Below are 72,089 nucleotides of genomic sequence, written 5' to 3' on the forward strand. Positions count from 1 at the left end.
GTTAAAATGAAGATTAGTTCCTCAATGGTTTGACTAATATCACATGCGAAATGAGGCCTGGACAGAAATATGACTAGACTGAAGTTGTCCATGGGTTAAATAATAAATAACTGCAGAGGACACTAACAGGAAATACCTTTAGGTCACTGTAAAATCAGCATTAAGCAGTGATTACACAATGTACACAACATATCTTTCAACTACAGTTTATGAACTTCCGTCATAGATTGTTAAGAAAAATGGCCATGAAGGTTTATGGTGTGGCACAAAGGTGGCTTTTTTGATCATCTGGGACTGTCCTGGTCAGGCTGTGCCTCTCCCTCATTCCTAGTGTTTCTGTTCTTAATCCTCCCCTTAGTTCTTAAATTCATCCCCTGCTTGATCTCTCTGTGTGTTTGTATGTGTTTGTCTGGGTGTGACGCTTCCTTTTCCCACCTGCTACCCATCAAGCTGTTGCAGTATATACACCTCAGCTCCACACTCCAGTCTTTGCCAGGTCATTTAACATGGAGCTAATACTACAGGTTTATGTCTTCTTAAGTGTTGTTCTCATGTCTGCCTGAATCTAGTTTAGCACATTTCATGAGCTTCAGGTTCAAGGTCCCTCTGTGGTCTCTGTTTGCCCAGTGATTGCCAATCTGACTTCCAGCCAGCTAATCAACGCTCCCTGCTTGCACCATCATTCTGGCTCAGCTCTCCAGATTATTAAAAAAAAAAGAAATCCACATTTGAGCCATGTCAACCATTACATCTCAAGCCATATGTCTGAGTTCTGCTTTTTGGTCCAAAAAGAGTTCATTGTTACAGAATGATCTGGCCTGCATGGACTCTGCAAACTCTGCAAACTCGGACCCAGAAATGGTAAACATTCAGGAAACAAGAACAACTACTATGAACCCTCTCTGACAGCAACCGGGTGGTTGTAAATCAAATCACTCAGTTATCTCATCAAGTGACTATGCTATTGACTCAACTCTCCTCACCAGTCTCTGAAGCGCAAATCATTCACCATCCAGCTCCAGCATTTGTCTCCTTCGCCTGGGGACTCCTAAGTTTCTGGTCCAGAACCCCCACTCACTTGGGATCTGGAAGAATGTCTGGGTTTCCTCTTTCAGTTCTCCTTGGTGTTCACTAAGCGGCCTCTGACTTCCCTTTCGGATCTGTCAAAGGTCCATTACCTTACGACTTTTGTCTTTGGCAGAGGCTTTTAATGCAAACCATTATGCTATCACTCTTTCTTATGACAATGATTTTTGTGTCAAAGAGTTTTTGAGCACCCAGATCACTGTGGAAATGCTGCTAAACATCTGTTAAATCTCCACCAGGGATCCATGAGCGTGGCTGATTGGCAGCAGACTTGAAGCGGAATGATGAAGCTCTGCAGGTTTTTTTTTTTTTTTTCCTACCCATCAGGCTTGATGATCGTCTGAGTCATGAGTCAGTAATGCAGGAATGCACCACCTTTTGTGAGATCTGGAGTTCATTCATTCCCCTTGGCTCAGACTTCTTCATCTCCGATCTCATCTAAACCCAAAATGCAAATTCAAGCTACCCTCTGTTACAGTCAGTTCACCGTGCTTCTCCCAGCTCTGGTGCAGAAGACACTTTTCTGATTGGTAATTTGGCCCTTCAGCCAGGTATTCCTCTGGAACAGATTGATTCCTGTACACTGCTGATGCTCTAGATGTGAGGTCTTTGGCAGAGTTCCTGTCACCCTGCTCCTAACTGGCAATCATAAGGAGACTCTTAAGCTAAATATTATCTCCACACCTCAGACGCCCCAAGTTCTGCGTCATCCTTGATTGGTCTGCTGGGGAAAAAAGTCAACTGGAGTTAATTTTGTTCTTCTTCTCTGCAATCTGCGGCAGAGGCTACCATTGCTCATCCCAGTCCTGAGCCTCCATCTTACCCTTATTAGTACCATGATCTGGGTGAGTTTTTCAGCCGGGGTTGGCTCTGTCTCAACCTCATTGCTCCTATGATTGCGCCATTGAGCTCCTTCCTGGGCCCTCTTACCACTTGTAGACTTTACAATCCATCTCATCCTGAAAGAGGCCATGGAGAAATATAGAAATATATACTTTGGTTAGGTTACAATACCACCAACTACTTGGTTAGGTTTAGGAAAACGTTTGGCTTAAAATCAGTTAAGTTTGCTATTTACATACAGTATGTTACGTGTGTTACGCTACTTCACTTATAAAAGAAATCTACTTTGGTTTCACATGAACTACAGTCTCCGGGATGAAAGTACAGTATGTACTTAACCCATCCAACTACACCAACCATCATCTAAATGCAGACTTTTCACCTCTATATTGTATTTGATGTGTCCACATGTGAAAAGCTGGGAGTGAGAATGGGTTGCTCGTGAACTCCATCTTAACATCATATCAATAAATCTCATTTAAACTATTGCAATTTGTGTCTGAGTCTGCTTATGAGTCCAACATTAACTCACCAGTACAGAGACGGGTAAGCATATCTATCAATGAGATTCAAAAACTCATTGATATGACGGAAACTGGCTTCCTGTACAAACTGAATGACACCAGGCCCATCAGAAACTCACTCACTACGTTTACATGCAGTCAAGTAACCCTTTCATAACTGGAATAAAAGCAATAACCCGGTTGCGCACGGCCATGTAAACACCAATAACCCTTTTGAAAAACCAGAATATGCTCATATTCCGGTTTTTAGAAACCCAATTCCGGTTTTTAAAAACCTGAATATGATCCCTGGGTTACTCCTTTTCTAACCCGAATATTTGGTCTTGTATGCGCCTATCGGAATATCCCCATCAAACGGAACCTTAATTTGTGTTCTGCGCATGTTCTATTCGCAAGGAATCTTGGTCTTTTGAGTGCAGGTAGCATGGATATGGATGGCACAGCTCCGGCTCCATTTCCTATTCCTTCACGTTCTCGCCTTCCATTAATGAAGAAAGTGGGACAGAATAGTGTCAAGTACTGGTGGTGGGTCAGTACCAGCACCAAAGCGCAAACGAAGGTGGCTACTACTGGCCTCAGGCTGTTCATTATCCGCCGTGCTGCCGTTGTTTTTGTTGTTGTTGTTGTTGTTGTTTTTGAAATGATGTGCATTGCGTCATGATGTTCTCCGTGCGTCGACACGTTGTCTGTGCGTCGCTGTAAACAGGTTATTCCAAATGTTTCAGAAACCGGAATACTGACCATAACCCGAATATTGACTGCATGTTAACGTAGTGACTGAAGGTTTGAACATGTCGCTGTTTTTTGTTGTTGGTCGCAATTTGTTGAATTCTTACAATCTATTGGGAAAATACCCACGCTTCCATTAGATGCTGTGACACACACTGACTCATTGTGTTACTTAGTCACACATTCACTAAGTCACACACACACGGGGATGGGGCCCAATTTCACAGTTCAAAGGTTTTTCATGTTAAATCATTTTGTGAATTGCTGCACTGTAACTATACAAATACCACTTGTTCAAATACAGCGATTCAGTTTCATCTGACAGTTTCTGGCCATTAATATGTAGAGCATGAGGGCAGTCATGTTTTCCATTTTTATTTTTATTTTTTTGGATGCTTGATATTAGAGAATAACTTAGAATAACTTAGTAATGCATCTGAGTTATATGTAGACTTAAGTTTAAAACTATAACAGTAATAAACTTCCAAAACTGTGCCTACTTGTATACTATTATATATTACACCATGAAAAAGCAGCAGATTTGAAGTTTTTCCAATTTAAGTCTGACTTATCGTCATTATTATAAAAGAATGTTAACGATAGCCTCAAACTTCGACTTTGAGTGTTTATGGGTTAAATGCCTCGTAAAAGCAATTAGTATACGGAATAAAGTGATTATTGAGCAAGCAGCAAAGCGCAGCTCTGAAGCTGCTTTGTAGTTTGATCTGTTTATACTGGCAGTCGCGGTTATAGAATGAACCTCTTCACACTGCGGCTCGTCAGTGGGCGGCTCTTGGCAGCTCTTTACGCATCATTATAAAGGCTTCTCTCCCTCCCTCTGCGCGCTGTCCCGCTCCGCCGCTGCGAGCCCTCAGTATCTGGAACTGTGTTGTAGATAGATGGGCTAGATGCCACACGCCATTAGCCTACAGGCTGCAAAGGTTCAAAGTTTGATTTCCCCCTTTTTTTTTTTTTTGCCGTGCCGTGCTTCTTCTCCTTCTTCTTGTTTTTTCTCCTTTGCTTGGATACTGCTGACTTAGGCATTGGATATGTGCACACAGGATGATGACAACCCCTTTCCTCCCCGTAGAAGTAAAATAAAATAGGCTTTCGCACACGCTGGATTTACTCCTGTCGTTCCATATGAAGAAGTCAAACGTAAGTGATTGATTTTTGTCTGTTTTTCACTTGAGGAAAGAGACACTTTGCGTCGCGACGTGACGCAGGGCAGTGGGGCGCGTTCCCGCTGCCCTGGAGTAGCCCAATCAAACTCAACCAGGACACTTTTGACGTTTTCACACAAATGCTTCTCGCGTTTGAATGTAGTTTTAGAAGCCGACAAACAGGTTTGGAATAATAAACTTAGAAGTAGCAGCTGGATCCAAGCTGCTCGGTAGCGCTCACTGCGGTGAGGCTTCATTTCCGATCTTCTAGTGGTGGCAAGGTGTTAAACCCGTTGCAATCTTGTCGTAACGCAGCGTCTTGAAACACGCTCTACCTGTTTAGAGTTTGGTCACCTTGTCCCACATCCACGTCTACCTTATGTAGCTGCTAGTGAAGCGCTCCCAATGCGATCAGTGAGTTCACATTACAGTGCCTGTCAGCCACTTCTGCGTGTCCGCTTCTGGAACGGTTCGCACAGACACTTTTTCGGTTTTTATTCCTGAAATGATTGCATTTGTAAGGAGGCAGAAGACTCGGGGAAGATAGACTTTGCACCTTTTTACCTGCAGAGCTGTTATCTTTGCTCGCACCCGCTCACTCAAAACTCACTACTTGTCTTTCAAGGAGGTGATTTCTAAATAGAGCAGAAAGCGCTTTTCTGGACACGCACGCCTACTGATTTATTGTTTGATATGTAAATTATCCACCGACCCAGAGTGACAAATTAAACCGGTGCAATCGTGTTTTAATGTGAGGTCAGGGTGTCAGTCTGTGCTCTTTTGAACAGATTTCTATCTGTAATGGTAATTTTTCGCCTGTGACCGTGATTTTTGCCACTGAACAGTTGAACTGCCTTTTCATCCACCGTCTGTCCAGCGGATCAGGCGGTCCCTCAGGTTATGGTAGTTTAGGCTCTGTGAAGGCAAGACCTGACACCATAATCTATGGCCTCTGACATGCCTGACCCAAAGGCACAAATTGACGACTAAAGGCTTCTTTTAAGGCCAATGCTGTTATTTATTTAGCAGGCAGAGAGACTGAAGTTATGCACATTCTGCATTTGAACACCAGCTGTCATTTTTTATCACTGTGGTGCAGGTATAGATGAAAGATTTGATCCACCAGCAGGTGATCACCTTAAGGCAGCCATTCAACACTAACACTCTTTTAATTGTCCTTAAAGACATTAAATCTGCATTTGAGGAACTCTGCAAGGGCTTACACATATTTATGCCAAATGGCTGTGTGTGAGATGTGTGTATGAGAAGGTGTGCAAACTAAATTTAGACAGGTTTAACCTGCATTACATCCTCCAGGCTGTTTGACCAAACCTTGTGCATATGAAGGTTCTGAGTAGTCTCTGCCTCACTCTGCTTAGCAACTAAAAGCTCCTTTTGATCGCTATATCAGATAAGGAAAATAGGACATGAAACATTAATATCGCTATGACAGGGTGTGTGTGCGGGTGTTTGTGCATGTGTGCGTGCATCTGGGGATAAAAGTCTTTGAAGTTTCCTGGAGGAAGGGTGGGCATTTCTGCATCTCTTCTGCTGTTAATCATGTTCTGAATAGGGTTTCCTTTGTGCCTTGTTAATGAAGTTATACAGTATGTTACAGTATGCTGTGTGCCTGGCTGCACCAACAGACACTTTTTGTCTCTTATTCACAGTCCTTGCCACAGCTCGTGACACTGTCCATTGTCAGATAACAAGATTTAGAAAATATGCAAAGGAGGTGATTTTTCTGTTAGTTGTCTGGAATTTGTCCTACTTAGAAAAGCTTTCCTTAAATATGCACAGATCTGTTTATTCCCCTCATGTTTCTGTAGGTGCTTAGAATGTGAAATAGTTAATTTACTGTGAACTCATGACAGTACCATCTTAGGTGTTTGTAAGAAGTTATAGCCATGAGTGAAATGGCTTGGATCCACTCTGATGAAAGTGATTGCTCACTAGCATCCTCAGAGGAGCTGTGGCACATGAGGTGTTTGCATGAGAGAAAGTGGGAGAGCATGTCTGGACCTTCACATCCCCATAGAACATTTAACACCAGTAGGGAGCGCTCTGATGCCTGCACAGTGTCGGAGAAACCAGTGGCTCAGGTCCTTGGAGAGAACTTTAACATCTGTGGTGCTCCTGTCGTCCCATAACAGAGATGCAAACTTGTGAAAGTAATTTTGTTTTATTTCCCGCTGATCTCTGTGATGACATGCCGCTTGCCAGTTGTTTGCATAGAATACACATTTCCACATTGAGACACAGTGATTGAGACACACACACACTTTCCAACCGGAGGAAACAAGCTCTAACACTCGCCATAATTCCACAGGCCAACTGCTCACATGATGTAGGCTCAGTTTGCTTCTGCTTTATTATTGTGACCTCCAACCTGCTGAGGACCAACACCAACATCAAAACCACCTGAGAGATTCTCCGTGGAATATTCATTGTTTCAGATTCTGAAAGATGCGTGTTGGTGTAGTACAGAAGGCAAAGCATGAGAAGAAAACCCAGGCCACTCTGAATGGTTTATGTCACATGATCTGGGAAGCATACAAGCAGTAGGCGTCGTGGCAACTGTGTAGATGTGCCAGAATGACACTGAATCAGGCAAATCTCATTATAAAAAGCACATGCAGTAAAGGCTTAAATCTGCAAATTAAGTGTCAGGTTAACAATTTGATGGTTTTGTAATAAGATCACGTTAGCAGCAGGAAAGGAAACGCAAAACAACATTAGAGCTGCTGCGCTGTGTGGCGCAAGTTCACATGGTGTTGCATAATCGAGTAATGACTTCCTCTAAAGTGGATCTTCTCATTTAAAGCCACAGTAAGACATAGTTTGATCTATTTTGCATTCCCACGATTTAATACATTCTTTGCCTCTGTGAACTTCGGCCCTCGGAGGTGATTTATGACACCTGTGGAGCCAAGAGTGGAGCCAGTAAAAATCCCTGGGATGCCGGCTGTTACCATCCTCCTCCTCTCTGTCAACAGACATTTCAGCAGGTCACAGCAGTGATGGATGCTCGTTTGTCAATGCTGCGTATCAAATAGACCCTCTGACTCATGTTTTAATCACAGGTCATGCCTCATCCTCCCAAGCAGTTATTCACTTTGTGTTAAATGAGATCCATCACTGCCTGCCTGTCACACTGCTGTTACTGTGGGTCAGTGGTGGTTTTGATGATGCACTTTTTTTTTTTTTTTTTTTTTTTTGGTAGCCTAAAATGAAATAATGAATAGATGTACTGGATATTATTTACACACTTTTCTCTGTCAATCATATTAGCATATAAAACCACTGTTGATCATGTAGTTTCAACTTCCATTTGAAGTCCTGTGTGTTTGAACAGTGCTCGCTCGCAGGAAGGATTGATCAGCTTGTCAGTTATGCTGTTGCCATCTCTGAGGTGATGGACCCACCAGAAGCCGCGTGGGGCCAAAGAGGCTCAGTCACATTGATCTCCAGTTTCAGTAACTAAATTCATTTGGCGAGGTGGCTTGTTTTCAGGCTTTCTGAGAAGTTGTAATACTTGATTTGCTTTGAGTATGAATTAAACAACCGAACCTCTTTGCTGCAGAGATTCTTACCAAGAAGAGACAGAACATCCTGCAGGTCTGGTCTCTAATGAAGAAGGGAAAGTAGCCAAGAGCTGTGTTTTAAATCACAAAGCCTTCACAGTGAACCACCGTTATGGAAAATCCAATTAAGAGCGTCACCACCCTTTGCACAAGACTTATGTTTGATCTTACATGCAGGACTCTCTCCTCATTTACAGCATCCAGGCCCAAACAGGAGGAAGAGAGAAACTGAGCCATTTCTTTATGGACACAGTGATCTGTAGAGCCACGGCTGGACAGCAGAGTGTTTCATTAGAAGGAAATTATTATTTAAATCTTGATAATGTGCACTTTTTGAAAGAAGCTTTCTCACCTCAGTTTGAAACTGAAGAAGGATCATTTGACATGGAGGTTTGCAGGATTGCAGAGGAGTCCAGTGGGTGGTATCTTGTTATATTTACAGGTTGTTTCTTAGAGCTGTGTTTAATACGAAATTCATTAAAAGGTCAAATCACTGAAAACGCACTCAACCAAACTCATGTTTTCCTCAAGTGAAAAGTGTCATAATTAGCTCTAAAGCTTTGTGCACTCAGTCTGGAGAAGTTGACCTTCTCCTTGTGGAAAAACAACCTTTTTTTCAGTTCTGTAAAGTACGCAGACCCCATGAAAGCAACAAATTTAGAGATTTTCTTCTGTCACAGACACCAGGCCTCGTGTCTGAGCATTTGATGTGTTTTTTCTTCTGCGATCAATTCAGTGTGTTGTCCCAGATCCAGAGAAACGCTGTCTGCAGCCATTAGACCGGGGTGGGCAAACTAAGGCCCATGGGCCACATCAGGCCCATTGGTCTTTTTAATCCGGCCCGCCAAGGATACAGGTACACAATTCCCCAGATCAAACCATATCATAATTATGACTGCATTAATTTGACCTTGTCCTGTAATGCCTGGCATTGCACCAGGTGGCCCATTAGGTGCAGTGATTGACTTGATTTTGCAGAGCCCGGGCTGCTCTCTGTTATTACTCTGTTACTGCTCTGAACCCATCTGCAACAATGAGCGGGCCAAGGATAAGAAAAGTTGATAGTGAGTGCTGAGCGTTTAATAAGGAATGGACAACTAAATACTTTTTCACTGAAGTCCGGTCAAATGCTGTATGTCTTATTTGCCAAGAAACTGTTGCAATTTTAAAGGAATACAACATCAGCCGCCACTTTTCTACTAAGCATGCTAATTATGCTAACAACCAGTCAATGCAAGAACAGATGGCTACCGCTCAGAAGTTGGCAGCTAGTTTACAGACTCATCTAAACACCTTTATCCGACAAACTGCCATCCAAGAATTAAGCACGAAGTCAAGTTATTTGCTGGCATTCAAATTAGCAAAGACCAGCAAGCCTTTCTCCGAAGGAGAAAGGTATCTTGTGTCCTGAGAGTAAGAACAAATTTGAAAAAAAAAAAAAAATTATCACGCAGGACAGTGACTTGTCGTGTTGAGGTAATTGAAGAAGACTTAGCTAGCAAGCTAAACAAAAAAGCGGAGTCATTTGCATTATATTCCTTGGCACTGGACAAAAGTAATGACATAAGGGACACCGTTCAGCTTTTAATTTTTATCAGAGGGATTAATGACAATTTTGAGATAACGGAGGAGTTTTTGGCCATGGAGTACCTGAAGGGGAAAATGCGGGGAGAGGACTTGTATGACAGCGTGTCGGGGGTCATCAAGAAGCACAAGCTACCTTGGAGTATGCTTGCTAACGTTACCACTGATGGATCGCCAAATCTGACTGGAAAAAACGCCGGGTTGCTCAAAAAAATGAAGGAGAGGATGAAAGAGGACAACCCTGAGCAGGAGGTAAATTTCTTACACTGCATAATCCACCAGGAAGCACTGTGTAAATCTGTATTGCAACTTGATCACGTAGTAAAGCCAGTTGTAAAACTTGTTAACTTCATTCAAGCGAGGGGACTTCAGCATCGTCAGTTTATTAAGATTCTTGAAGAAGCTGACGCTGATCACCAGGACTTGCTTTACCACTCCAATGACCGCTGTTTAAGTTTGGGGAAAGTATGTCAACGAGTGTGGGAACTCAAACAGGAGATTATCTAATTTTTGAGCTACTTGAGAAAACTGACAATTTTCCTGAGTTGAGTGATACAGATTGGCTTTGTGATTTAGCTTTTGCTGTGGACATACTGACACACATGAATGAGCTGAATGTGAAGCTACAAGGGAAAGACCAGTTTGTGCATGAAATGTACACAAACATCAGTGCCTTCAAAACCAAGCTAGCTTTATTCTCAAAGCAAATGTCAAACAAATCATTCGCTCATTTGCCCACACTGGCCACGCTGAAAGAGGCACCTCGACATTGGAAAAATACAGGAAATCACCAGACAATCTGCATGGAGAATTCTGCCATCATTTCTCTGTTTTTGGAAAAACTAACAAGCCACTTCAGCTGGTGTCATGTCCCTTTACACAAGACCCTGAAATGGTGCCACAGGAGTTGCAGTTGGAACTGAATGATCTCCAATGTGACACCGTCTTAAAGGAGAAGTTCAACTCTCTTAAACTGGATGAGTTTTATGTTTCATTAAGTGCAGCCAAATTTCCAAACATCCAGAAGATGGCACAGAGGATGCTGGTGTTGTTTGGCTCTACGTATATGTCTGAACAGACTTTTAGTGTGATGAACACCAACAAAGCATCCCACAGATCCCAGTTGAGTGATGAACACCGCAGATCTGTTCTGAAAATTGCAAAACTAACACCACACTTTGATGCACTGGCAAAAAAGGGTGATTAACAACACTGTTCCCACTCAAAGTGAATGTAGGTATTAACACTGTAATGCCTTTTTCATGTTTACGTTTGATATGTATGCATCTGGTGCTGGCCCGGCACGTCTGTCAAATTTTAAAGGTCAATGTGGCCCCTGACCTAAAAAGTTTGCCCACCTCTGCAGACTGTGTGCCTAGTCTAACATCAAACCTGTCTGAGAGGAGGCATGTCTTTGGGTGAATGTAATCACAGGAAACAGTTCTCTGCTGATACACTTATTTGGAAATCCTGGTTTTTAGCTGTAGCTGATTTCTGTAATGTTTGGTACATAAGTACCAAGAACTCAAGTGAGTTTTTCTCTTTGTACGAGTGAGTGGCAGAGTATACCCATAAAGCCATTCAGGAGATATAAAACTCATACAAGGAACTCAGAGGATTTAAAAACAAGGTTTATTGATTTCTGAACCATTTGCTGCAACAAACTTTCAACCTGATGTGCAAGGTTGGATTGGCTGGTTGGATCAGATTTAGAAGATGGACTTTTGGATTTCCCTGTTCAAAAGCTGCAGAGAATAGGTGTCATGCTAAAATCACTGCCACGTGGATGGTGACGCACGATTTGCAAGAAGTGTGAACCTGAAGCTGCAGTATATATGATTACCAGCACTTATCACAGCAACTGAACCTCTCCTCTGAACTCTCAAATCACTCCCTATTTGGTATTTAACTCACTTTATTAAATGTTGAACATAACATTTGAGTCCAAGATCAGAATTTATCTTCTGCTTGTGGCCTTTATGATTCATGAGTGTCTTAAATCTCAATTAGTTCCTCACCATGGAACAGCCTTTACATTAATGGCTGAATGGCAATGACGGAGTTCTTTGTCCAGATTTATCAGACTGCATCACTGATTTAAAAGCATTTCTTAAGACATTAATCAAGAAAAAAAAAACAAAAAAAAACAGCTGCTTCTCAAATGTGATTTTCTGCTTTTCTGTGTTTTATGGAATCGTAATGTGAATATTTTTGGGTTTTGGCGTGTTGGTCTGATAGCCGCTGTGGGCTCTGAGATGAATTGGCAATTTTTCACAATTTTAGAGATAAAACCATTAATTCCTCATAAAAAAATTATGGACAGATTACTAAAATTATTGTTGTTACCACCATAACCAACACAGTCTCCATAATTCTTCTTGAAATGACCGCAGCTGCACTGGAAGACACATGACATAAATGCACTCTGTGAAGTCAGGTCCAAGTTATTGTACTTGCTTGATTGACTGATTGATTGACTGTAGCCACTGATGTCATAAAGCTGCCAAACACATCAGCAGGTCCACAAAGGGAATTCTCTCAGGCACCAAACACAATATAAAAATGATGCATTTAGTGGTTTCTGCTTTGGCTTCGTGTGAATCAGCTTCGGACCCACAGTGCCTCTTTATAATGAACCACCCTCTTTTGGGTCCTCTCTGTGATATGTGACCAGCCATGAGAAAACCAGCAGCAAGTCTCCCGGGGGGCATTTTGAGTTATTTGCATGTTCTGAAAGTGTAGTTTCTTAGCTTTCCAACAATGTCTAACACATGGAAATCTGAAAATATTTGAGGAAGATGTGGCCATTTGAATGTAGGCACTCCTCAAACTAGTTTTTGAGGAAATCCAGCCTGAAAGATTCTCACCTACTAGGGAAGCCAGGTGACACAGTGCTGCTCATTGCATCTCATTTACATAAGTCCAACCCCCTAATGATGATTATAAACTCCACAAGGGGTGAACAGTGTCTACATCACCACAGCGCAGCAGGTCTTACCTCCTTCAATGAGGGCTCTGTCTGCTCGGTAGAATGTTAGCCAGTCCAGCTGGATGGCAGAGTCCGGTATGCTGTTATGGAGCCATATTTCCATAAAAATGAAAACACAGCACTTTCTCACATTCTGCTGGGTCGATCTCAGAAGATGTATATAGTCCAGTTTGTTGTCCAAGGAGCGTACATTGGCGAGTACGATAGATCGTATAGCCGGCTTGTGTGGATTTGCCGCTAGCCTCGCCCGGATACCCCCACGCTTTCCCCGCTTCCTGTGGCACTACCTCTGCGGGTGCGCTGCAGTAGTGGGGGTCAGTGTCAAAATGGGCCGCCGGCGTGTGCCGGGTTTAATTTGCAGGTTGCTGTGTTACCGATGTCAAAAAGAGTCCCACGGCTGTATGTGCGCATTGGGACAGACAAGCGCGACGAAAACATAAAATCACTCAAACACACCGACGAAGACAAACATGTAGACACCACATTATCGGGACAGAGAGGAGCCGCTGCGTCCGCACGTGCCGCCAGTACTACTACTACTACTCTTCATCGTATTCTTCATCATCTTCATCTTCAGCTAAGGTCAACTGTAGATTAGGGATGTTCTCCAGTGTAATGCAGTCGCTCTTGTCAATTTCTTCATTTTCATCTTGTAGTTCGGGTTCAGAATCAGAAGTGAGATTGTTATCAGCATAACCAGAAGCTGCATGAGTAGCCATGTGGTTCCCTTTTAACGTGCAGCTGATTGGCCGAAAAAAGAACAGAAGCACGTGAATAGCCAAAGAAAGCCAGTATGCTAATTTACTGTTGAATCGCCACACCCCTGAGTAGGACGGAGAATTTTCTCTAAAACAACCCAAATTCAAATACAAAGTTTACGGTTTTAAGGCCCCCAATACTGTTATTTGAAACATGGAGTGGCTTCTTCATGATATCAACTTACATATTCCCCCAAAAAACCCAATATCACTATTTTTTTTATTTTTTTATTTATTTATTATCGATTTTTCTTTGTTTACACTTGCCCTGGACCGACTTATTGCTGGTGTTCTCATGGCGGGTCACATATTTTGACAACATTCAGCCACATTTCAAGTGATTTCAACGTTAGTTAGAGGGTCCATTGCTCTGCTATGGGAGGGGAGGAAATCCCCCCACATCTTGCAAACTCCAAAACTTAATAATGCTGGATAAAACTCATGTCAGTTCTTCTTGGTCCCTGAAAAGCTGACATTTTGGGGATGCACAGTTTTGCAGAGTAGCTGCAACATATTTTCTGGGAACTGTGGATGTAACCCTCATGGCCTTTCTGTTGAAAGGGTGAAAACTTTTCTGTTACCAGAAACGCTGATGGAAGTTACACTCTCCTACTGTGCGCCGTCTGGCCATCTGAGGGTACAGTAGATTCTAATGTAAACAGGATTTGGTGTGTTTATTTGGTTTTTCAGCAGTTGAATAAAAGGTTGGTATCAGTTGATTTGGCTTCACTTCTTCACAGAATCAGTTGATGACGTGCAGCAAACTGTGAAGTGATAGGTGGATTACTTTAATAAGCACACTCATCATGTTGTGGTCACCATACATGTGTGTTCAGGCTCTTTGATTTGGTCTTGCTCTTAGGTCTGGTGATTGGCATGTAAATTCAAATAATTAACAGAGGATTCAAGTCATGCACTCATGCAGGACCTCTGGATATTTTCATAAGCGCAAAGACTTTTACAAGTCTTTAGCAATGAGCTATCCACATGTACATCTGACTCAGAACAATTGCTACTGGAGGAGATTTAGAAGGCGTACCTGGAAATTGCCATTTCCACACGATCAGTTCTTCCTCAAGCCAGGATGAGAAGCCACAAAAAACAATATATAGATTTAGCATTGGTGTGAATCATCTTCACTGTGCAATGAACATAGAACCACGTTGCTTTAAGCTTGATGAGCCTGATGTGCAGTCAACTAAAAGTCTTTCTTCCAGTTTTCAGGGCTGTTAAAAGCAATATTTGTCAGCTCAAGCGTGACTCGGTCATGTGAACTTGACATGCTATTTCCTTAACAGTAGCAAGGAATGTTCTCTATCACTGGATTTTATCCCTGATGCTCAACTTCAAGGGGAACTTGTGTACAGTGCATACTCTCACAATAATTTTGCAGTGCATTATTTTTAGGACAACAGAGGAAAGTAATTTTGTCTATAGTAAAAGGATGTTTAATACTCAGCCAAATTTCTAAACATTTCCATCTGTATAATTCAGTGTGCAATCCAGCAATTTGAAGGACGATAAGCGTGTTATTAGTTAGGAGAGTGGCACATTCTTTCCTTTATTTCTTTACCCCTATTTGGTTGCAAAAGCACATGTTGCTGATCAACAACTACTTGTGCAATCAAGAAAACAGAGCTTGTTATTTACACAGTACTGGCCATTACCGGCTAGGGTCATACATATCCAGTGATGAATCACAAGGTTAAAACTTTTTGTTTTTTGAAGTTAAATACCTTCTTTGCCAGAGCAGTTTGACAATAAGCAGTAAGACATGGTCGAGCTTTAGCTGAGCTGCAGATGAGAAGCACAATTGCACAACTCAGCTTTCTTCCTTGTTGACCAGGGTGAATTCCCCTTCTGCAGTTATTGCATATTAATCAAATCCATCCTTGCAGTTATTTGTTGACACAGTCAGTTATGTGGGGATATAAAGAGGCTATAAGGGGAGCATAAGAGAACACCTGTCCTTTCCAAGGAAAACAAGCATACAGTCATCACATGCATTTTATCATCATCCCCTTCTTTCAAATTTGCATGATGGGATGACGTAATTGCAAGCAAAGCCTCAGCTCTTCAAGTTAGCATGTCCTCTAGAGACGCCGCAGTTTTGGTAAATTGGTGCCCTCATGAGTTTCAGCACATTTTCTGCAGCTCAAACAACTGTCAGGCAAAATTCCATCAATGCGGGATAACAACTTTTCCCCGAGCCAAATCTCGTGTATGTCCCCGAAAAAAGCACCTCTGGATTGTTTTTCCTCTTTGATCTCATTGTTTCCTTAGCTACTTTCTTGTTTATGTTTCCATGATTAAAACCTCTAATCCTTTCCAGATCACTGACCCTAATACTTTATTAAAATAATAAAAAAAAACATTTGGTCCACAATAATCTTGAAGCACATTATTTAACACAATGGATGTTCTCTCTAATTTCCTCAAAAGCCATGGTCAGACATTTGAAAAGGTTTTTTTTTTCTGTTCTTTGCAATCTGCTTACTCATGCACAGCACTAAAAAATTTGCCTTCGCTTCTATTAAATGAACCATTTCTCTGTTGTTCAGAGCACCACACTGGACTGGACTGGGACTGGGATCTGCGGGTGGTGTTAAAGCTACTGCGATCAAAAAAATAAACACCAGTCCTGGGATTCAAAAGATGACTTGAAAAAAGGATAAAAGCGGGTCATTTCAATGCAAAAGCAAAGCAAGGCAAGTCTGACATTTGGACAAATGTCTCCATTGTTGCTGTCAAAAATGGACCAGAACTTGACTTTGTTGTGACTAATGTGTAAAAGTACTGACTGACAACAGACACAAATCTGCCGCCTGTGGGTTGAGGCGGCGTACCTGCACCAACTTTGTTGTCATTGTGCAGAGAAGAACAAAATAGAAGAAGTGCCTCTCCCAATTAGTGCATTAAAAGAGGTGGAATTAAACAAAACAACACGTATTCTAAAATAGAATAAATAAGTATAATGTCATTTTGCACTAGAGCATAATTTCGATACATTGTTACTGAGTATGGATCTGTTTATTAATACAACACAGTAACATAAGTTTTCCCTGCGAGACAGAAGAGGAGTGAATGGTCAGGCATGAGTAGACTAGGGATGACAAGATTCACCGATTCATATCGGTGATCCTATACAAACGTTTGCGATGCAACTGCATCGGTAGATTCAAGGTACATTGGATATAATTTACGGGTGAATTTACGGTGCATCTCTTCTAGCCTGTCTGCATCGGTAAATTCCATAGTTAAATCGATTATTTCATGTTCTGGTACTATTCCCTGCTCTGTCTTATTTTCCGAGGCAACCTGAATGCACCATCGCTCCTCCTTCACCGATGCAAGCGTTGTTCACAACATAGAGGGAAACAAGAATGACGTTAGCAGCGAGGAGATATTCAGTGCACCGAAAAAGACACACAAATCAAACGTGTGGCAATATTTTGGGTTTACTAAGAAGGTAAACTGAACAAAACGCACGCAATCTGCAAACAATGCCGAGCAGCTATCAATCAGTCAGTAGCACAACGAACCTGGCGATGAAGTTTTTTACGTTTTGTAAAATTGTAGGGACAGAACATAGTTCGGAGTGAGGATTGCTTATTATAAATAAAATTTAATGCTCTGTCTATACATACTGAATTATGTCTTTTTTAAAAAATCGGATTTATTGGTTTGCTCTTAAAAACAAAACAAATATTACATGCATCTCTCAAATTGACACAGAGAGTAAAGCAGAGTTGTGCTATAAGAAATCTGATATGGGCACACTCTCGTACCACAACTCACTGTATCAACTGGATCACATCATATCGAACCAAATCTCTTTGTAAGCAAGTCATATCGTTATCAAATCATTTTTGAATCGCATCGCATCGACAGAGGCTTCAGTGTATCGTTAATGTATCCTATTGGTGGCTGTGTATCCAGATACGTATCGAATCGGCCTCAGTGGTGGAGATATACATCCCTAGAGTAGACAGACTCTTAGCACAAGCAAACACACACAGTGGGGGGCTGAAGATATAAAGAGCTCATTCAGGTAACAAAAACACTTAGGCGTGAAGGAAAACGTAGCTATGAATACTATATCAAATTTCTGCCAGTAAATCCCCCACACTGGACCTTTAAGTGGCTTCAATGACTCCCACAGGGTCTCTGTCTCCGTCTGTCCTGCCACTGGTAATACATTTGACACGTTTGTTTTGTTTGTTTGTTTGTTTTTTTAGAGCCAGAGAACATAGAACATAACATAGACTTTTTGCTCATCTATACTTCACACATTTCGCCCTTTGCGAGAAGCCACGCACCATCCAGTGCTGCCAGATCAGGTTCAGCCAGATAACAACCATAAGAAGCAGATTGGGTATTGGCCAGATCCCTGTTAAATACAGTTTCTTCAGCATTGGCATTATAAAATTCATTGTTTCTGCTACAAGTAACAAGTTAAGTGAGTTAAGGGCTGCAGGCTGCAAACATAGGTTTTAGCACCACAGTGCTAATATTGTCTTATTTATCCCAATTAATTTCACGCAGTAAGGTGGCTGTTGGAGGTGTCAGCCTGATCCATATGAAATTCATTCTTTCAAAGCTGGCTGTCGACTCAGGTTGTAACATCACAGAGGCGATTCAGGGTGATTCGTTTGGGTTAGGGTGAGGCATTGGGAGAGGGAAAAAAACAACTTTTAATTTTGTCTGTATTTGCAAGTCACTGTCAAGTTGAATTGGTGAAAATATTCCCTAAAACCCTTGGAGCCAACTAAATGGTACAGTAGTAGTAGTGGTGGTTGCTGTTGTTGTTGAGCCATGCCTTGTTAAAAATGCTGACAGACACTCAATCAATTCAAACTTTCACAGATTTAAAGGTTCAGAAAGGTCATAGGCCATGACCTGTTTTTCCAACACACAATAATTGTTATGTTCATTGAGAGATAGTACTGAAGTATGCAACAGTTATTACCATCAACCAGTTGGATTCTATTTGAAGCGTATTTTGTTACTGCCAGCAGCTGTAAATGCACCACGGCAGCAGCAGCAGCAGCAGCATCTCTGAATTCTCAGATGCTACTGTAATTTGATTTACACATGAAATAAGTGAGCTCTAGTCGCTTAAAATCAAGCGCTCGTCCAGGTTTTACTCTTTAATGGTTTTGAAATACATTTCACAGGTCATATTTTATGTAATCAATGTAATGGATATGAACTGCAGTCTTGCCCACGGTAATGTTTGACTCATTTCAAGCTCAACACAAACATCTAGAAAGTGTTATAGGCTTATCTTTGTAGTTTCTATGTTGTTGGCTTCCCAAATGTAGAGGCTTTTACTGAGCAGTTTATAATGCTGACGTGAACATGACCATTTCTGATGATCTATGACCGATTGATTCTTCACAGGACAGTGTGGGAGACACACACATACATTGTAAACACAAAACATTGTAAACATTTCAGTAATCAGGGGACAGATTGTGGCTACCGACAGAACAGGAATACTAAACCCTGAAGGTCTGTCTTCCACTAACTGATACTGTCATTTCATTTTTGAAAAATTCCCACAGAAACAGCAAAAACACTGTCAAGAAACAGGACAAAAGGGGCAAAAACAAACCTATGAATAAGGGAATTAATTTGAAGCCCTTGTTCAACCTTGGATCAACCCAAGAACATCTGGACAGCAACAGCATCCTGTTTTTTTCTTTATCATCTGCCCAGTGTTAATCCTCATTATGAAACATGGGAACTAATATCACATGGTAATACTCAAAACAACGATCTAGACAAAAGACTAGGATCCATCTCTGGTACAAAACAGGCTGCATGCTGCTATTGTGGACTAATGTCATGCAAGCTCCTGTGTTCTGCTTTTATGAGATTATGTGGTTAAGAGGGCCATGAGGCCGGCGGTGTGGAGAGCCTGTTCAGCTAATGATGCCTTGGGTTCAAAGTGGTGGTGGAAAATGAGACAGGGGTAATCATCCACAGCATCAATATGATGAGGGAGAGCAGGCTTGCAGGCCTCAAGAGCTGTAATGCACCTGACAATGACTGACAAGAGGGCTTTAGTTTGCACATGACTATTCAACTCCTGGTTTGATAGCAGCTGGTTTTGCTGTTGTGGGGATACAAAGTGGTTTGTTTGCTTCCCTAAGGGCACAGAAGCAGCAGCGTTTTCAGTGCTCCAGATATAAAAGGGGGCCATTTCCAGCATGGGAAATAATTTAATTCCCCGTCAGTGCTGCTGCTGTGACTTCAGCCTCATAAGGTCACTCAGAGAGTGTGAGGGAAACATTCCGATGAGTGAGCTCAAGTCGTCTCTCCTCACTCAGGCCTGGCTGTTTGTTGATATGTTTGGCTCAAGTTGTGTGTTGGGAGTCCATTAGCATTTCTGGAGCTTGTAGAAACAAGGTCTGTTTGCTTTTGCACGGGTATTATTTGACCAAATATTTTCCCATTTATTTCCCTGTTGACCGCTCATGGTAAGATAAGAATTACTGCTCAATTGTGCATTTTGGTTTTATAGAAGCATGTTTGCTTCTATGGAATGTATCACAAAATGCTGTGATAATGCCGCAGCATCACGGGAGATTGTTCAACCTCGAGAATTACATTTATTACACTACATAACAGTCTTTTAATGAAAAGTGGCTGTATCTCTGACCACTTAGAAATCTGCATTGTCATGACTGTGGACTGGACAGAGCAGACAACTTTGATATGACCTGAACTGCAGGGATGGAGTATGCAGCGAAATAACAAAATGTGTTGAGCCAAAGGCCTTTTCAATCTCACTAAGGTGTCTCTCTAGTCACCTGGCTGGATCGCCATGGTAACTCATGCTGTACACCTGACCTGCTCCTGCTCCTGCTCAGAGGATGTACGAAGTTTCGCATTTAAACCGCAGAAAAAAACGCCACCCAATCACAGAAATATTCATTTAATAACATTTATTTCACTTTGGCTAAAAACTAAAGTACTGAGAGTGGTAAAATACACACTATATATTGATTGTTCATTGATTAGCTAGCATTCCTCTCTTTCCATACTTGCAGCAGCAGTGTTGTTTTTCGCTGTAATATTTATTTATTAGGCAAAACATGTTTGCATATGTTCTAATACTATCGTTATTATTATAACCTGGGTTGCCATTATGCCAATGTTTTTCTAAACTGTACCCTGTATACTTTTTTCTTTTGACCATCTTTCACTGTGCTTGCTATTTGTAATACTTGGCAATGCTGTAACGACTAAATTTCCCCAGTGTGGGATCAATAAAGTCTTATCTTATCTTATCTTATCTTATCTTATCTTATCTTATCTTAGCTTAGCTTAGCTTAGCTTAGCTTCAGGCCTGCGATTTAGCAATGTAGCTTGGTTCTTTGTATACAAGGCAAGTGCAGAGCAGCTAAAAGTGGACTAATTTGCTCTGCCCTAATAGCCGAGCTGCAGAGTTTTGAATGGGCAGAAGTCTCTCTGTGCTACTGTGCTACAGTAGTCGAGTTGGCTTAAAATGACATGAATCAGTTTTTCAGTTTTTGATTTATACATGATGTGATGTGGGACTTGAATCTTAGATCTGATTCAATTCACTTCATTCATTTTTTAGGAAAAACAAAACAAAACAAAACAAAACAAAAACAAACCTAGACTTGTAACCTCAGATTTAATCCAGGGAGTTCATTTCCACAGTTGTTGACAGTGTTTCTCTTTTTGTTTAGGGCTTATTCAACACAGATGTACAGTTGTGTGTCATCTGCATAACTATGAAAACATTCATTACCCTCTCTAATGATTTCACCAAGTGGCAGCATGTATGGTGAGAACAGTTATGGACCGAGGCAGCTCCCTGCAACCCCTAAACGGATGTCATGTTTGTCAGACACATGACCTCCAAGCCTGATGCCAAGCTTTCTCCCTTTGTGTTAAACTGGTTTCAAACATACACCACAGTCAGAAAGACCAGCTTTCATGGTCAGTCATAATAAATGTTGCACTTAGTTCTCAGAAGAGATGAACTGAGACCTTATTCTTATTAGAATTTAGTCTGAGGTCACTTATTATTTTAGTTAAAGCACTTCCAGTGATGTGGTGTGTCCTAAAGCCTGACTGAAATTCCCCCAGGATGTTATTTTCTTGGAGAAATGGATTAATTTGCTCTTTTCCAGATGACTGGATGGTTGTCAGCCTGTAGTTGGTGAATGCCTTACCATCTGGGTTGGGTTTCTTTAGTAATGGCTTTTCTACAGCTTTTTTGAAGGCATTTGGGAAAATGTTTGTGGGCAGAGATGTATTAATGATCTACAGGACATGGCTTGAAACTCTGTCAAACACCTGCTTTTAAAATGCTGCAGGTACAGGGTCAACTGCTCACCTCTTCTTAACCTTTAGTGGAGCACAAGTCTTTAAAGCAGATGTATTGCAAAGTAATCACTTTCAATAAAACCTGTGGCTAATTATACTTTGGTGGTAGTCATATTAAAGTATTTTTTTTGTCATCATTAATTACATAATGAAATTTTAAAAGAAAATGTCAGCCCATATCCCGTCATGTTTAATGGTTCAATTAAACGATGCAGAAAAATGTTAGATGAGGCACTTTTCGTATATGATTGAAAACTAGACAAACAAATTCCCCTCGGCGGGAAATTTGGAGAGTGATACAGTGCGCAATCGCCGGGCCGTGCGCGTGCCTAGTGTTCAGCATCAGCGACAATGCTAAGCTGACATTAGCATGTCGAATAACACATTAAAAACCTCTGAACCACCATTAGAATGCCTTTACCAATCATTTTAGCCAAGGTTAGCATGTTAGCATTAGCATGCTAACATTAGCATGTCAAATAACACATTAAAAACCTCTGAACCATGATTAGGAGGCAATGAACATTCATTTTAACGTATGTTAGCATGTTAGCATTAGCATGCTAACATTAGCATGTTAGCACACCAACCTGACATCAACAGGTATACCTCCAGGCACCAACAAGTTCATAGGACCTCATGTTAGCATTAGCATGTTAGCATTGTGGCTAATGCTAACAGGCCAACATCACTCATTACATCACTAACACATACAACTCACCAGTAGGTAGCTTGGCTGTGGCTGGTTAGCATGTCACTATAGAGCTTAATGGACAATTGATCATTTGACTGAGCTGCACAGCTGCAGCTAAAGCTACATATGTGTGTGTGTGTGTGTGTGTGTGTGTGGGAGAGGCACTCAGGCTCAGAGGTTGCCATGGCAACTTGAGATCAGGCCACCTGCGGGTCTGCGAGAGTCTGAGAAACGTCTGAATTTGGCCTCTGCGCACCCTCCGAACAAACGCTTCTCACGCCGACACTGTAACTCCTATTGCCGAAATTTCTTCACCGTGAGAGCCACAAGGCTTTGCTCTACAAGCTGATCACTTTCTTTTTCCGCTGGGCTCAAAGATACGGATTTTAGAGCGAGTTAAAAAATGGCTGGTTTCTGTCTCTCCTGTTTTTCATTTGTATTGGACCTTATGGCCGAGGTCAGAGGCACTCTCCTCGCTCAGAGGCTGAGAACTCAAAAACCGTAAGTCCTATCGCTTAGCCAGGCACATCGTGAGAATCAGCGCAAGCGGCACTACAACTCTGGAAATTTTCATACTCGTAGAGCGAAATTTGTGCTTTGGAGGAGCGTGGAAAGACGAAAGTTTCACACAATTTTCAGAGCTTCTCTCCACTCTAGCAGTTAATCCCCTCCACTCTAGAGCGAACATTCCGTGCAATACACACCCATTATAAACTCAGAATTTCTCCCAAAACGCTCACGGTCATTGAACAGCGACTGCTCGAAAACTACACCACCTATCAATACGAGACTTAATACACCTATAGACAAGACTTGTTTTTACGTTTTAAAATTGGAACGGCGTCTCTAAGTGAAAGCATGCCCGAGCAGTAGCCCCTTGAAAACGGGGGAGATTTTTTCGCGTTTTTCGCCGTCTCCCATTTACTTTGAATGGGATTTTTTCGTATTCTATAGAGAAAAATAATAGCACACCATTCCCGATCGAGCCGCACACTTTGATATATAATTTGCCTGGTTGCTCCCTATCGTTTTTGACTAGTAGCGCGGCGAAAAAATACGGAAGATGAATAATAAAAAGAAGTTGAAGAAGAAGAAGAAACACGCAGAAGAACAATAGTGGTTCAGTGCTTTGCACTGAACACAGCAGGGGCGAAGCACTGTATCACTAACTAACTAGAAGGCCCTGGGAGAGTGCAAACCTGCACCAAGGTCAAAATGCAGAAATGTCAGATCTGAACCACCATCAGAATCCGTTACTCTGTTCCTTAAGGCCCATCTGACCACCACATTTGATGAAAATGAAAGAAAGAAGAAGCCACTTTACAACTTTTCAGCACCAGAAGCTCCGGTCAGATTTTAATCACTTTGGCAGGCCATCAGAACTTTCAGCTTCTTCAACATCATTAGGTTACTGCTGCCTTATTTCATTGGCTGTGAATCTGTCACTTAAAGACCCAGGGAATGGCTGCCGACACCGCCGTCATCACTCACACATCATGTTGTGCTTGGTGTGCTGCTGTGTTCAGAATCAGAATCAGAATCAGCATTCCTTTATTGATCCCCGAGGGGAAATTGTTTTTTGTACAGTGCTCAAAACACAAAACAGAATCACAGATTAGAATAAAAAGAGAGAAAGAACAAGAAGGAATAAATATATGTATAAAGGCAATATTAAGAAACAGAATATTAATACTAAAGATATATGTAAATAAGAAATATACAACACAAATTAAGAAATATACAACACAAAATATGCAACACAATAAAATGTACAGTAATAAAAATAAGTAATATACTGCGTATATTGGATGTGCAAAATGGAAACAGATGTGCAAAGTGAAACTGTAAAATATACAACAGAACAGACCAGACAGTGACAGTGAAGTCCAAGGGCCATTCAGAGGGAGGAGTTGTACAGGTTAATGGCCACAGGCAAGAATGATTTCCTGTATCGTTCAGTCCTCAGTTTTGGTGGTATTAGTCTCTTACTGAACGTACTCCTGTGACTGACCAGCACATTATGAAGTGGGTGTGAGACGTTGTCCATGATAGTCCTTAGCTTATTCAGCATCCTCCTCTCTGACACCACCGTCAGAGAGTCACACTCCATCCCCACAATGTCACTGGCCTTGCGGATCAGTTTGTTGAGTCTGTTGGCGTCTGCCATCCTCAGCCTGCTGCCCCAGCACGCAACAGCATAGAGAATTGCACTTGCCACCACAGACTCATAAAAAATCCTGAGCATAGTCCGGCAGATGTTGAAGGACCTCAGTCGCCTCAGGAAATAAAGGGTCGTACTCTCTCACAAAAAAGCCACAGGGATGACTGTAAAGGTTTTAAGGCTCTGAACAGCAAATAGCCATGAAGGCTACAATGAGCTCTGCCAGCTAATGAGCTTTCAGCATGAGGAGTGCAAATGTTTTCTGAACATTTTCACCCCTTTACTCACTTTATTCCAGACAGAACGCACATGTGCTATGGAGCAAAACATCCTTGACGTTCTTTGAATATTGCATGTAGTTTCGTTCAACATTTCCAAACCAGCCAGGAGACAAGTCTGATAATGTACGGCCACCATGTGTGGGGTCATAGCAAGCACACACTGTAAGTGGATCTGGGAGAGTCAGTTGTGCTCAAGAGACTTACTTAGTGACCTCTTCTTCTCGTGGGTTTTGACCACGGGAGCCGCTCTTCTTATTTTGTCACTGATTTGATTTTGATATGGCTTTACAGTCTGTCTACAAAGGACATAATTTCATTTGCCCTCTGATGTTTGTTTGACATGAAGGTATTCACCACCTACTGACTCATCCTTTAAATAAACTTTGCAGGAATAAGCATTTGTGTCGCGTTGAATGAAGTGTTGTGTGAGGTTCTCATTCACTGAAACCAGATACAGTGAAAGTGTCTACGAAGCAATGAAATGAATGTAAACAGTGAGCGCTGATGCTTTGTTGCAGCTTGAGGCAAGTAAACTTGCATCTTCCCGTGAAAACTAAAACAAGGATTTTGAACTGCTGAATTCACATGGAGAACCCACATGGATTTTGTCTATAAGGCTTCCGTGCTTCTCTAACAAGCTTCCCTATGTGCACTAATTTCTCTTTCCTCCTCCCTGCTTAAGTTCCTGCTTAAGCAGGGAGGAGGCAGCCAGGCCACCATGTGCCAGCTGGGACTAGTCGAAAATAAGTGTGTGGGTATAGATTGAGTTCCAGATAATATAAGAAGTAGTTGCAGGGGTTGTAATATTACCCAATAGCTGTCAGTGAGTGGAGATATGACCTGAGACTTTTTATGACTTTGGGCTTTTGTCATGTCTTTAAATTCAAATTAAATCCTTCAGCTCAAATTACCTGATGTTTTTAAGAGGACAAACATCCTGTTTATAGATATTTGTATTATGTGGGAAATATGGAACAACATCTATGTGTTTTTATACTCCAGTGTTCATTTTCATTACAATTACAGAACATCAGCAACAGCATTTCACAACAATAAGACATGTCAGCTCAATCAGTATATAACAGTACTGAACTCCAACAGTTTGTTGTTCTAACAGAGACTCCTCGTCAACCAGACTCGTCTGTCTTGCACCTCTGTTGGTAGTGGAGGAGCCAGATCATTGATCACTTTGTACACAAACTAGAATCAGCAAGCTGCTCTAAACTGCCAAAGGTCAGGAGAAAATACCTCTGAATGATGTTAAAATGATGGTAACTTGATGTTTTGAGTGTTTGTGTGTAAAGTTTTTGCAGATGTCTTTCCAGCATGTGATTCAATATGAGATATGTGAAAAAACTACTGAGTGCATGTACATGCATGTGTGCATTTATCATCCACGTACATACTTCAGGGCATGTAAGTGGCAGGTCATCAATGTATAAACTGAAAAACAACATCCTAGAATTGAGCCTTGGAGTATACCAAAAGAGCAATCCAACGAAGGTCTTGTTTCCAACTCTGCTCCATTGTCTTCTCATTTCATCACATCCACAGATAAAATTGGACAGTTTTAAGTCAGTAACTTTCAGTTTCAGTTTCAGTGCTCAGAGTGCTTAAGGTTTTGTAAGTGTTTTCCTTCAGGAACAGGAAAATGAGTTTAGTGGGATTTGGGATTTATAATTTTTTTCATTCCTGCACCAGAGTTATGTGTCAGTCTGCAATGAATCAATAAAGTTTTTGTTAAATGTGGAGCCACATTTATGACGACCATCAGGTAAAATTTCCTGTATTTTCAGTTCATGTCCCTTTCCCTGATTCTATCAATTCTATATCAATTTGCCATTTCCTTTTCTCTCTTTGATAATATCCATAAAAAAACTTGTTGATCATTACTTGATCTTGACTTCAGCGCTGTTTTCAAGGCTGGTTACATCACAACCCACAGCTGCTTATTAATCCATTGAGAGATTATTCTGTCTCTACTTTCAGTTTGACTTTTCTGCCCAGTTTAAATTAAGATCACAAAGAATCACACATTCTTGCTCTGTATCCAATTCTTAGCATATTGGAAGAGAAGTTGAAGTGTTTCGTGACAGTTTTCTGAATCATCATTCGACAGAACAGTTGAACATAGACTGATGTTACCTTGATTGGAGAGAGCACCAGCTGAAGGCTACGAATCAAGCATGGAAACCGTCCTCGAATTCAGCTGCACATTAATGGCAATAAGGAGGGTTGTCAACAGGACAGCAAGTAGCTTCCTGCTCGGTAGTGACTCTTGCTGTGTTGTGTGTGTGTGTCTGTGTTAAATCAAATCTTGCTCGTCCGTCTCATAGGATAGCAGTTTTAATGGGTTTGTTGGTTTCATGCATTGAGTGCAACTGATTGTATCAGCAAAATTGCATTTTCATCACCAGATTGAACTTGCAGCAGCCAGCCTAGAAGAACAATAATGCTAACGTGTAGATTAAACGGTCTCTGCACAAAGTTGGCCCACATTTAACCTTGGTGGTACAGATGCAGTCATAGCTTTTCAAGCTGATTTAGAGAGTGAGGGTGAGAGCTGAGTAGAAAGTTTGTTGAGTGTGTCTGCAAAATGTGGTGGAATCTATTAAGGTTTGTTTTGGAGGGCAAATGTCAGCTTTTGCTTTGCAGAACAACTTGTCACATGGCTACTTGCAAAATCCCCAACCTTATGTAGTGTAGGGGCGTCTCCGATTTCATTCACTCTTACAGTATTATCCTGTACAAATGTGGTTTATGACATGCAGAGGTTGAGGCATAACTGATGAATTACACATTTGTGTACACATTTATCTTTTGCTAATCCCTCCTAAAACATCGCTCTCTTATTGACCCTGTCTGTCATCTAAAGACGATTAGTTTTGGTGAGCAGTAGAAGCCAGGCAGAATTCTATTACATCTCATCTGCCCTTTACATGGCGCTTTTCCTTTGGCCTTTCCTGCTGTTGATGGATCATTGTTCCATTCTCTTCCTGTTGTGGCTCTGTTTGACAAATATATAGTAACAGAGGGAACGTGGGTGGCGGACTCTGCCTTGAGGATTTGAAAATGACAGATCTAAATCACCAAACTGGCAGTAGATAGCAAAAGTATGAATGTGTGCAATTGTGAATGAGAAACAACAAGTTGCTGCAAACGAGCAAGCATGGATCATCAAACCCTTGCTTAAATAAACTAAAGAACAAAATCCTATTGTGCTGGTTGAAGTGAAGATTAGACATGGCTGAGCTCACTATGATCTTTTCATCCCTCTCTCTGAGTCCCGTTTGTGGAACACTCTAAAGCTTTATTCACCAAAGAGGCGGTTCACTTTCAAGGTTCCTGAATTGTTTTGGGTTGGGCTCCGCTTGGCCCTAATCTCTATTAAGAGGAGAGTTGTGGGTCCGTTGCATAATATGATCACACTGTCACAAAGAGGAGGTAGGTGGTTACCCAATGAATGGCAGCTGTTAATATACGGTAAGCCAAAGCGGCTCCATTAGGCAGTAAAATATTAAAGGGAGAGAAAGATCACAGGCCTACAACCATGGGAAAGAATCGTCTTTCAACACCTGAAGTATGTTTAAAGACGTTGAGTCCTCACAGAACATTTACCAATTTTATTTGCTTGCAAACAGTCTTCTTCGCTGTCTTTTGTTAACACAGTCCTATGTGTGTTGGCACATTCCCATCACCAACTGTCAGTCTGCAGAATAGTGTGAAACCAACGTCAGGAATCATGCCAGGTCGCATGTCATTCATGCACATAAGCAAAACAGGGACACGCTCAAAAAACATTGCTCCCACTGGAGGTTGAAAGTTCCTTTAAGGCTTCATTCGTAGCTGCAAATCCCATCTTACGCGTCATTTTACTTTTCAGAGAAGCATTGCTGTCAAAGATACTCTCGGAACTGTCATAGATTATAGGATAATACACACTCGGCCTTAAGTACTGATTGAGAGTAGCTGCATTAAGTTTACATATAAATATGTCATTCATGTTGTTATTTTAAACTGATACTTCCCTTACTGAGACGTCACTTTGATGAGGTGTAGACAGATCGCTCTACCTTCTATCACACAGTTGCTTGATAGATGCTGGATTTCTGATGGAACAAATCGTATCAAATTACTAGACACTGCACTTGCATGTCTTCACATCCAGAAGATGATACTCGCTCCTGTTGTTGTTTAAATCAATCTGTTGTCTTGCATCTCAGCTGCACTCAAACACGTGATGACATTTGATAGTTTTAGATCACTTACCTGCAGGTCACAATAGCATCAACTGTTACAAGACAAAAAAACAGTTATCTGAAGTCTGCCTTTCTCACGGCAAAGTTGGCACAGAGTCAGCTGCATGTTAGCACCTGAAGAGAGCTCACTGATAGTCTGAAAGATGCCGGTCGAACCAGTTAAGACAAAATGAAAGATGCTAGTTAGTCAGTTTCAGGCAGTTTCTGCCATCTTTTATGAAAGGAGCCTCAGTTTCAGTGTCCTGGCATGCTGACTCACTTTTTCACTGGCACGTCTTACTGGGACCCTTGAATGGAAGGGACATTTTCCTGCATTGAGCACTTTTCCTTTAATACTTTAAATACATTGTTTTAAGTAACATTTTCAATACAGGCTTTACTTGTTACAGAATATTTTTCCAGTGTGGTATTAGTACTTTTCCTTAATGAATACGTCCTGGCTTAGTAAACCAGCACAAACAGGAATATTAACAGTATTTGATTTTGCACTGAGAGTTACATTTGCACTGTTGTACTGAGTATAAGCAGCAAGGCAAAGTGAAGGCACACTGGATTATTTATTATGAAAAGCATTCTGGTCCCACTGTACTCAAATTTACTTTTCAATTTGATTAGATTTTATTTTATTTAAGGGTACAAGCACTGAGGCAGACTGTGCAGGAGCAGTCATGCCAATTCCTGCTAAACTGCAACTGAAGAAGAGTTAGGTCATTTGAAGTATTTTCATGTTGTTTGAGTTTGTTGGTGGAAAGAGACCTGTCCTGCTGTGCTTTACGTCAGTTTCTAGTTTCACTTTGTGCAGCTTGATTTTGTTGTATTTCATGGAAAACTGTTCATTGATGGAAATTTCTCCAGTTTTGTGAGTTTTTCTATTTATTATTGCAATTTCGCACAATAAATGTTCTGAAAATACCCTACACTCTGTGAAATATGTCCTAGTAATACAGTTCATATGTTTATATCGACATAAAATAAAAACAATTAACAAATATATTGTGACATGTAACTCCCGTTGTTTGACTTCAGCATTACAAGAGTTTCACGTTTCTCTCGGATTTCCTGTGGCATCAGTGCAGTTCAAGAGAACGCAAACATATTTCAGAACTGAAATATTCAATTTCCCGCAGCTCATAAGATTTCAGTAATCATTTTGTTTAGATTCTACATGCATGTCTCTTTAACTCGTTCTGTCGTCCTCTGACTGGACCGATCAGACTTTGGTACAGACTTCAGACTCAATGTAGTAGTTTAAGACAAACGTGACCTGAAAGACCGTCCAAAACAAAGACAGCACTGATAGTTCACCTCACTGTACTCTGTGATATCTTTGACAGTACTTGTGTGTGTATTAAGAATGAGCCAGTCAGCACTGTTACAATCACTCTAAATCATTGTACAATCACTATAAATCACAGCATCTGGTTACTGGCTTGCTGTACAGAAAAGTCTGCTGTGTACATATGAGGTCTGCCCTTAAGTGTGGTCACGGTGAGGAAGGCTAATTTAGTTAGCTGACGGTGCACTGATGACTCATCCACAGTCAAATCTGCTATTTTCTGTTGTCTCTTTGATTTACTTACAAATTATCTATAGACTGAAAATCATGTTTTTTGTTATATGTAGAAGGTGTGACTAACTGCCCAAACATCTTGTGTTTGCTTCTTCTGATTTGCAGATTTGGATACGCATTTGTGTCCATTTACTGCTGTTCATCACACTTGGAGTACATTCAAGTAAATTTGACGTCAACCCAGTGACAGATGACATCTCTAGACTCTCTATTTTGGTAAGGACAACACTGTCAAGGTTTTTCAGCTAAAGTCATGCTTCAGTCATGCTTAACTGTACAATGAGTAACGATCATACTATGACTCATTTCATGGAACGATGTGTCTGCTTTCTGCTCATAATTTGCTCATTATTCTCTCATAATTTTTAATTAACATGAGGTCATAATCATGGCTGCTGCTACTGAACAAATATACTGTATAAAGAGAGAATTTGAATGCTGCTGTTTTAGCAAGATGTACAAAGGTCAAAAGTGAAGGAGGTCAAAAAACATTCTGTAAACAATGAGAGAAAATCAATTTATGGGACTGGAGAAGAGAAAAATGTGATCAGATGCAAAAGGAGAATGGTCAGCAAAACCTGCTCTGCACTCAGCAAAATAAGTGTTTTTGACAAAGAATGATGTGACTTTCTGTCCATATTAACTCCATTTACTTAACGTAAAGTGCATTTCTGTGTTGTAAAGTTGAATGCAATTTTGTCTGCATTGTAATGTTTTTTTCTTTTTACAGAGACAAAATATTCCTAAAGATTACAAAATTCCTGTACATTACATTCCAAAAGAAGAGGTAAGACAACGTGGTTTTTGCAAACTCATGAGGAGTGAGAAAGCCTTTCAAGCATCCTTTCATTGGCCAGAATTTCTAAAAATCTAACGACAGACGTGTGACGTCCAAACCTTTTTGAACAGGAAGAAAACCACTGACTTTGTTTTCTACAGCTTCTCAGCTACACCTTCACAATGAACTTTGGCTGACTTTATCACTGTACACTGTAAATATTGTTTCATCTGCCAAGTGCAATCTTAACTGTCAAAGTAACATCTGACTGGGGGGTATTATTAGACTTTGATGGAAAATGTATTAAAAGCGATAACATTTTGTCAAGGCTGATTAGCACGCTGTGTATTTGATTATCATTCAGTATTTGCTGTTGCTCCTTTAATGTCACATCTCTGCTCTTCCTCTTCCAGGGTGGGATGTGTTGGATAAAATTAAATGTCTTCTACTTGGAGGAGAGTTTACAAGATTTAGCACATAAGTTTGGAAACATTTCATCCAACAGAAAAGATATTAGCATATTCATCCAAATGCTCCAAGAACTGCGGCTCAATTTGGGGTCTGTGGTAAGTTCATACGCACCATAAACAATAAATGACAAAGGAAAAAGTAAGGTTTCCAAAGAAGTGCCATTGTTATGCATGCTAATCCTTTTAGCTAATGGCCTGAAACGACCCGCATAAAGACACACATGAATTTCTTTGATCTGTGTTCTGCAGGAGCTGATCATGTATGACTTCGAGTGTCACTACAGGAAAGAGAGGTGGCAGACAGCGCGATACTTTGACTTTGTCAAAGACTTCCTTACAGCTGCACAGAATAGAGAAGATTCAGATGACTGTGATCCTCCTACCTGCCCCACCACACCGCACACAGTAACAACAGAAGAATATTTAAATGGTAAAATCTTCAGCATATGTTGTGTTTCTATGTGGCGTGCTTGCCGACAGAGTTAGTTTTGTAGTTTGGTAATGTGAGAGGTGAGATAACATCTTGAATTACAGTAGCTTTGAATATCTCTTGGTATGCATCAGGGTATGACATCATTGATTATTAATTAGCATTTTAATTGTACAGTTATCTAGAAATACCACAAAAATATTTAGACTTGCAGTGAATGAATGCAGTTACTTTAAGAGAGAAAGATGAACATTAAATGATAATTTTTTACCCTTTTGTTGATGTTGTTAACACTACATTAGTGCTGGAACATTCGATCGCTTTTGGGCAGTTTTTTTTTCTTTGGTGTTAGTGCAGACCTGTTGGTGACTGCAGACCATGTGTGTCGCTGGCACCACTACACTGCCAGTAAAGAAGCAAACTGAGTCCACGGCCTCAGACTATTTCTGATGCCTAAATATTTCACCCATGCTTGGCGGTCTTTACTCAGCATGTTGCAGCACTTTTATCTTTCTCCAACCTGGCAGCTGTGATTTAGAAATGATTGGACCTCTGTGTATTTGATCAACATTGGTTAAAAATTCTTGTCAAATCAGCTATAAACTGGATAGAAGTGTTTTCTTCAAGTCAGGGGCCCTATCTTCCCTGGGGTGACAGCACTGGCTGAGAGAAGCTTATGGACTCAAAATACAAAGATGTATGGACTTAAAACCAAAACGAGACACGGCTGTGTTTCCTGCCTCTTGTGGAGAGAAGCTCAGTAAGCTGTTTGAACTGACATGTCTCAGGCATTAAGCAGACGCAGAGTGATTTGAAATGTTCACATGTGTGATATCCTCACAGTGAGCTGCACACTCTGTTCATCCCATCTGCTGTGTGATGCTTTGAGCCAAAGGACACTACAATAAAATGGCAAGATTATGAAAAGATCTAACAGTTGTTCCAGCTTTCTCTGGACCAAGCTAATGTTTTGGGAACTGTTTGGATTTCACATTTTGTTTTCACATTTCACATTCTGCGTTTGGATTTGTTTCGTCATTGGATGGGTCCAGAACATTTTAGCTGGCAAATGATCACAGAACATCTATAGGGAGTTGACCTGCAAGCTCAGAGTATGAACAGTGCAGAAAGACTATGTATTCACAACTGTTAGCGGTTAAAATATGGACATCAGGAGAGATAAAGGCATTCATCATATTTAAGAGAGGGTTTGGTGAAAAAGTCAGTGAGCTTCAAATTTACAGTGTAGATCGGTTTGAAATGAAACTGGGTCCATGATTCTGTCAGGAGAGAGATAGCATCACCTGAATGGCTGCCAGCCACACATCCAATCCAATTTTTTTTTCTTTTAAAGTTTTGATAATCCTGAGAGCACTTCTTCAACATTCCTGCAATTAGTACCAGGAGGAGCTCAAAATGTAACGTGTCGAAGCCCACTTAGACATCTTTGAGATCTGTAACAGCGCTGCGCTGTCAGGACTTTATAATCTCTTTCTTCAGAATGTAAAAAAAGAATAATTGAGAATTCTTTCAAATTATCAGAAAAGACATGTCGAGTCATCCAGACGTCGTTTTTTTAATGCTTTGCGCACCACCATCACATTTCTCAACGCGACCGCCGTACATTTGGGTGGCAGATTTTAAATTTCAGATGTGGACCTCTCCAACCCTCAGCAGATAACTCCAGACTATCTCCAGACTATAGTCTGGATGCCTAATGGAGCCAGAGATGAAGACAGAACATGTGCGCCTTTATGACTTAGGTTAACCGACCCTTTTAAGTTTTAAGTATTAAGTATTGCCGATGTAAGTCATGCTTCTCACACACATTTTCTGAGCTGGTCCACATATTCCAAGCAGCAGCATTCCAGTCACAAGCTTGCTTCTCTTTGGACTATTGTGAATAGGCTCTATTTAGGACAGATCTCTTGTGGCCATTTTGAGGAGCTTTTAATCCAGGAACCATTATTTCTTCACAAGAACTTTGCGCGATAAAAGCTCAAAAAGCTCTCAGTGCTTAGACGGCCCATTGAGACACGGCTGAGTCACAGGACTGAGGGAAGATGTCCCTTGGCAGCGCATGTGAAAAGGAAGAAAAGGGCCGAAACCTAATTGTATACGTGTTGATTACAGAGCAATCTTCCAATCTTCCCAAGCGCTCGGCTTTTCTTTGCCAGAGTGGTCGGATCAGATCTTTTATGTGTGTGTGAGGAGGGGTAAAAAAGGCAGCGTTGAGTTGACTTTTTAACACCTGACAATGAAATGTTTTCACCTCATCCCCTTTTTTCAACCCTCCTCTCTTTTTTTTTTGTGCCTCTCGTAACCCCCAAACTCACCAATTCATCTCTTTCTGCCCCCCAGAATCACCCACGTCCAGCAGTAAAGGCTCAGAGTGTACAACAGGCTGCAAACCGCGTAAGTCTGCAATTCTCTGCATTTCTGAGAAAACAAGTGTCAATTCTCGATGGGGTTGTAAAACCAGTCCAGCTGGTGCGTCGAAGTGCAAGCTTTGGCCAGCTACAGTATTTTTGCCACATTCTAAAGCAAGTCACCCTGGGGCTGGTGTGACTTAACTAATAACGTTCTGCAGGGCAAATTCCTCATCACATCCTGTGTCTCATGTCTTATCTTGTGTCCTGTAAAAAAAGGCTTTTCTGTATTCGCCTTGTTGAGACCCTCACAGAGAGCTGCATTTTCAACAGTTTTTCTGTTTCTCTCTCAGGAACAGGAAGTCCCAGTCATGTGGTTCAAACAGAGATAATGTCATTAATTTTTTAAACTGTTTGCATTGCACGTACACAATGCTTAATGATGCGATGAACTGGTTGTAATAACACCACTGTAATGCTCATTCTGTCTGGAACGCTGCCCTAATGGTGCGCTTTCTCTCGTAAAATGGAAAACAATTGTTAAGAAAAATAATTCATCTCTGTGTCTGTGTGGTGTTGTGCTGTACATGGATGGATGCTGCTGAAGGCGGAAAGTCTCCCTGCACTGAAGTTAAATCTGAGGTTAATGCTCCGTTCACATGGATAGGCAAACATTTTACTGCCTCTGCATTTTGCTCAAATTTACTGACATCCATCTGAGGCTGTGCGTAACATCAACATTTCAGAAGCGGAGCGTCTGTCCTTCAGCAGCTACATTCCCGATGTAATTTAAAGTTGTTTTGGCAACCTCCTGCATGCTACAAGCATAAATACACACTGGCAGCTCATTCAGATCAGGTAACAGATGCCTCCTCGCTGTGCTTAGGACAACCTTTTTTTTCTCTGCCATCACTCATTTTAAACATCAATATGAGCTGGTGGCTGCTGTTTCACATTTTATGAGCTGCAATCAAATTTCATACTACTCAGTATCTGACAACAGAAAAGAAATTACAAAAAAGAAAACACGACCCCAAGTCAATCATGACGAAACATGGCAGCCAATTTGTGGGCGATTTTTCACTTTCCAAATTACGGAGAGACAACCTCCAAAATTATTACAAATTATTAGCCAGGTGCAAATAGGACTTAAGACTTGATTGTACTGGCATGATTTTGTGACATCAGCCTTGTGGAAGCCAAACCGGTCCAGTATGAGATTTATACAAGCATAATAATACTTTTGACAAACAAAGCAGTTTATTTGTATGTATTGTAAGGCAGATGATCACATGTTAAGTTTTAATTAATTAAGTTTTGTTTCTTTTTCTCTTAGATCATGAACCGAGCGCCCTGACTGAGGTGATGGAGCGAAGCCTTCTCTCCCTACTATTCATTCCACTCCTAGCCCTGGTATTCCTGCTTGTGTGGAAGGTAAATTGACCTTTGACTCCTGACTCTGAGCTGTTAAACTTCCTCAGTGGCTCAGAGATATAATGTTCGTTAGTGGCCTGTTTTATTGTTGGAAGATAATGCTTTGTTCCATGGAATTTATGACAGCCGGTGACACCCTTTCAACTTTCTGCAGATACTTTGCAGACTGTTCTGACCTAAGTTGTGGTGATTTTAGCTGGAACTGAGAATTTTTGGCATTAAAAGTGATTCCCTCCCCCCAAAACAGGTCCGATCACGGAGGAGTGAGGAGGATCTTCAACAGAATCCCGGAGAAGGTGCACTCTTCACAGGAACAGAAGGGACTGCACCTCAACTAGATGCTGAAATATCAGAAAAGTGAGCTGTTTTTGGAAACTGTTCTCCTTTATGTGACTCACTGCCTGTTCAGTGTGCAAACTTACTTACTCTAGACCAAATGGCTGAAGGCGAAGGCTGAAGGAGAGCTAGCAGAGCTACCAAGTTTAGATTAAGAAAAAAACATATTATTTATTCACACGTTTAAGCATTTTCCCACAGAGCACTAGTAATAAAAACTGAGCAGAAAAAAAAATAATTTAATGAATGAATGGATGAATGAATGGCATGAATGGATGAATGAGTAGCAAAAACCTTGTGAAGAGCTTTGGATGAAAAGCCTAAATAAACCTTGCAAATTGATTTCTAGAAAATAAAGACAGCAAAGAGCAGATGAGTGTGTTTGAAAGGGTGTGCATAAGCCTGACATGACACCTGTCAGGAACACAAAATGGTCTTTGAGAATATTTATGACTCCCATTTAGTCATTTATGTCATTTTTAATGGGGTTAGAGTTAATTGAGCGATTCACACTCAGTGACAGCAGTCATTAACGCTCATAAAGTTTCCTTCACGCTCATGACAGGTGTTATGTCAGTCTTGCGCACATCGGCTGGTAAAAAGCAGGAGCAGTTGGGATTTGCAGAGTTGCAGCGTCGATTGTGCAATCTTCACACTTAGTAGAAAATTAAGAAAGAGAATATCTTGAAAAGCTACTGGACCCATTAAAGGTGTAACGAAGCTCACATTTGACAACCCTGAAGACGTCATTGGTTTATTTTGGTCCATTTCCAACAAAGTTCCAGCTTCATAAAAGAAAATTACTTTTAGAAGGCAGAGTGGGCCGAATGAAAGACAGCATTCGGTTGCATTATGGAGCTCAACCCATACTAGTGACCAAAACTCAAAAAAGTACAATTTCCTTCCAAAGTTGTATCCCTCCAGTAGGGCCCACAGCTCATTTTATCCCCAGCAGGTTCATCTGACCCTGCACATAAGAAGTATATGCTTAGAATAGAGAATCTATCTGCAGGTTTCTCAATAGCTGAACTCTTCATTTTGTCCTTACAAAGCTCAACTTTTGCCTTACACGAATAGACATGTGAATGGCAGCTTTCAACAGCCTCTGACCCTCAGAGATTAAACCTCGACAACACATCAAGTCTCTTTTCTTTTTGTCCAATTACAGAAACAAGTTGCACGTCATCGAAACAGTGTAACGCTTCTGCTCTTCAATGTGCTTCAGCGTAATCGGTGAGACTTTTCATATCACGTTAAATTACAGCGACAAAAATGAAACCTACCCTTGCAAATTTAGAAAATAAAGAAAATCTTTGTAGGACGCTGAGCTCTGAAACCTCTCCCCACTCTTTCCTCTCACAGGGCTCTACTCTTTTCTCCTGTTGGTGATGAAAAACATATATGACGCTGATTCCATCATGAGATCTCGGAGGTAAAGGGCCTGTTTTTGACTGTTCTCCAGATACACTGTGGCAGATTGACAGTTGCAATGAATCCTCTGGTTAAACCACGCCTGCTACCATGTGGATAAGCTTGCCTTTCTTGTAAGACTGCATTGACCCCATGCTTTTGAAAAAGACTGAGCGAAAACTCCCTTACCACTCCCCCCACTGGATTCTCTGGCTCCCATGAATCCTCCATCAGAACCTGCTGCATCATGAACTCTTTGGGGAAAACTCTTGCATCTCCCTCAGAATGTTGCTACAGTCTGCCTGTGTTTTTGGGCCCACAGAGAGAGACTGACACTAGTTATCTCTTGTATAAACTGAGGCATGAATTACTACCTCCAGTGACCCTCACGTTAACCACATCCTCAAAGGCTCCACAGATTCCTCTTAGTCCTGGTTTTCCCAAAGAATATAATGTAAAACACTGTAGTAGTCACATTGTCTGCTTCAGGCATGTACCCACGGGGGTGTATGATGTATTTATTTATTGGTGGTGGCACTGAGCCACTGCTATTGATACAACTGAAATGTTTCAAGCAGTCATGTAAGAGCACCTCTACTAATGGGTCACATTTAAAGAACAATATGTATACTAACACATCATAATCCCTCCCCCCCCAAAAAACCCTTCCTGAACAAGTTACATTTCCTCATATGATGTTGTTGTCTGTATATATGACTCGGGTGATTTAAGTTGTGTGAATGGATTACATGGAGAAAATATATATACACAGAATATGCTGCTTTGACTAACTTACATTTAAATTGAAATTTGCAATGATGTTCTGCTAACGAGTATCAGGGATGACTTCTGTGGATCCAGGATTTTTCTTTTTTCTTTTTTTTCTTTTAAGGTGAGCTCAGAGCGTAGGTGTCAGACACATGTGAAACGATGGGCCTCCTGTAGTTAATGTTAGCTCAACAATGCCTTTATTTTTTACATATCTCATCTTTACGCTTGCAAGGCAAATGCTGTTACGGGAGACATTTTTGCCAGCCTTTCCTCTGTGAAGGGCAAAGAAACTAAATCAGTAAAATGTGTACAAGAAAGAAACAGACAAAGAAAGTAAATAATAAAATACAAATGCTATGTGATATAAAGTGTTAAATTGAGCTTTCAGAGCTTGACTATTCGACCAAATATGCTCACACATCAAACCCATTAGCTAAGACTGTTCACTCGTAAGGTATACTCTGTTCTTATTGACTTTGCCTTTGTCCAGTGTCAGTGTTGTGCTTGCATAATAAAACCCATTACACACAATCTGACAAAGCTAGTTAGTGCTTTTATCAGGATTCAAATGCTAATGAAATGCTGAAGGATGAAACCACTGCATATGAAATTTTCAGACATGCACCTTAGTTATTTTCACAATCCACAAAGCCCACCACATGGGAATGCCATGCACACCTAAATCTCAATTTTGCCTTAAAGTTGCGCCATAACACACTGTCAAAGGAAGTGCACTGTCACCTCCTTCACATGCTGAACTGCCACACAATGGTGTAACTTTAAAAAAAGTCTTCTTTTTTTTTTAAAGAGTCAGAGATCCATAAAAAGGGCAGGAAATCATGTAGTGGCAGTGAAATCCAAGCAGCTGACCTGAAGTTGTCCAATCCAATTCTAGCTGCAGCAATTGCAGAAGCCTTCAGGCTCATTCCAGTGTTAAGTCAACGTGCCCCTCCCTGCTTCCTCACCATTATCCGCTCTCGGACATTTTAAGTTCAGAGCTGGAGGGGTCACCCCCCCCCAGTAATAACACATCATATCAGAGCCGTGAGGAGAAAATGGTTTAAAAACATTTGAATGGGGGCCGACTCCCGCAAAGCCTTGCCCAAACACAAAGTAGATCTATAATGGATTATAGGTGTTAAGATAATTATCAAGAGTATTAATGGCAATCAGTAAAGAGGTAGGAGTGTGAACAGGGCACGCTGGCTGTGACCTTTCCCATCAGGCCATCAAGTGGCAGGACTCAAATATCTGTTTCTGTATCTAGTTTCAGTATTTATATCATGTCTGTGGTCTTACATTGCACCATGTTCATTCTCGGTTTTGTGCCTTGTTTGATTAGTGTAATAGACTCTGTGTTAAAAGCCTGTCTGTACTTCCGTGTGGTAGCAGAAAGTGGGGAGATCATTACAGGGCAGATCATCATCTCACCACTGGACCCCCGATAGATTCGAGCCCCAGTCTCTCACTCTTACTTAAAACCAGTTTAGTTGGCCTGACCTGTGCCCAGTTGTGATTCAGATAGTCCTCTGGAAAAGCAGCGGTTCAACTTCGGGCAGAATAAACTGCAGTGGTTGTGGCATTTCCGTCACACGTTACATTTTAGCCTTTGTAACCTTTAGGAAACACTTAAACTGGTAACTGCTTGTTTCATGTGTATTTGGGACTATATGTTGGGAATTTTTCTTAATAGGAGACAAGTTTATTGTGCAAAATTGATTTTTTGTTTGAAAAAGGTATACCACATTGGTGTTCATATAGTTCAGAGCAGCAGTACCCTTCAGCATCAATAGCTGGAATTATTTGGTGTGGTTGTCGTTGTGTTGACCTGCAAAATAATTTTTTTCACTCAAAAATGCATTTTTGAAGAACGCTCTTTGTTGTTTTTACTCTTGATGGTGATGTATTACCTGTGCCACATTCTCTATGGCATCTTAGAGCTGAGTCTGTGTTAGAAAAAGTATACCACATTGGTGTTCATATAGTCCACAGCAACAGTACTTAGTAGGGATATCTGAAATTGCTGGTGTGGTAAAGAACTGTTTTTTTAAAAGCTTTTATCCAATTATCTCTATTCAAAATGCATTTTTGAGCAATAGTGGAGCATACAATCTATGGCAGTTTAGACCTGAGACTTTCTCTTTGATCATCTTTAGGTTTCGCTTCTCTACATGAAGACTATTATGTGTAGTGCCCAGTATTCTGACAGAGACACAGGCTAGTCTAGTCACAAACAAACTAACAAACAAGGTATACAATGTCAAAAGTTGCTTTTTATACATAGTCTATAGATATCATGAGCTGCAACAGGTCTAAGCTGTGAACAAAAAAAAACAAACAAAAAAAAAAACATGGTTTCCCATTTTCCTGTCTTTGCAAGAGCCTCAAACAGTCTGTGTGTCTGATGCATCGAAGCCAGAAACCGAGCAATTTCATGCATTAGTCGAGAGAATGACCACCCTCAAATACTGTTCCTATGTGGGTTGTTGAGAGTGAGCAGACCTGCAACTTGAACAGTGCTTTTGGGCTTGAGTGATCCAATCAATCCCATTTCAGCGGGTGAATCAAGTGGCTCGAGGCAGGAAATAAGTCTGGGTGCCAAAAAGTCAAATGTAATTATTGCCCAGTTGGTATTCTGGGTGAAAACTCTACTGTATTCTGTATTTTTGTATAAATGTAAAGAAACATATATGAGATATGAATAAAGTACATGTATCCAACTGTTATTTATTGGGCTGTGTGTTGTTGTTCAGGAATCAGCTGGGAATCAAACTGAGGGCACACTGACATTTCAAACATTTGCCTCAGGTGAAATAGCTCAGCTGCAGTCGTGTGGGGTCACTGTAATTACCCACATGCACAGAAAGGCCCCTTTTCTGTCCCCGGTGTGGGAATTGAACCTGGGACCTTCTAGCTGTGAGGCGACAGTGTCTCCACCGTTCCACCGTACCAAAGGTAAGAAGCCACATTAGATGCCCCTGAATCCTACAAAGTTGACCCTTAAAAGCTGCCAAGAATAATGTGTTATGTGCCTGACTGATAAGTTAATAAAAAAAAATGTTCCCTCTGAAAAACTGGTAAATTACTCTTCAGTCACTTCAAAAAGCTCACAATGTCTCACAGTTTAGCACGACCTTGAGCATGTTACTGCTTTTTTAAGTTTTGATGACTTGATTTTTATTTTTTAGTCTTATTTTCTGTCAAGAAAAAATGAATTGCAGACCCCTAATTATGGTTATTCCTTTTTATATATCATCAATATATCTTGATGGATAGCAGGGGCGGACTGGGACAAAAAATTGGCCCTGGCATTTTGGACCAGACCGGCCCACCACATTTGATAACGCGCACCGTTTCGGACTTTTCGGTCTCTTGAATGTGTGTACCAACTGTGCAACTCTTTAAAACCACGTACCTTAAGCCATGCAATGAGTTAGCGGGAATCAGTGAGAGTGGACACATTAAATATTTCCAAAAAGTCTAATTTATTAACACTACAAAAAAGTATACTCCACCACTTCATCACAGTAATGGATCTTTAAGCAGAATTCATCCTATTGGGTGTACCTATGTGTTTCAGGGAGGAAGAAAAGAGAAAGAATAGAGATGAGAAATGATGGATCAGATGCTAACTCTTCCAAGAGTAGTATTCAATAAATTGTGAACCTACCCAGTCCAAAAGGATGAATGTAGCTGAACTCCTGAGTGAACTTTGAACTCTGTGTATGTATGTTTGAGAGAGAGAGAGAGAGAGAGAGAGAGAGAGAGAGAGAGAGAGAGAGAGAGAGAGAGAGATTTAATTATTGGTCAGTCTTCAAGATAAAAATAGCAGTGTAGAAACTGAAAACTTAAGAGGGGTGACACATGAATGAGGGAGAGGGCTACATACACAATGTCTTAAAAAAACAAACAAACTTGCGTATACAGGTATTACAAATTAACTAGAATACAAACTAACCTGGCCATGGAACATTAGCCAAAAATATGTTATTGACGTTTTATCATTGTCAGATTTACCAAGGGGCTGGGTTGCTTTCCTCATGACACGTGTTCTGAAAGCAGTCCAGTTTACTGCAGGTTTTACTGCATGTCCCTGTTCAATGTCGCCACCACCACTGTCATTGGCCAAGGGAGCTGATGAAGGCCCTGCCGTGGCAAACATATCAGAAATTTTTGTGCATTTTGCAGTGCTGCCTTGAAGAGCCAGCTCCTTTTTCTCTCACAGTTTCTCTGCACCTCCTTTTCATTTTCTCTCCATTCTCGCAGATCCTAACAGATAACATTACCGATGTAAAAGAGGGGAAGTGTTTCATGATATGATTAGGCGAGATGAGCCCCGTCACGTGTCAGTGAAGAAAATAATAATCGGCCACAGAACTGCGTGTGTCGAGGGCTGGTCGGTGTTTAGGAACAAACTCTTGCGCTGACCTTTTTTTTTTTTTTGCTGAATGCATTACGCTGCAGGGCCAAAGCGAAAGGGTGTTTAACGATGTGATTGGGCCAGCCCTATGTCAATCGGGCCACTGATCAACTGTCTGTATGGGCCGGTCAGACCAATATTTAAAAAAAAAAAAAAAGTGGCCGACTGTCGGCCCACTGGGCAAATGCACGGTATACCAGATGGTCAGTCCGTCCCTGATGGATAGAGAAAATGTTGCTCAGAGAGTGATCATAGAGCTTCAACCAATGAGTAGAAAAGTCTGATTTTTTTGGTTTGTCACCAAACAATGAAATAATTATTACAAATCCTCAATTATAAACATGTATATTTTGCAGATCGAACTTCAAAATGAGTCCTTGATTTTATTATGACTTTGATTTTATTATATTTCCTTATACAATTAACATCACAAATCCAGTGCACAGTTTTTGCTTTCTTTGTGTGCCGACCACGTGAATGTGTGAGCCTCCGTTACACCTGACTGGACGAGAAGCCCACTGGCTGAGCTGTTATTAGTTTGTGTCCAATTTTCAAGGCGGAAGAGAATAGCTTATACATTCCATCTGCTGAGACAGAGGTCCTTTGGGAGAATGTAGGACACTGTTAAAAACATTGTTATGACTCTGTGGTGGCATCTGCAGTTTTCTATGCAGTGGTCTGCTGGGGCTGTGGCAGCTCAGAGAGGAGCAGGAAAAGACTGAACAAACTGGTCAGGAGAGCTGGCTCTGTCCTGGACTGCCATCGAGGAGGTGGGTGAGAGGAGGATGTTAGCCAGGCTGACATCAATCATTGACAACCCATCCCACCCCCTGCATGAGAAAGTGGGGGGCTTAAGCAGCTCCTTCAGCAACAGACTGCTGCAAGTGTGCAAGAAAGAATGCTACCACAGGCCCTTCATCCCAACAGCTGTCAGACTGTTTAACTCCAGCATCATGTAATGTAGCCCTGTGTTCATGCTCTTTCCCATTTCAACATCACAAATCTACTGTTAATATACAGTATCCTCACATCCATTACATCTTATGCAAATTTTAGTGTATTGTATATATTTTTTAAACTGTATTTATTATCCATATTTGACTCATGTGAAATTCAACATATGGCACTGGTAGATTATTCATAAAAATGGCAATGGTCTTCATAAAATCTGCACATAATGTATATATACATAGTTGATTATTTAGTTTTTATCCCTTTCATCTTGATTCTTCCATGCCATTGTTTTTTCATACTTTGCTGGCTGTAACAACTTTATTTCTGCAGAGTGGAATCAATAAAGTTTTATCTTATCTTATTTTGTCTTACGAAGCTTTCTTAATCTTATAAGTCATACCTCTTTTTTGCATCTGTTTGAGCTTGTCAGGTGTTGTAAAAGCTTAACGACAGCGCTGTGTACTTTGAAGATAGAAGTCTATTTACACAGAACTGTCATCAGGAGCCTATGGGCGTTGTAGGCGGGCTGTCACCAAACCCTTGTCAGAAGCATTCCAAACTAACAAATCCCACTTTCCACCTTGATTTTCTAAAGCTTATATAATAACACAGCTTATACTCAGTTATTAGCCCCTTTATCTGATCCACGTGCACCACATTTCTGGAAAACAACTTGGTAGTGTTTCCATAAAAAAACAAAACAAAAAAACATGCAACTGTCTGTCAACCTTCTTTCTCCTGCACAGCAATGAAGCCACTCATTGAGTGGTTGTTAAGTTGACGAATATTAATGCTCAAAGTGCTTCTTTATGTAATTGCAGCTTTGTGAAAATGTTTTAAATGTTAATGTTTTGGTTTTTGTAAGGGCTATTTCAGACTCGTTCTTTGGTTGTTTGACGAACAGAGAAGTAACTGTCCATTTCTCTTCCACATCACAGAGATGGTGGTGCACCACAAGAGATTCATGATAATAAGCCTTAAATTTGAAGAACTTTTAATAGATTATGGGACATGAAATAGTACAATACACACCTGTATGAGAAGTGCATAGGAGAGTGAAATCCAATCTATAAGCACAAATATCGCAAGCAGTTCAGTTCAACTGTGCAGACTTTTCATGTCATTGTTGTATTTCTTTAAACTATTCTGACATAAAGTGATGCAAGCTTTTGTTTGGAGAAAGTGTCTGCCAAACTGTCTATTCTGATATTGAGGGCTCTAATGTCAGATTTTCCCAGTTTGACGCATAACGGCTTTAATGTATTTTGTGCTTGTGTGCTAGATATTCAGATATAACCACTATGTTTTTTTTTTTTTTGCTTGGCTGGCGGTTAGGGATTTCCATAAAACTGGTTTATCAACTGTTTTATGTATGCAAAGGACATACATCACTTTGACCAACGTTATGATTTCATCATTGCTATCAGGGAGCAACAGGAAGGCTGTAAAAAGTCCATTGTTCATAGACATATTATAATGAATGTGCAATTGTGTCGCTGTGAACAGATTTACCAAAGCACAATGTTAAGTGCTATGTGAGATGGGACACAAACAAGCTGCCTGACCTCAGCCACTGGCATGTGTATGGATGACATGGGTTGGCTGTTTCCAGAGTCACACGACTCTCCTCCATCGTGCTGTGCCAGTTCAAGGAATTACACAGAACAAATGATTGGTTTAAAGGGTACTCCCATGACCAAGAGTGATTTGATTGCCCTTTAAATAATTATGTCCTGACAGCAATCACAGCTCCAAGACGTCAAGCCCTTGAACACGGGCCTTAGGTTTTCCCCCTTTTGCCATAAGAGGAAGCTGATTGCAGATAATGATTGTGATCATGATTGCAATGAAACAAAACAAGGAAGCATAGCTGAAAGAAAAATCAAGCTACTGCAGCCTTGAGTGATAACATGTAATCTACAGCAGACTCTAACCAGAATATATGAGAGAAAATGTCTTGACTGTCTGGATTTGAGTCTTGACTGTCTGGACTTGAGTTCTTCAAATCCAGACAGTACTGGAAAAAAGATATTTGATCAAATATGATAAGAACATAAGTTCACAAATGGTCAAAAATCATTTAACAAACGTTTACAGGTTGCTAGCACGGCTGAGGACCCCAGAGATCTGGGGACTGTATGGGACATACAGTATCATATTCATGGCTCATTGATGACTGAGAGCATCACTCCTCTGCAGGAGAAGACCAGAGTCCCCAGACTGCCTCCACAGAAGGAACTCTCCCACTTTTATAAACATGACCTTGAGGTCTTTTCTGACAACTTTCATAATCTCCCTGGTTTCCACCTCACAGCCAGGAGCTTCCGCTTTCCTGTACTTCCCCATAGACGACTCCCAGCTGCACATACTGATGAAGGAAGAGCATTTAGCAACCAGACCTTGTTTTTGTGACTGTAAGCCAGCTGAACTTAGACCACAGTGTGCTGGCTCTTTGTGCGAGTGCACTTGATGGATCAGTCCCTCATGGACCCATGAATGCGACTTGGATATGTGTTCAAAAAGGAGGTTGTTTTTTATTGTTGAAAAATGTGTTTTTAGTTTGCTTTGTCTCAGGCGAAGACAAATGTGCTTCAGTGTTTCTCCACCAATTCTGGTTTAGTTCAGCTAAAAATGAAAAGCAAACTACTCGATCCGACAAACAGCAGTTCAAGTGGAGTCACTCTGGAAAAAGCTTTAACTGTGGGACTTATCCAGAAACAACAATGTGTGCAACTGTAGATTGGTAGCAACAGCTTGAGAGCTTTTTACTGCCAACTTTAGAAGCCTATGGATAGTAAACACAATTAGATGCATGCTGCTCAAACAATGGCTTACATATTTGTGTATTCCTGGAATGTTCCTGTACAACACAGAAGTCTTTGATGAAAAAATTGGATTACTATTTATAATTCGCAAAATCGGCTCAACAGCCCCAAAGCACAAAACAACACAATGCATCTGCCTCGAAAACCTCAGTCTTTTGTACCAAAGTAAACATTTAAAGCTGCAGTAGGTGACTTGCATAAAAGTATTTTTTTTTGTCATGTTTGCTAAAACTGTCCCTATGCCCAGACAACAGTGCATGAAACATGTAATCTGTGGGGGAAAAAAAACAAAACGGCTCCATTGGTCCCACCTATCTGACACAAAACAACCAATCAGAGCCAGAGGAGTGTCTGACATCTGTCAATCATTACTCACACACGCTGCGAAGCGCCCTCTCCCTGTGCTCATGCTGCCGGCTGCCGGTCAGTCAAACAGTCCTGTGAGCGGCATCAGGAGGCGGAGCAACAGCCACCCGCAAAGGTGAAACTGCCCATAGCGCTGCTGCCAAAAACAGCATATACGGCTAAGACAACAAATAACCTCAAAGCTAATATGGTGATTGTTACAGTAACTCTCCGCAGCGCGTACGGTATGTTAGTACTGTGATGTAGCAGCTGTGCAGAGTTAGCTTGTTTCCGATGCTAAGGCTAACGTTACTGGTTGTCACGGCAAAGGCACAGACGCCGCGGTGAGGAGGGGCTTGGAGGCAGGGCATGAGTGCAGCGGAGAGGGAGGGGGAGTGACGTGGAATTTGTGTTGGTTCCACTTTTCAGGCTAAATCTGCTCTCTTCTCCATCGTACATACTGCAGCTTTAAGCATGGTTGGCAGGCTCAGGCATGAACCAAAATGATCCAACCGAACAAGTTCACAGCTTCAACATACCCACATTTGGGAACCAAATTTTGTTTATTCAATGATATTGTAAGCCATAACAATAGAACTGGAACTGGACCAAGTTATCTACTGCCACACCAGTTAATATAAGTAAGGGTGTCAACAAGGCAAAATTCAGGTTGGGCACGGTATCACCTGTCACTCCAGTCCACCTCACTGAATGTTTGCAGCTTGTTTTTATTTAAAACAAGATTTGGACAAAAGGACAAATGAAATCATAATTATGAATATTCCTGCCAATAGATCCAACTCAATCCTGTACACTGGACCTTTAAGATACTTTAAATTTGTGAAGCAGATCCTTTAGGCTGAATGCCAGAAGACGTAACGGCTGATCACTTTGTCAGAGTTGTTTAACTGCTGTCATCTAACTGTAAACCTCTGGTTCTCTGATCCACCTCGGACACCTCTGTTTGTACATATTTTTTTCACATCCGTGTCTTCACAGCCCTCCTTGCGAGAATGGTCTGTGTTTTTTCAGGTGAGTCCAGGTGTGTGTGTGTGCGCATGAGCCACTGTGTATGCGTGTGTGTGAGGGCAGGCAACAACAGAGTCATTCCAGGCGAAGACAGTGAGAGGGTGTCATGAAGGCTGCGAATGCTCCCTGCTCTCCGGCGTTGATGCATACATTAATTACACATACAAAACACATTATCCACTCTTGTGAATGCACGACAAAGATCTTTATCATCATAAACTGTCTTTTCTGTGTGTGTGTGTGTGTCCCCTCCCACTCTGTCTCTGAGTGTGTGTGTGGGAATCAGCACAGGACCCTAGTCACAGGTCAGGGGCTCTAAGGTTACTAATAGCCCACACCAATAGACTTGTGATCCACGTCTTGCCCTTTATGGCGCTCTTCCCTGCGGCCAGAGGAGAATGCCTTCCCCCCAGGTGGGGAGCGCAAGCCTGGCCAGCCCTGTCCCGAGAGGACGTAACAGGAGGCTTATCGGAGCGCCAGGCTGTGCTGTAATACTCCTGTGAAAGGTCTTTCAAGCCGCCTCCCAATATTGATTTTTCTGGGCAGAAGGGAAATGGAGAAGGCCCCCCTCAGAAGCACTGGAGAGACACAGAGAAGAGATAAGTTTACCCATCCGTTGGCCATACAGGGTTAATGTTTTATTCCAGTCTATTTATGTAAACCATGCGCTTGACTAACCCTTCCACTGCAGACAATTTTCTGCTAATAGGCTACAAACAGGCTGCAGACCAACAAAAGTATAATTAGTTTTATGATTTACGACCCCTGTACAGACCATTGATGAAAACACATAAATCCAGTTAGTGCTGGCACTGTCCAAATTCCTCACGTTTTTCTGGCTTGATTGTCCCTGCACGGAAGGCAGCAACGCTGCTGTGATTTCAACTTTTCAACTCCTTACACTGACCTTTGGTGTCCTGAGACTCTGCCGTCAACTCATCTGTCACTTTATTTTATACAGACATTTTGTAAATATTCAATCAATTTGAAAAGAAATGTGTTTTTCCATTTTTTTTCCAATGAAGAGCAGTAGTGGTCACAAGCACAGCACAGGATTGTCTTTGACAACCACATACCTTCTGCACAGGACAGACTAGAGATGATGAATGATGAATGTGGGACTCAGTTCACAACCAATTTTGTGAAAACATTCCCAGTTGTTCATAAATCTCATTCTTTATTCCTATTGGATTTTGAGCATAATTGTGTAACCTTTGCTGTTTAGCAGCTGCTGTGATGATTACAGCATTACGACACATTGAATTTTTCTTAATTTCCCAAGACCGTGGAGTCACACAACATCATTAGACGATCTGACAGAGAGTGCACTGGGTCCACGAGCAGCAAACAACAAGCACACATGCTGATGAAATAAGGTGTGTTCCCTTCTTGTTTCCTTTTTGCAATGTTTATCTGTGGTGTCTTAAAAGATAGTTCAGTGGCAACACATCAAGACGACTGCCATAAAGTATGAAGATTATGTAAAGTCAATTACACAGCCACATATACCGTGAGTTTGCTAGCTTTAGCCACAAGCAATAACAGACCAAGTAGGTTTTTTTTGCGAACACACTGAGTTTGTAGAACAGAGTATGAGTGTGTTTTAAGTAGTTACAAGGGAAATTTTCTTATTGTCTTGTTTAAGTGTTAATCCTTGAGATTATCGCAGAAAAATGGATCTATCTTCTCTTTGCCATTTACTGTATGTGGCACCAGCAAATTTGCATAAAAGAAAGTATAAGGAACTGCACTTCAGTGTACTTCTCAATAAGTATCAGTGTTAATGCAGATAAGGTTTACTTGCAATAATGGATGTTAGGAGCAGGAAATGGGAGCTGGTAGCACACAAACCGCAGCAACACATTTTTCTCAAACTGAATATTATGAGTGTTTACAGTAGATGACAATATTATCTTATCTTATCTTATCTTATCTTATCTTATCTTATCTTATCTTATCTTATCTTATCTTATCTTATCTTAATTATGCATTTTGCATGTGTTTGAGAAGCTGCTGCAGACATTTTGGCTTCTTTGGACACACTAGGTGCTTCAAATGCCAGTACAAGTCAGTTGGTAGCAGTTTTGTTATGTATGGAAGCCAGGGATCTATATCATGAAAAGCACATGATAACTTTGGATTGTGTGTCATATTTTGTTTGCTTAAAGTTCATGTGTCATTGTATATATGGATTAATTGTGACCTGCAGAGGGACTGCAGATAAAATGAGCTCTAAAGTAACTATTTGTCCATGTATACACGGCAATATGTATGTTTGACAAAATAATGCAGGTTAAGACAAACTCACAGTCTTCATGAGCAGATGAAAAGCTTAGGCATGAGTGGTAGTATATGGGAGGATCCCCTGTCTCTGTTCAAAGACAGTCTTTGGTGTCAAAGAGGGCGTCCTTCTTGATCTTTCTCCCGAAATTTTGAACACAGGAGAAGTTTATCTATCCTCAGGGAACTGTGCAGCAGTTGCCATACAATGTAGGAAAGATGCAAAAAAAAAAACAATAAATGGGCAACAAATCCAAAACATACACAAGAGAAACACAAGCGAAATATAAACAAGGTTAAAGGATCATAAGTTTCTCGTTTCTCAAGATGCTTCTTGTTGAGCTGCATGTGAATAGTGCCATATATTGTGGCCTGTGCACACGTATGTAAGTGTTCATCCGTGTTAATGTTGAACAGGTTATGGTTAAAGCTGACTACTTGTGACTTGAGGACTCCTTTGAACTGAGACAGGGGTTCGCAGTCACTCAGCCATGTAAGACCGCTTGTCATGACCGATGTTCCACGCTTAGACTGATGACACCTGATCCAGTTCTCCTTCGCTCACAAAGACTGTGCAATGTGGTTGAGATCTCCAACAGGCTGGAAAGTGGACCTTGAGTTCAGATTATTTTGTCACGCATACTGATCCCAAAGTCAAAAACACACTGCCACTCTTAAAGCAGGAGCTTTTTTTTTTTTGATATTATTGACTTAAGTGGAATCATATTATGATAATATTGTCAAAATGTCTTTTCTTTAAATCTGCTGTATAAATCCAAGCGGACTGTATTTGAAAACTAATTTTCAGTTTTACAGAAATAAAGAGTTTTGTCTGATGCATTGCACAGCAGTGGAAACATCATTTTTTGTTTGACATTTGACTATATTTGTCATCTTGTGACTTGCATTGATATTAGAATAAGCACCACAGATTTACCAAATCTAAAAATGAAACCAAAACAGCACTGAAATATAAGCAGAGTGAATGAAAAGGCCGGGCAGAGAGAGTGGGAGACTGAACAAAATTCTGCAGAGAAAAACCAACAGACAGTGATAGAGGGACATGGATCACCTCTGTGGGAGGAGGTGACTGAGGAGAGGGGGGGGGGGTGTATGGATGAATCGCTCGGACAAGGGGGGCCTTGAGAGCACTTGTTCAGTGTCACCTCAGTGCAGAGTGAGAGTGCGCGAGTCCACCCCCGTCATCTGATCTAAGGTCACCCCTCCACAGTGTGACTCAATGGCTCCTGAATGCTGCTTTCAGGCCTGTTCAGCTCTACTTGAGGATGAATCACTTAGCTTCAGCCTTTTATTTCTGGAGAGGATCCCATTTCTCTGCAGCCGTTTCTGCTCCAGAGGGAACATTGGTCAGCACCGCGCCCCCACATGAGGGCCATCGTAGGTATGATCAGACCATCTGGTCACCTGATATTTTAATCAGAGGCGGATAAATGAAGCACACAGGAGCTTCCATAATGTTGTACAATATGCTTGTATTGGCTTTATTCTTGTGTTTACCTCTTGTATATGGAATTACAGAGACGTACAGTATATTCATGCTCTCATATATTCATGCACACATGCATCTTCGGGCATGTTCAGTCACCCATAAGCCATAAGGTCTACTCCGTATCCTTAAAAAATCTTTAAAGACACTGAATAACCCAAAATGGAAGAATGCCTGTTTGTACACTTTCCAATCTTTAAAGAGTAATTAAATAGTTCTGCCAGAACCAAATGTCTCCCCTGAGGCACTTTATTTGCAAATGCATTGGCAAAAGGAGTTGGATGGGTGTTGCCATATTATCTAGACTTGAATAACACGCCGTTTCCCTATTCAGTCTCCCTTTTGACTGATTTCAAAGGGGAAACCTGATAATACTAAAAGATAGCTGACAAAAAAATGCAAACAAAAGCTAACTCCCTCTTTTAGTATTATGACATGAAAGACACCTGTTCTTTCTCAGATGTGGCACAAATAATATGTAATGAATACCACAGATAAGGACATCATCTGGCAGACTGACATGAAGACGCTAATGTAATATACAGTATGTCCATGTAGTAGGATCTTTCGTAACCAACTGAAGTTACTTAAGTCACTTAAATCAGAATTGAATTTGTTCACTAGATTTTATTTTAAAATTAAGCCCTGTGGATCACGCTTGGCTGGTCACAAGCTGTCTTGGGGTATGGAGTGATAAGGCGGGACGAGCTGCGTCAGATGTCCTGGTGCCATTAATTTTTCACAGTTGGAGCAATGCTGTGATACGGATGACCGTGAAAGTCATCAGTACAAAGGATTAATGTTGGGAAAAACCTGGTTCTTTAATGAAAGTCAAAAGGCACGTGCTTGTGTACCGTTCAACCTTCAAGTTACGACTACAATTCAGGTGTTGGGAAAACTGACAATCTGCAGCTTAAGTCAAGTTACTTAGTGATGATTCTGGGTAAATTTGAAGAATTTGGCTGTTTTTTGTCCACCAACTCATCAACAAGGCATTTTGAATATACAGCCACACCGATTCTTACCTCTGACTGACTCCTCTCCACAATAACACCAGCCGAGGCTCGTGGGTGTTACAGAGTTTGGACCCGTCCAGCAACGAAAACATGATTTTGCAGAAATGTTGAAATTATAGAAGTTTATGTAAAAGACATGTTTTTGGAACAGGATATGAAAATATAACCTTAACGTATGTATACAGCTGTAGTGCTTAAAAAAAGATAAATAAAGAAATCCCATTGGTAAAAGATTGAAGGAACAACAACATATCAGCCTGGAAAATACCCAACAGTAACCTCAATGGATCTGGGGTTTAGACCAAATGAGATGAGAGATTTTCAATTTTCCTCACTCATTGCATTGACTTGCATTGATTCTCTTGAGTCAAACTCTCCCACACCGGATGCCTAACCCCAACTTTCCCCCGAAAAAAAAAATAAAAAACATCCTGGGGAGATCCCTAAAGCACAACATTTCTGGTATGATTTCAGCTTGATCCCTCTCTCATAGTCAGGGTTAGGAAACCTCCAAACTTCTGCCTCAGTAAAAAAAAAAAGGCACAAACTGTGACATAAATCATGAGGTGCAGAGTTGTCAAATGTGCACGTTGTAGTTGTAAACTGACATAAAATTACAATTAAAACTCAGTTTTTTTACAATTCCTGACATTTGATCCAAGTAAAGATCCCCCGTCTTTAGTAACCCAGTTTGGATCACTATTACAAGTTAAGGATGTGAAATGTCAGAAGATTAGAGATATTGATTTATTTCTTTCAACTTGTTCCCAGTGGGTCCAAACCTGACGTATGCTCATTCCTCCCAGCAGGTCTGAGTCAGGTTTGTGGGCATCTTTGCTTGCACTCGCTTTAAAAGTTCTGCCCGCAAATGTTCTGCTGGATTGAGGTCAAGGGTTGTCCTTTTCTTGTCTTTAAGACATTTTGCTTCAACTTTTGAAGCATGCTTGGGATCATTGTTCATTTAGAAGACCTATTTGTGACCAAGCTTTGACTTAATGGTTGATGTCTTGAGATGTTGCTTCAGTATATCCACATAATTTTCTTTCCTCATGATGCTGTCTGTCACTAGTCCCTACTGCAGCAAAGCACCTCCACAACATAAATGATGCCATCACCCTCCTGCTTCACAGCTGACATGGTGTTCCTAGGATACTCCAAATGTCCCCAACGGGAGGTGAGACCCTAATATAATCTGTGTGAACACAGTTTTGTTCCCACTTTGTGATTATGACAAATACACCTATAAATACATGTGACCAAACATATTATCCAGCTTGACCCCTACAAACCCATTTGCCCTGGCACAGTCTGACGTGTTTTTTTGAGCGTACACTATCCTGTTTTGCATGGCCACGTTCACAGTTTTCTTGTTTTGGACTTATAAATAAAAGAAAAAAAACAAGAGGTGTCTGTGTCCAGTAAAAGAACCAATGGGATCATAAAAATACAAAAATATATTTGGTAAAAGAGCAGAAAATCGAAAAGACTCGGATTTGCAGTCTTTTTACTGTACCATGGCTGCAGTAATCATCATTCTCCAATCCGAGAGGCGCTTTGGGGAAATTGGTATTCGTGTCAGAGTAGCAAGGCGGGAATCTGTACTCCCTGATAAAAATATATGAATGCTTGTTCAGTGTTGGCCAGAAAGCACATGATGATCCTCTGGAGCATTGGAACAAGGCTCTATGGAAGATTAATCAAAGGCGGCGGCTGGAGAAAATCCATCACTGCATTCCACTGAAACTTGTGCAAGGGGTCAAAACAAGGTAGTTGCAGGATCCCTGTGACAATCATCAAATTGAACAATGTTCTGCTGCATCACAGCCTGAATGGTGTTGCAGTATGTGATGAATCAAGAATTCTGTGTCCATATTTCTGGGTCTGTGCCGAGCCAGGCTGAAATGCCTTCAGGTTATAAGACACAAACACAAGCAAGTCTCCTATTCTATGCTGTTCTGACTGCCCATTGTATGTTTTGGCATTGGCAGTTGCAGCATGTTTCAATGTTTTTGCAGCAATTTTTACCAAGTTACACAAACTTAACATGCTGTGCAATAAACTAGACTTGAGGGACATAGTAGGGGAGCTTTTTAAACTCATATTGATATCATATATATTGTCATGCAGAGAAATTTATGTTGTGTTCCGATTTCACTGGTTGTTACTGCCAATAGCAAGATGGGGTTATTCTTATGTATGTCTGACATCAAAAGGTCAGCTGCAGCTAGTGTGATGTATGCATGGTCAATCTGGAACAAAAACACTATCATCATATCTAAACGCTCTGTGACCAACTGTGACAAACAGGAAAGGACAGAAAATGAAGGGAGAGAGATGAGGGACAGATGGCCTAAGCTGGGCTTAAAGGAAAATGCTCCTTTTACAGTCTGGCCATTGCAAATGATAACATTTTCTTTGGCATCTTAAACTCTTTACATCCATTTTTTCCCATTAACTTCCCCTTAAGTAGCTTTGAGAAAGGGAAAATAATTTTGTTTATGTAGAATATATTCCCATAGATACAACTATCGAGTGGAGCTACAATGTTTAAACTGAGAGAAATATTCAATTCATTCTTGTCTTCTTCATTTGATATGATTGACCATGATATCTTAATCAGATGTCTTGTACAGCTGGTTGGTCTTTCTGACTGTGTGCTAAAATGGTTCCAAACATACATCAAAGGGAGAAGGTTGGCGTCAGGTTTGGAGACCATGTGTCTGACGAACATGACATCTGTATTAGATGCCAATGTACATTTCCATAGTTATGCAGACGCTGACTTCCTGATACAGACCTCGGATTTATAAAACCGTGCGTGCTCACACCTGCACGCAATTTTCCCTTTATAAATCACACTCCACCTGGAAGATTGCACAGGTGGATTCACCTCACATCCCGCCCCCGACACACCCACATTTTACCATGAATGGTCAATGCAAAGTACCTCATGAACGTCTTTGCATATAAATATGCCTGATCAATGGCATTTTATGTTCGATCATGGCAGAGAAAAGAAAAAGAAATTTTACGGAGACTGAAATCAAGGTGCATGTGGGTGAGGTGGAGGCCAGAAAGGATATTTTGTTTGGTGGTCACAGTAGTGGCGTCACAAATAAAATGCGCATGCAAGAGTGTGCCACATTGAAGCGCACCTCCTCTGCGCTCTGCGGGTTGGTGAAGGGTGTGAGGAGCCAGCGCTTTAGGGGGTAGCCACTGTCACCTGCAAGGTATAACAGAAGAGTATTTATAAATCAGGCTTTAATGGGTAGAATCCATACATTGGTGTTTATCCTTACCCAGGAGCCAGCCATCATGCACAGTGCCTGCCTGCAGTCTGCTCCCTACACTACTGTGCGTCAGGATGAATGAGTCATGTGTTGACCCAGGCCACTGTGCCACTACATTCGTCAAGATCATGTCCGAGGTACAAATAATTTGAACATTGAGTGAATGCACATTTTTTCGGTTCACATAAGCAAATTCATTTTCACTCGGAGCCCTTATAGCAATGTGAGTGCAGTCAATTGCGCCGATTACATTTGGGAAACCGGACATTGCTGCAAATTGCCTTTTAATGTTGGCCTATCACCCACAGTGTAAGGAAACCTGATGTATCGACTGGTCATTTTTATAATGTGATCCAAAACGGCTGGCATTATGGCGCTGAGGGATGGCTGCGATATCCCAGACCTAAGGACATAATTTAACTGAATTATATCATACCCAAAAGGGGCTTTAGACAGACAATGTAACATTATATAATATTAATCATATCAAACACTTACCTGTCGGCTAATTCCCGCTGAAAGGAGCCAGTCGCCAGAAACCCCAGAGTGGTCAGCACCTGGATATGCACCGGGATGGCGTGGTTCCGGCAGGTGGGTCTATCTAACACCGGGCCCAGTTCAGCACATAGATCCAAGAGCACTGCTCTAGGGAATCTAAATCGGCTTATTAGCCAGTCATCATCATGGGCCAGGAAATCGCCGTGGTCCCTAAAACTTCTCTCCATCCTGATCCTAACATTTGCGTGATCTTCCAGCAGTGCCAGCGCACCCATTGTGCAGCATTACGCATGTCACCGCACTATTTATATGCTTACTCAGCAAATTGAATGATTGTTACGCACCTTGTCACAATTAATACTAATCCATCAGTGCCATCCACCGCTCTGTATCATTTGAAGATGGAAGTATGATATATGAACATTGTGCATACAGTAGTAGGCCTAACAGCTCACTAAAGGAACACATCTATAACACTGCAGACTTGGCTGTTTATGATTACGCGGGTCTGTATGTCTGATATGTGATGACATTAAATGTATGAGATCAATCTGGCTTCAATTCACCACCTCACCATCTGCACCGCCAGTTCCCCCGTCTCCAAAATGTTCGTACACAAGCATCAAATTTGGCGTACCAGTGCGCACATTCTCACGCTAGGTTTATTTTTATAAATCACAACCTTTGCATAGGAAGTTGCATATGCAACTTTCAAGCCCCATTTTGTGCGTTTAGCAATTTTTATAAAGGAGGCCACTGAACCTTTTGTGCATTGCCTCGTGCTTGTGCACTGCTGCACTTCTTTTAAATTGTTGTACTTCACTTGATGTTTTGCATTCTATGTCATGTATTATTACTTACATTTTATTATTTTATTCTGTGGTATTTTCTATGTGAAGCACCCGCCTGGTACACGTGATTTCTTTGTTGTAAAGCACTTTGAGCAGCAATTCCTGTATGAAAGGTGCTATACAAATAAAGTTTATATACACACACAGACACAGACACAGACACAGACACACACACACACACGCACACACACACACACACACACACACAAATGAAGTTTATATATGTGTGTGTGTGTGTGTGTGTGTGCGTGTGTGTGTGTGTGTGTGTGTGTGTGTGTGTGTGTGTGGCTGGGTGGTTAAACATTAGGAGACAATCATGGACTTGTGGTTGGACCTCACGTCACCCTCCCCCCTATCCTGGCTTAGTTGCTCTTTAATAACATCATTTGATTTCCTTCTTTGCTTCCCTCATAATTAATATGGCTGCCAGAGGGCTTTGTCACTTGAACATAAACATGTTTTGGAGTATTAACTGGCTGAAATTTGCACCCTTTTCTTTCAACAATACCACTGATTTCCTCAATACCATGAGTAACTTTCAATGTGAATATAATTAAATAGTCATAGCATTCAGTGTCCAAGTTCAACTTGTTGGAATGAGAAAGCTGATGAAAAGGGGTGATTGATTAAAAGCACTTTTTACTGACTCACCCTCCTGACATGTTTACTTACTCTCAACAAATTCCTCAAAGTGTCTCAACATTTACTTTTTGATACGCAGGTCCAGACTCTGTGGATTTGCATGGAAAGGTAGTTCGCATCTTTTCACGCCTCACTGACAAAGCAAACAGACCCGTACAAACACAGATTTTTCACCAAACATGAAGAAGAAACACCCTAATCAGGGCAGATAAAGAGGATCCAAAACATTCCATTGGCCCAATTTGTCTTAATAAGGACAAACTGAGTGAATTTCTGTGGAAAAGAGCAATGGGAAAAGTGAGAGACCAGGCAAAGACATGGAGCCTTTCAACAAGTTATCAGAGGGTACAAGGTATCTTGCTTGTCTACAGTCCCATTTTAAGGTTTTTAAATGAAGTTTTCTAATATATAATAATAGGAGACACTAATAAAATATGTTAATATTATCATAAGTAGCACATTTCCTTTTAAAAAGGGTATTATTATTATTATTATTATTATTATTATTATTATTATTATTATTGTCAAGTGAGGGTTTGATGTGTGGTGCTTGGATCACTCTTGTTGGAAATAAACAGCAGGATGGAGATGGATATTTTCTTAGGCAGCACTTTACTGGTAGCCACACTTCAGCAGGTTCTCAACAACATTTTCCCCAGTTACACTTCCTTGTTAAGAGTCACATGTCTGTTAACCAACCAATGAGAAGCTAGAAGGATGTAGGCTGAAGTAAATGTGTGTGAGACTTAAAGAGGCAGATCCAGTGGGTTATTTAACTGTTTGACTCTGCTGTAAATAATTTAACTTGTAAATATGTAAATAATACTTTTAAACATAAATGTGTAAATAGTTAACTGTACAAACTTTGTAAATATATCCATCCATCCATCCATCCATTTTCTCCCACTTATCCGGGGCCGGGTCGCGGGGGGAGCAGTCTGAGCAGGGACGCCCAGACTTCCCTCTCCCTAGACACTTCCCCAAGCTCTTCCAGGGGGATCCCGAGGCGTTCCCAGGCCAGCCGAGTGACATAGTCACCCCAGAGAACCATGGCCTCGGACTTGGAGGTGCTGACTCTCATCCCAGCTGCTTCACACTCGGCTGCGAACCGCCCCAGTGCATGCTGAAGGTCCTGGCTCGAGGGAGCCAACAAGACAACATCATCTGCAAAAAGCAGAGACGAAATCTGGCGGCTCCCGAACCGAACCCCCTCGGGCCCCTGGCTGCACCTAGAAATTCTGTCCATAAAAATTATGAACAGAACCGGTGACAAAGGGCAGCCCTGCCGGAGTCCAACATGCACCGGGAACAGGTCCAACTTACTGCCAGCAATGCGGACCAAGCTCCTGCTCCGGTTGTACAGGGACTGTACAGCCCTCAATAGAGGGCCTCCAACCCCATACTCCCGGAGCACCTCCCACAGAATGACGCGAGGGACACGGTCGAATGCCTTCTCCAAGTCCACAAAACACATGTGGACTGTTTGGGCAAACTCCCATGAACCCTCAAGCACCCTGTGGAGGGTATAGAGCTGGTCCAGTGTTCCACGGCCAGGACGAAAACCGCATTGTTCCTCCTGAATCCGAGGTTCGACTATCGGCCGGATTCTCCTCTCCAGTACCCTGGAATAGACTTTCCCAGGGAGGCTGAGGAGTGTGATCCCCCAATAGTTGGAACACACCCTCCGGTCCCCCTTTTTAAAAAGAGGGACCACCACCCCAGCCTGCCAGTCCAGAGGCACTGTCCCCATCTGCCACGCGATGTTGCAGAGGTGTGTCAACCAAGACAAGCCTACAACATCCAGAGACTTGAGGTACTCAGGGCGGATCTCATCCACCCCCGGTGCTCTGCCACCGAGGAGCTTGCCAACTACATCAGTGACTTCAGCCCCGGTGATGGATGAATCGACCTCCAAGTCCTCAGTCTCTGCTTCCTCTACGGAAGACATGACAGTGGGTATTCCTTCCACCGCCCGACAATATCCCCAGTCGAGGTCAACAGCTCCCCGTCTCCACTGTAAACAGTGTTGACAGAAATCTGCTTCCCCTTCCTGAGGCGCCGAATGGTTTGCCAGAATTTCCTCGAGGCCAACCGGTAGTCCTCCTCCATGGCCTCCCCGAACTCCTCCGAGACCCGAGTTTTTGCTTCTACAACCGCCCGAGCTGCTGCACACTTGGCCTGCCGGTACCCATCAGCTGCCTCAGGAGTCCTATGAGCCAGCCAGGCCCGATAGGACTCCTTCTTCAGCTTGACAGCATCCCTTACTTCCGGTGTCCACCACCGGGTTCGGGGGTTGCCGCCATGACAGGCACTGCCGACTTTACGGCCACAGCTACGGACGGCTGCATCAACAATGGAAGTGGAGAACATGGTCCATTCGAACTCAATGTCTCCAACCTCCCTCGGAATCTGGTCGAAGCTCTCCCGGAGGTGGGAATTGAAAACCTCCCTGACAGCGGGTTCCGCCAGACATTCCCAACAGACCCTCATGGTACGTTTGGGTCTGCCAGGTCTGTCCCGCTTCCTCCCCTGCCAGCAAATCCAACTCACCACCAGGTGGTGATCAGTTGACAGCTCAGTCCCTCTCTTTACCCGAGTGTCCAAGACATACCGACGAAGGTCAGATGATACGACTACAAAGTCGATCATTGACCTCCGGCCTAGGGTGTCCTGGTGCCACGTGCACTGATGGACACCCTTATGCTTGAACATGGTGTTTGTTATGGACAAACTGTGACTAGCACAGAAATCCAATAACAGAACACCACTCGGGTTCAGATCGGGGAGGCCGTTCCTCCCAATCACACCCCTCCAGGTATCACTGTCGCTACCCACGTGAGCATTGAAGTCCCCCAGCAGAACAATGGAGTCCCCGGTTGGAGCACTTTCCAGTACCCCTCCTAGGGACTCCAAGAAGGCCGGGTACTCTGCACTGCTGTTTGGCCCATAGGCCAAAACAACAGTGAGAGACCTATCTCCGACCCGAAGGCGCAGGGAAGCGACCCTCTCGCTCAGCGGGGAAAACTCCAACACATGGCAGCTGAGCTGGGGGGCTATAAGCAAGCCCACACCAGCTTGCCGCCTCTCACCGCGGGCAACTCCAGAGTAGAAGAGAGTCCAGCCTCTCTCAAGGAGTTGGGTTCCAGAGCCCAGACTGTGCGTGGAGGTGAGCCCGACTATCTCTAGCCGGTACCGCTCAACCTCCCGCACTAGCTCAGGCTCTTTCCCCCACAGTGAGGTGACATTCCATGTCCCCATAGCCAGAGTCGTTGTCCAGGATTTGGGTCGTCGGGGCCCCCGCCCACGACTGCCACCCATATCACAAAGCACCGGCCCCTTCTGATCCTTCCTGCAGGTGGTGGGCCTACGGGAAGGCGGGCCCACGTTGCTCCTTCGGGCTGTGCCCGGCCGGGTCCCATGGGCAAAGACCCGGCCACCAGGCGCTCGCCAGCGAGCCCCAACCCCAGGCCTGGCTCCAGGGTGGGGCCCTGGTGACGCCACGCTTCCTTTGTTTTTTCTCTGTCATAAGGGGCTTTTGAACCGCTCTTAGTCTGACCCGTCACCTAGAACCTGTTTGCCTTGGGAGACCCTACCAGGGGCATTAAGCCCCGGACAACATAGGCTCTAGGATCATTCGGGTGCTCAAACTCCTCCACCACGATAAGGTGTCGGTTCAAGGAGGATTTGTTAAAAATATATTTTTAACAAATTACTAAAATACATAAATTAATTTAACTTGTAAACCTTAAATATAAATTAACTTCACTTGTAAATCTTACTTTATTTCTGTTGTTGTGTATGTTGAAGACTGAGAACAGACTTTGTTAAAATTATATTAGTTCTTGTGATTAAAGCTGGAAAGGAGGCAATGTCCATCATTAATATTCCACGCTTCATCAAAAACAGGCTTTGCGTCACTCTTTCAATGGCAAGCAATACTTGAAGCGCCAATAAAGCCTGCCAGTGCAAGTCTAAATTTTTGTTTGAACATACCTTGAGGTAGGAGACCTGTCTGCTGACTTTCCAACTTTTGGATTATTTTACTCATCTATTTATTTGCAGGGAGTCTTTTTTTTCCATTAACCGAACAAACCAAATTGCAATACCTCTTTGAAGCACCCCAAATCCTTTGCAGTTCATTCATTACATATGAAAGATTTGTGTAGTTCAGTTGCAGGTTTACTGGTCATTCTCTGACTTTTTCACACTGCTGCTGCTAAACACATTCGTTCTCTTAATGTTTGCTTCTGTGCACTTGGGATTTGACTCTGGGGGGTCGAATGTGTGGCGCAACAGAGCAGCCGTTGAACAAGGGAGTCACATTCACTCAGTCGTTTTACCACCGGAGGCTACAAACATTTTTTTAAAGTCAGGCGCTCATGTGAGTCAGTGGGTGAGTCAGAATGAGCTGGCGACTACAAATATGTCACACTCAAACACCCCCACACAACACACTGCAACCCAGGAGTACTCAGAAAGTACTAAATCCATCATCGAGAGATCATAGCACTTTAATCTTCAGATGCTTACACTGGAGGAGATTAACTGAGCAAAGTCTTGGCAAGAACTCCTTGAAAAACTAGTAGGCCTACTGAGGCTATAGACTGCAAACTCGTGACAAAAAACACAAAGATACAATTCTCTTACAGTTGCATGCACTGTTGTGTAACCTTCAAACATCAATCAAATAAAGTAATTGAATGGATGTTATTTTTCCCACGAACTTAAGCACCAGCATCCAAATTTGATCACTAAGCCGCTTAAACGTTGCTTTACAAACTGATTTCATGGTACTCAAAAAAATTCTATTATTTTTCTTTAATTTGTCACACAAGATAAGACTGAGGTTTAACTAATTTACTGTGACATGGATATATAATCTTACCCAAACCTATCTTGCAACAGTCCTGCTTTTGATCAAACAAATGAATGACATGTGATAAAAAGATTGCACACAGAATGTGCTTGATTTGCTTCATACAGATTCCACCTGACATCGCTGCACAGGTGACAATCATCACTCTCTTAATGGTAAATAATAGGAGATTGGCAGCTGTCACTGATGCACCTTAAATGGTCCTCTGTCTTGCTTCTAGCAAGATAGGTGCCGTCACCTCTTGTCGAAAAGGCTTTCTGATTTTTCTTGCTTGCCCAAAGATGTAGTGTTGCAATGATTGTGAGCTTTGCCCTGCAGCGGCTTATCTTGGTGGTGTAGGTTGGAATGTATGCGTATGTGTATGTGTGTGGGCAGGAGTGTGTGTGGACTTGTGCATGGACTCCAGTTACCTGGAGTTACCTTTATTTTGTAGTACTTACCTTCATGCCTCATCTTTTACTTCCAGTCATTGTTCATTTTCCCACCAGTTTCACTCATCAGCTGTGGACTATTATCCATTCGGTCCGCCCAGTACTTATAGGTTTAGCTGTTCACTACCTGTTTGCCACATTGTCTTTGTTCTCTCTGCAGGCTAACATTCCAGCCATTATTATGCCTGTTGTGGTTTTGTAGTGGTTTATCTTTGCCTGGTTCTGTGTTTAGATATTTATCCAGCCGACTTTGTCTTTTGTCCTTGTTAGATCCTTGGGTTAATCAGCTTTTTTTTTTTTCTTTACTTGGATTTATGTGTGATTTTTGCCTGAGTATCTTTGAGCTCTGGTTCACATTACAACTAACTGGTCCTCACTTTGAGGTAGACCTTCAAAGGGCTGTTTGAGGGTAAATACTTGATTTAAGAGTTAGGTTAGAATAAGGTTTAAGTTAGAGTAAGGGTTCGGGTTTAGTCATGATGATTAAGGTCCGGGTAAAGAGAAGAAGAAGAAGAAGAAGAAGAAGAAGAAGAAGAAGAAGAAGAAGAAGAAGAAACATACTTTATTAATCACGTCACACAAGTGAGTTACACTACACGCCATGCTTCTCGTGAAATTATATTTCCGCATTTGACCCATCCTCGGTCCGTCGTTCCTCCGCGGCAGACCAGGAGCGGTGGGCTGCCAGCTGCCAGCCGATGCCGGTGCCCGCGCCCGGGGAAAAGGGCTAGGGAGTGCATTATGTCAATCAATCAATCAATCAAACTTTATTTGTATAGCACCTTTCATACATAAAATTGCAACACAAAGTGCTTGACAAAAGATAGGTCCTCACAAGGATAGAAGTACAAACGTGTGGAGGTGAGAGCAGTCCCTTATATCTTATTTTCACTTTGCTGTTTCAAAAGCAGTAATCAGATATCTTAATGCCAGTTCCAGACTCAATGTTCACCATGTAGACCTCACAACCACTTGGTCTAGAGTGTGTGCTGTAATGCTTTTGTTGTAGCTTTAGAACTCATTTTGCCAGCCTTAATATTGCGTAATTGTCAGGAAAATGCATCCAGTTGCAGAACATAACCATAAGTGACATGGACAAGAGCCAAAAAGAACATTCAGTCTATGTGTTTTAAGACGCAGCCTCAGAAACGGTGATGGGTTGGCTTTGTAGCCACAGTCTGAACTGAAGGAGACATGATACCCACAGCTCCCAAGAAACTTTTTCCCCACTCAGTCTTTACAAACACAGCTGTAAAATGAACACACTCCAAAACACTTCTTTGCCTTATCACAATATGAACAATTTTGCCAAACAAAAGGTCTCAAAGAGACTCATCAGTAAAGTATTTTCATGCCATTTGAGTGGGCAAAAACTCACAAGATGTGCTCAATCATCCATGTAGGCATCTCCCCCACTGGTCTGCTGCACAGCTGGAGGTCCTCCACCTTTCAAGTTACCCCACTGCTACTCTATCATCTGTTGAACAACCCCCAGGCTTCCCTGTCCAATTGGAAGCATGATGAAGCAGTGTGACAAACTGCCACAGGACTTCATCAGTGACTTATGTCTTTGCACAGGTTTGATTTCATTAATGAAAACAAAAGCGCAAAGGCTTTTTTCTTTGTGTGGGTTGAACACAAGTTGTAGAGATCTGGAAAGCTTGAAAGGTGAAACTATAGCCAATGACACATGGTAAAGAGCATGAAAACATGCCCACATACAAATTGGATTGGCTGCTAAACCAGCTCTCTGGGGAAATGATCACGCTGCATGCAGTCCGTACACAAAGTGAAAGATACCTCATCAGATCAGATGTTTGCATGGTGGTGGGTTTGGTTTCCAAATGTATTTGGAAGACGAAAGCTAATGCAATTTAAAAAAAAAAAAAAAAAAAAAAAAACAGTTGACATGCTGAGGAATTTGAAGAAAACAATTGACATGGAAGGAAAATGTGTAATCTAATATGTGCTGAATTGAACATTATCAACAGGGATCAATTAGCCATCCAAAGAGCTTTCCTGTGAGGTCAATAAATCTCTTTGATAACAGATTCATTATGACTGTCATGGTTAATTGCCTGAGGCATCGGGGGGATCAAAGAGATAACTGAAATGCTTCTTTCTGATTCCCACAATGTTGCTAAGCTGTGTTCTATCCGAGTGACAACAGTTACATGCCTGTGCCTTGGGCATGAATTAATCAAAGTACTATGAGCTCTTTTTTGTCAGCAATAGTCAAGAAGAGGAGCCAAACATATGAAGCAACTGTTTAGTTCAAGACAAAAAAACATTGCAAAGCAATTTAAGTATAAAAAGCCTACTTTAAAACAAATGTTTCTATTTAGTTTCGGCTGTTATGTAAGTTTCAGTCCATAATTCAGACAACATAAAGACTTTCTGACCTCTGAAGTTTTGTCATAGCAAATCTCTTCAAAGCTTATATGTTCACATGCACTTAGACCAAACCTCTGTGGAAGTGCTGCACACTTTCTGTCTCACACAGTTTTTAAATGGAGGGATAAATCCCAGGTCATTCAGGGGTGGTGAACTACAAGATCTAATGAAAAGCTGGAGGAAAAAAAAGCAAAACACGAGACACGGGCCTGGTTTAAGTTATTCTGTGATTACTGCCATGAATTTCTAACAGCAGAGCACAAGCTGGTAAAAAATTATCACAACCACTGTGACACAAAGTAGGTCTATGCAAACTATGAAAGGTTTCTAGTAGTAAATGAGTGAACAACCACAGAATGAATCAATGTCTGAGCAGATTAAACCAGTTGCAAGGTTTATTTTGCAAATTCCTGCATTCTTGAATGACAGTAATGCATGTGTGGATGTCATAGATTTCAAGGTTTTATGATAATGATGAACAAAAACACATACAAATGTGTCTCACAGTTGTTAATCAAGCAGAAACACTCAAAGTTGGACTATAACCTCGAGGATGTAAGTCACGTTTTTGGATGGCTGTCAAGTCTAGTGTTATTGTTGGAGTGTAGCTAGAATCCATGTATGATTACACCCAGAAGTGAAAAGTGAAATTCATTCAAGTGTTGCTGTGAAATACAATGTAGTTGCCAGATTGATACTACACTCACATGAATGAACATGTTACAGTATATTCAAGATATGAAATTGAGCAAAAGTTACTTTCCTGTGCACAGCTCAATCAGCTGACTGAGGGCAGTCACACATTTCACCTTAACCAATCAGATTTGGCGGTCTTTTCTCTCAAAGGCAAATATTCACAGTGCGGTTTCTGTTTTACAAATTAAAAATTGAACACAAACATCCACGTTGATTTACTGTACTTTACTTTTCTTTCTTCAATGCTGGTGTGACCGAGCTCTTTATGAACTGACCCACAGGCTAAAGAACACCCTGGACATGCATTGGTTTCAACGCGTTCTGTGCATCCCAAGGATCACCAACAAACAAAAAATGACAAAAGAAGAAAGAAAACTAATAAATCTTGGTTTAAATTAGTTTATACAGAGTGCATTTCACACTGCATGAAAAGTAGCATTTCCTATACAAATGCAAATTGGGATTGTGTGTGTGTGTGTGTGTGTGTGTGTGAGTGTGTGTGTGTTCTGTGCCTACAGAATACAGACAAAGATTTTTTTTTTTTTCATGAGGATTTAAAAGTGTGTTTAAATAATTTTATAGGTTACATACAGGATAAGTGTCCTGACTCAAAAACCTTTCATTTTCCACTTAAATTGCTAAATCAAATTGTGAAAATTAAAGCATCTACAGTTCTTGGACACGTCACAATTTTTCACATTTTGCCACCACAACACCAGATGAAAAATGGTTGCGTGATTAGCTTGCAAAATTCCAGCAGGGTAAGTCCACTGATGATTCTTTAAGTAGGAATAAAAAGGGAATACACCAAGGTAACTTTTCTTTTTTTAATTTTCGATTATGTCAGTTTAAAGAAGTTTACATGTTTTATAAAATATGCAGGTACAAAAATAGAAAATCAAAATACCTAGCAAAATCACAGCATGTTTGTCTTTCTACGCAACAAAAATTGAGCAGGACCTCGCATATGATTGGACGCCTCCTCTGACACAATGACGTTGGCAGAAAATGACTTCGGTGCGTCTGTGAACGCGAACAGAGTTTGGATCAGAAAAGTTACGTTTCAGGTCCTGCTAAACTTTAACTCCGTTTATACAATGGCTGGACGTCGTCTTCAGTTCACCCCAGAAGGCACTCCTCTGCGACTAGTGGACGGCCTGGAGCGACCATATCCAGAAAGTCCAAACAATTTAGAGAAGAAACTGCTGAGCGCTTTCAGTGGATTGTCTTGTCTGGTAATGCAGCTGATCGCGCAATTGGCGAGGAGAATGGCCGTGAAAAAAGCCAGACTGCTCGCTCTGGAGGAGCAGCCCTGACCGAACTGCAGCTGTGGAGATGAAGAGACGGGTGCGTAAGTTGCAGTAAGTAACGTTAGCATTTAATACTACGTTGTGCAGTTTTTAGGCAGCCAAACCTTTATTATTCTTACTGCACTAAGTTCCGAACATTTGGTAACCGTTCACGTTACATTTAACATGACAATGTATTTTGTATCCATCCATCCATCCATTATCTTCCGCTTATCCGGGGCCGGGTTGCGGGGGGAGCAGTCTGAGCAGGGACGCCCAGACTTCCCTCTCCCCGGACACTTCCTCCAACTCTTCCGGGGGGATCCCGAGGCGTTCCCAGGCCAGCCGAGTGACGTAGTCACCCCAGCGTGTCCTGGGTCTTCCCCGGGGCCTCCTCCCGGTGGGACATGCCTGGAACACCTCCCTAGGGAGGCGTCCAGGGGGCATCCGATAGAGATGCCCGAGCCACCTCAGCTGACTCCTCTCGATGCGGAGGAGCAGCGACTCTACTCTGAGCTCCTCCCGGGTGACAGAGCTCCTCACCCTATCTCTAAGGGAGCGCTCCGCCACCCTGCGGAGGAAACTCATTTCAGCTGCTTGTATCCGGGACCTCGTTCTTTCGGTCATGACCCAAAGTTCATGACCATAGGTGAGGGTAGGAACGTAGATTGACCGGTAAATCGAGAGCTTCGCCTTTCGGCTCAGCTCCTTCTTTACCACGACAGACCGATACAGCGACCGCATTACTGCAGCCGCTGCACCGATCCGCCTGTCAATCTCACGTTCCATCCTTCCCTCACTCGTGAACAGGATCCCAAGATACTTAAACTCCTCCACTTGAGGCAGGAACTCTCCTCCAACCTGAAGGGAGCAAGCCACCTTTTTCCGGTCGAGAACCATGGCCTCGGACTTGGAGGTGCTAACTCTCATCCCAGCTGCTTCACACTCGGCTGCGAACCGCCCCAGCGCATGCTGAAGGTCCTGGCTCGAGGAAGCCAACAAGACAACATCATCCGCGAAAAGCAGAGACGAAATCTGCCGGCCCCCGAACCGAACCCCCTCCGGCCCCTGGCTGCGCCTAGAAATCCTGTCCATAAAAATGATGAACAGAACCGGTGACATAGGGCAGCCCTGCCGGAGTCCAACATGCACTGGGAACAGGTCCAACTTACTGCCGGCAATGCGGACCAAGCTCCTGCTCCGGTTGTACAGGGACTGTACAGCCCTCAACAGAGGGCCTCCAACCCCATACTCCTGGAGCACCTCCCACAGAATGACGCGAGGGACACGGTCGAATGCCTTCTCCAAGTCCACGAAGCACATGTGGACTGTTTGGGCAAACTCCCATGAACCCTCAAGCACCCTGTGGAGGGTATAGAGCTGGTCCAGTGTTCCACGGCCAGGACGAAAACCGCATTGTTCCTCTTGAATCCGGGGTTCGACTATCGGCCGGATTCTCCTCTCCAGTACCCTGGAATAGACTTTACCAGGGAGGCTGAGGAGTGTGATCCCCCGATAGTTGGAACACACCCTCCGGTCCCCCTTTTTAAAAAGAGGGACCACCACCCCAGTCTGCCAGTCCAGAGGCACTGTCCCCGTCTGCCACGCGATGCTGCAGAGGCGTGTCAACCAAGACAGTCCTACAACATCCAGAGACTTGAGGTACTCAGGGCGGATCTCATCCACCCCCGGCGCTTTGCCACCGAGGAGCTTGCGAACTGCCTCAGTGACTTCAGCCCCGGTGATGAATGAATCGACCTCCAAGTCCCCAGTCTCTGCTTCCTCTACGGAAGACATGACAGAGGGATTGAGGAGATCCTCGAAGTATTCCTTCCACCGCCCGACAATATCCCCAGTCGAGGTCAACAGCTCCCCACCTCCACTGTAAACAGTGTTGACAGAAAGCTGCTTCCCCCTCCTGAGGCGCCGAACGGTTTGCCAGAATTTCCTCGAGGCCAACCGGTAGTCCTCCTCCATGGCCTCCCCGAACTCCTCCCAGACCCGAGTTTTTGCTTCTACAACCGCCCGAGCTGCCGCACGCTTGGTCTGCCGGTACCTATCAGCTGCCTCAGGAGTCCTATGAGCCAACCAGGCCCGATAGGACTCCTTCTTCAGCTTGACGGCATCCCTTACTTCCGGTGTCCACCACCGGGTTCGGGGGTTGCCGCCACGACAGGCACCGCCGACTTTACAGCCACAGCTATGGACAGCTGCATCAACAATGGAAGTGGAGAACATGGTCCATTCGGACTCAATGTCTCCAACCTCCCTCGGGATCTGGTTGAAGCTCTCCCGGAGGTGGGAGTTGAAAACTTCCCTGACAGCGGGTTCCGCCAGACGTTCCCAACAGACCCTCACGGTACGTTTGGGTCTGCCAAGTCTGTCCCGCTTCTTCCCCTGCCAGCGAATCCAACTCACCACCAGGTGGTGATCAGTTGACAGCTCAGCCCCTCTCTTTACCCGAGTGTCCAAGACATACCGCCGAAGGTCAGATGATACGACTACAAAGTCGATCATTGACCTCCGGCCTAGGGTGTCCTGGTGCCACGTGCACTGATGGACACCCTTATGCTTGAACATGGTGTTCGTTATGGACAAACTGTGACTAGCACAGAAATCCAATAACAGAACACCACTCGGGTTCAGATCGGGGAGGCCATTCCTCCCAATCACTCCCCTCCAGGTGTCACTGTCGCTGCCCACGTGAGCATTGAAGTCTCCCAGCAGAACAATGGAGTCCCCGGTTGGAGCACTTTCCAGTACCCCTCCCAGGGACTCCAAGAAGGCCGGGTACTCTACGCTACTGTTCGGCCCGTAGGCCGAAACAATAGTGAGAGACCTATCCCCAACCCGAAGGCGCAGGGAAGCGACCCTCTCGCTCAGCGGGGAGAACTCCAACACATGGCGGCTGAGCTGGGGGGCTATAAGCAAGCCCACACCAGCTCGCCGCCTCTCACCGCGGGCAACTCCAGAGTAGAAGAGAGTCCAGCCTCTCTCAAGGAGTTGGGTTCCCGAGCCCAGACTGTGCGTGGAGGTGAGCCCGACTATCTCTAGCCGGTACCGCTCAACCTCCCGCACTAGCTCAGGCTCTTTCCCCCACAGTGAGGTGACATTCCATGTCCCCATAGCCAGAGTCGTTGTCCAGGATTTGGGTCATCGGGGCCCCCGCCCACGACTGCTCCCCATTCCACATAGCACCGGCCCCTTCTGATCCTTCCTGCGGGTGGTGGGCCTACGGGAAGGCGGGCCCACGTCGCTCCTTCGGGCTGTGCCCGGCCGGGTCCCGTGGGCAAAGACCCGGCCACCAGGCGCTCGCCTGCGAGCCCCAACCCCAGGCCTGGCTCCAGGGCGGGGCCCCGGTGACGCCAATCCGGGCGACGTACGCTTCCTTGCTTTAATTTCTTTCATAGGGGCTTCTTGAACTGCTCTTAGTCTGACCCGTCACCTAGAACCTGTTTGCCTTGGGAGACCCTACCAGGGGCATTAAGCCCCGGACAACATAGCCTCTAGGATCATTCGGGTACTCAAACTCCTCCACCACGATAAGGTGGCAGTTCAAGGAGGAGTATTTTGTATTTTAAAGGAAAAGGTGCGGCGTCTGCACAATAGTGACGGAAACGGCAGGCGATATGAACCTGAGTAGGGGTAAGTTAATAAAATACACAGAAATACACAGGAAATATTCTGCAGAATGTAAGTAAATGTAAACGTTGCATGACCTGTTTGTACTTCCTGTGTTTTACAGACTGAATTCGTCCCACAACAAAGCGGTGACGTCACACTTGATGGCCACTTTAACTGGGAGTCCAGACATGGATGGTGTGGACAGAGGACTCCTTTTATGTAAGTTTTTGTTTTTGTTTTAACCCCTTTCTTTTGTTTCTTTTTGTTGTTGTTGTTTTTACTGAAGCCTGTCTTATACGAATATATATTTTCTTCCAGCGGCCTGTAAGACATATTATGAGACGGTGCAGAGGAGCTTCAGGTATGCCCAGTCAGCTCTTTCAGTTTAGGCAGCAGCTGTGAAGATTTCAGCTCGCAGCAGACAGAGGAGGAAGTGGGTAAGAGTTACATGAATGCCGCCTTATTTTCACAACAATGTAAAAATGGGCTAAATTTTATTTATTAGCTGCATTGTTTTTGACAAACATGGTCA

The 72,089-nt window shown here is 42.3% G+C and overlaps 1 protein-coding gene and 1 pseudogene across 1 annotated transcript; both read left to right on the forward strand.

Moving 5' to 3' along the window:
* Window positions 1-4,029: 4,029 nt before the first annotated feature.
* On the forward strand, window positions 4,030-38,472 carry kitlga (kit ligand a). The gene is made up of 10 exons (XM_070972717.1): window positions 4,030-4,340; window positions 30,698-30,808; window positions 31,323-31,379; window positions 31,784-31,936; window positions 32,090-32,270; window positions 34,632-34,685; window positions 35,976-36,073; window positions 36,321-36,430; window positions 37,578-37,642; window positions 37,772-38,472. The coding sequence occupies exons 1-9, from the start codon at window positions 4,326-4,328 to the stop codon at window positions 37,606-37,608; spliced, it is 810 nt and encodes a 269-aa protein (XP_070828818.1). The 5' UTR covers window positions 4,030-4,325; the 3' UTR covers window positions 37,609-37,642; window positions 37,772-38,472.
* On the forward strand, window positions 9,571-10,892 carry LOC139337279 (general transcription factor II-I repeat domain-containing protein 2B-like; annotated as a pseudogene).
* Window positions 38,473-72,089: the final 33,617 nt, after the last annotated feature.

Source organism: Chaetodon trifascialis, chromosome 10 (genome assembly GCF_039877785.1).
Source record: "Chaetodon trifascialis isolate fChaTrf1 chromosome 10, fChaTrf1.hap1, whole genome shotgun sequence".
In the NCBI taxonomy this organism is placed as follows: Eukaryota; Metazoa; Chordata; class Actinopteri; order Chaetodontiformes; family Chaetodontidae; genus Chaetodon; species Chaetodon trifascialis.

Excerpts from the sequence above, each read along its gene's own strand:
- kitlga (XM_070972717.1), top strand. Across the intron at positions 31,380-31,783 it reads ATTACATTCCAAAAGAAGAG|GGTGGGATGTGTTGGATAAA; the intron begins GTAAGACAACGT and ends TTCCTCTTCCAG. Across the intron at positions 31,937-32,089 it reads GGCTCAATTTGGGGTCTGTG|GAGCTGATCATGTATGACTT; the intron begins GTAAGTTCATAC and ends TGTGTTCTGCAG.